Source organism: Thalassophryne amazonica, chromosome 5 (assembly GCF_902500255.1).
Source record: "Thalassophryne amazonica chromosome 5, fThaAma1.1, whole genome shotgun sequence".
Classification (NCBI taxonomy): domain Eukaryota; kingdom Metazoa; phylum Chordata; class Actinopteri; order Batrachoidiformes; family Batrachoididae; genus Thalassophryne; species Thalassophryne amazonica.
Genome location: NC_047107.1, coordinates 31,840,956 through 31,913,044, shown reverse-complemented (window position 1 = coordinate 31,913,044; position 72,089 = coordinate 31,840,956). Strand labels below are relative to the sequence as shown.

The following is a 72,089-nucleotide window of genomic DNA, read 5'->3' as shown; positions in this document are numbered from 1 at the left end:
ATTCGGTCGTGGTCAAGTAGAGGAACACCAAGAGTGTCTTTCCCATCCACACTGTCAAATACATCTATAAGAGATGAGATGAGTTGTGAGGTCTCTTCTACGCCTCTGGTCCTCCGCCAGCAATGTAACGCCAACTCCTTTCTGGTGATCTGGGCATTTAGGGCCTGGTCTGACACAGCACCAACCTTCTGCATTTCCAGCTCACGTTGCTTTGCAAGACGAAGGGCTGCAACATCATCGGCGTCCCACTCAAAGATGCAGGTAGAAAGACGAGCCATGAAGACTCCATACAGCTGATGAGCCTCTGTTGTGCAGCCAGCAGTGAAGCATCGCATAAAATGCCAAATGTCGAGCCGCACTACAAGGTCATCCCACTCTGCAAACATCTTCTTGACCTTTGATGGACCATACTGGCTCCAGCAGTCTCTGTCAACGTACAGTATCCGTGGCGCTGGTTCTTCAGCGTCCCGGTACCGACGCACCAGTCCAGCTGCCATGGGGAAGAGGCCGTGTCCCTCAGTGGCTGTCAGCACCGATACAAGAACCTGCCCATACTCATTGCCCACATTGGTACACCATGCAGCCGTTCCTGCAGCAGCTCCAGCAAGTTTCTTTGTGACCTTATAAATTAAAAGATAATGTCAAAATTGTATCCATTGTTTTATTACACTTATGGATAAAGACTATTTTTCTTTGTGATACCTTTTTCGTGAAATCAGTCTTAAGGACAGAGCCAAAGACAGAGGTGATCTTCGCCTTGACCTCATCTAAGTGAAGCAAAACATCTCTCGCGTACACTGTAAGCAGCCACTTTGGTTTCAGGAGTGCAGGAAGTGTTGGTGGCTCATCATATCTTGGATTCTGGATGACTGTGGACCTGGTAAATGGTTCACATGCAGTAAAGTACTGCAGGACACGCTGCATCCATGCTTCGCTGTGCTGTTCCTGGAGCTTCTTCCACAGCTGTGTGACACTGTTGCCCAGGGTCCTCTCCCTCATCATTCTCAGGACATGGAAGTCACAGGAGTATCTAAATTAAAAACAGTATACTGCATTAAGAATATGGTAGTATATTAATATAGTGACTGTTCTGGCATGTCCAGCTCATTCACAATTTCTCGGATAGTCACACGACTGAAAAGCCACCAAAAGCCGTCTGAAAGCCATCTGAAAGCCGTCCAGTGAGACCAACACGGAGGTGCTTTTGTCCGCGCCATGAGCAGCTCCGTGGTGCATCCCTCCGCTTCTCTTTCCATGACAAAAACTCCTGTAACAGTGGAATGTGCCAAAAAAGTGCTGATGTCCACATCTTCTGCCATTTCTGTGGAAGTCAGACGACGTCCCAGATCAACAAAGCCTTCACTTTGGAAATGATCTGGTTGTTTCAGCGGGGTTTCAGCCTGTTGATCGGCGCTCGGAGTGCGCCACGCTCTCAGATGCTGTGGGCGGTCTTTAAACCGGCTGGAGCACTCCTTAATCTGTGTAATCCCCATAAAATCGTCCCTGAAAGCCATCTGAATTTTCAGAATGGTTACCACCTGGAGGTCTCTCACAGTTTATGGAAAAATTTGATGCAGCAAAGCTCCAAATCTTTCAGACATTTTATTCGCAATAAAAATCCGACGAGAGGAGTGGACCACTGCTCACACAAAGCCTGCTCACAGGCGAATGACGCAACCGACAGGTGTGAAAAAACTCATGCATGCGCACAAAGGTTCAAGCTTGGCTGATGCAATCACACGTGATTCAAATCCATATGGTTTTTGCAAAAAATAAAAAGGTCAGACAGTTTTCTAACAGACCTCGTATGTTGTTGTCATTAAAAGATTAGCAATAATATTACAGTGGAAAAAGCAGCAAGGTAAATGAGCACAATGGCAAGGCATACTTCAGATTTATATTTTAATACATAAGGATTGTTTATCCAGGCATGTATGGGTTCATTAGAGCTTTTTATCAGCTTGAATACAACTTATAAGGCCTCATTTATAAAAATCCATTGAGAATTAAGATGACAGGAAAAAAAACATCACAGTAAATGAACAGAATGGCATATTTTTCCCCAAATTTCCACACTTTACATAAAACATTTTTTTTTTTACCCAGGCATGTATGGGTTCATTATGGGTTCATTGAACTCAGCCACATGGGATGTGCAGCCAGTACATTCTGAGTGCCGGTCCCAAGCCCGGATAAATGAGGAGGGTTGCGTCAGGAAGGGCATCCGGCGTAAAACAAGCCAACTGTTGGGAAAGTGTAGTGACACGGACCCACAACAGGGGGCGTAAATGAACGGACAATGGAAGGAGTCAAATTATAACACTTTACTGTTGTGAATGACACAACCAAACACAGCAGATTTCAGAATGTGCAAAAGTCAATCAATAAAGGTGTCGTGTGGGCAGGCTCGACGATAAGAGACGCCCGTCTGGAAACGAACCGGAACCACACGATTTCCACTACTACCGAACCCGAAGAATACTGGAGCCGCCAAATCCCGAAGTCCCCAGGTGGCCACCGTCTCAGCGTGTCGGATCTGGTACTGCTGGCAGAAAGCAAAGACAGTCAAGTGTGGGTGTGTGAACACCCAGCAACAATCCTGGTGGGAATTCCACCTCCACCTCTCACTCAATACTTGCAGCGCGTCCTCAGAGGAAAAAGAGTGCAGTATTGCACAGCCTCCACAAAAGGACCGGTACTCCTGCAAACACTCACAATAAACAGATTTTCAATATTACCACAAAGGCTGAGGATATTACCTCTAGATGAAGATGATATCTCGGCAGTGTGGTGGAGGTGTCTTCCTGCTTTTATTCCAGATGTGGGTTGGTTGATTAGTGACAGCTGTCACGGATGATGGGTGACAGCTGTCATCACGGCTTGTTCCTGAGGTGGCAGCGCCCTCTCGTGCCTGAAGCCCGCACTTCAGGCAGGGCGCCCTGTGGTGGTGGGCCAGCAGTACCTCCTCTTCTGGCGGCCCACACAACAGGACCCCCCCCCTCAACGGGCGCCTCCTGGCGCCCGACCAGGCTTGTTCGGGTGGCGATGATAGAAATCGGCCAGGAGGGCCGGGTCCAGGATGAAGCTCCTCTTCACCCAGGAGCATTCTTCGGGTCCATACCCCTCCCAGTCCACCAAATACTGAAAGCCCCGGCCCATTCGACGGACGTCCAAGAGCCGGCGAACTGTCCAAGCCGGCTCCCCGTCGATAATACGGGCAGGAGGCGGCGCCGGACCGGGTGCACAGAGGGGTGAGGTGTGATGCGGCTTGATTCGGGAGACATGGAAAACCGGATGGATCCGCAGTGAGGCGGGGAGTTGGAGCCTCACTGCGGTAGGACTGAGGACCTTCAGGATGGGGAAGGGTCCAATGAAGCGGTCTTTTAGCTTGGGGGACTCGACCTGGAGTGGAATGTCCTTAGTGGAAAGCCATACCTCCTGCCCGGGCTGGTATGCGGGGGCCGGGGACCGTCGGCGGTCTGCATGGGCTTTAGCCCTTGTCCGGGCCCTCAACAAGGCCGAACGGGCGGTGCGCCACACCCGACGGCATCTCCGCAGGTGGGCCTGGACCGAGGGCACACCGACCTCTCCCTCCACCAAAGGAAACAAAGGGGGTTGGTACCCCAGACACACCTCGAATGGGGAGAGGCCGGTGGCAGAGGACACTTGGCTGTTATGAGCGTACTCGATCCAGGCCAGATGTTCACTCCAAGCCATCGGGTGTGCGGAGGTCGTGCACCTAAGGGCTTGCTCCAACTCCTGGTTGGCCCGTTCGACCTGTCCGTTAGTCTGTGGGTGATACCCAGACGAGAGGCTTACGGTGGCCCCCAGTTCCCAGCAGAAACTTCTCCACACCTGCGAGGAGAACTGGCGACCGCGATCCGAAACAATGTCTGTTGGTATCCCATGCAGCCGGACGACATGGCGGACCAGGAGATCCGCCGTCTCCTGGGCCGACGGGAGCTTCGGGAGGGCCACGAAGTGGGCCGCCTTGGAGAATCGGTCCACTATCGTGAGGATGGTTGTGTGTCCCCGGGACGGCGGGAGGCCCGTGACAAAATCCAGACCGATGTGGGACCAGGGGCGGTGAGGCACAGGAAGTGGCTGTAGGAGTCCCTGTGCCTTCTGGTGGTCCGCCTTGCCCCTGGCACAGGTGGTGCAGGCCTGGATGTAAGCCCGGACATCAGTCTCCAGGGACGCCCACCAGAAGCGCTGCCGGACCACTGCCACGGTCCTACGCACCCCTGGGTGGCAGGAGAGCTTGGACCCGTGACAGAAGTCCAGAACAGCAGCTCTGGCCTCTGGTGGGACATACAACCTGTCTTTCGGTCCTGTTCCGGGATCCAGGCTCCGTGCCAGGGCCTCCCGGACGGTCTTCTCCATGTCCCAGGTCAGGGTAGCCACGATAGTGGACTCCGGTAGAATGGGTTCCGGTGGATCCGACAGCTCGGTCTTGACTTCCCGTTCATGCACCCGGGACAGGGCATCCGATCTTTGGTTCTTGGTCCCGGGGCGGTATGTGATCTGGAAGTCAAAACGGCCGAAAAACAGTGACCAGCGGGCTTGCCTGGGGTTCAGTCGCTTGGCGGTCCTGATATACTCCAGGTTCCGGTGGTCCATGAAAACCGTGAAAGGCACTGACGCTCCCTCCAGCAGGTGTCTCCACTCCTCAAGAGCCTCTTTCACCGCAAGGAGCTCTCGATTGCCCACGTCATAGTTCTGCTCTGCTGGGGTCAACCTGCGGGAGAAATAGGCACACGGGTGAAGAACCTTATTGGTCTCTCCGCTCTGGGATAGCACGGCTCCTATCCCTGAGTCAGAGGCGTCCACTTCAACCACAAACTGGCGACTAGGATCGGGCTGCACCAAGACCGGTGCAGTCGAGAACCGGCGTTTCAACTCCCTAAACGCGGCATCACACCGATCTGACCAAGTGAAGGGAACTTTTGGTGAGGTCAGGGCCGTCAGGGGGCTAACTACCTGACTATACCCCTTAATGAACCTCCTGTAAAAATTTGCGAAGCCGAGGAACTGTTGCAGCTTCCTACGGCTCGTAGGTTGGGGCCAGTCTCTCACCGCTGCGACCTTGGCCGGATCCGGGGCGACGGAGTTGGAGGAGATGATAAACCCCAGGAAGGACAAAGAAGTGCAGTGGAACTCACACTTCTCGCCCTTCACAAACAGCCGGTTCTCCAACAACTGCTGCAGGACCTGACGTACATGCCGTACATGGGTCTCAGGGTCCGGAGAAAAGATGAGTATATCATCCAGGTATACGAAGACAAATCGGTGCAGGAAGTCCCGCAAGACGTCATTAACCAAAGCTTGGAACGTCGCGGGGGCGTTAGTGAGGCCGAACGGCATGACCAGGTACTCAAAATGACCTAATGGGGTGTTAAATGCCGTCTTCCATTCGTCTCCCTTCCGGATCCGAACTAGGTGGTATGCGTTCCTAAGATCCAACTTTGTGAAGATTTTGGCTCCATGCAGGGGGGTGAACACCGAATCTAATAAAGGCAACGGGTATCGATTGAAAACCATGATCTCGTTCAGCTCCCGGTAATCAATGCATGGACGAAGACCGCCATCTTTTTTGCCCACAAAAAAGAAACCTGCTCCCATCGGAGAGGTGGAGTTACGGATCAACCCGGCAGCCAAGGAGTCCCGGATGTAGGTCTCCATTGATTCGCGCTCAGGTCGGGAGAGGTTGTACAGCCTGCTGGACGGGAACTCCACACCTGGCAACAAATCGATGGCACAATCGTACGGACGATGCGGGGGAAGAGTGAGTGCCCGATCCTTGCTAAAAACATCAGCAAGATCGTGGTACTCAACTGGCACCGCCGACAGATTGGGGGGAACTTTGACCTGCTCCTTAGCCTGGGAACCGGGAGGAACCGAGGATCCCAAACACATCCGATGGCAGGTCTCGCTCCACTGTACCACCACCCCGGACGGCCAATCAATCCGGGGATTGTGTTTCAACATCCAGGGGAACCCCAGAATCACACGGGAGGTAGAAGGAGTCACAAAAAACTTAATCTCCTCCCTATGATTCCCTGACACTACCAGAGTTACTGGTAGTGTCTTGTGTGTGAGTAAAGGGAGTAGGGTGCCATCTAGTGCTCGCACCTGCAATGGTGTAGGTAGCGCCACCAGAGGGAGCCCTACCTCCCTGGCCCATCTGCTGTCTAGCAGATTCCCTTCTGACCCTGTGTCTACCAGTGCTGAGGCCTGAAGGGTTAAATCCCCGCTAAGGATTGTAACTGGGAGCCGTGTGGCAATATGTGTGTGTCCCACGTGAATTTCTTGGCCCACCCTAAGCCCAGTTTCTAGGGGCGGGCGTTGGTGTTTAACCGTTTGGGGCAATTGCTCAATTGATGCTCCATTGGGCCACAAACAAAACACGCCCCGTGTGGAAACCTCCTCTGTCTATTAGGTGGTCTAAATGTGGCCCTGCTCGTGTCCATAGCTTCGTCAGCAGGGGGAGCTGTCGCCCCATGGGAAGTAGAGGCCAGGGAGCGTGGGAAGGGCGGACCTTTCTCGGACCTGGAAGGAAGAGGGACGGCGCGCGCCCGGCCACGTCCTTCGTCTCGTTCCCAACGGCATTCCTCCAACCGATTGTCTAACCGTATAACGAGATCAATAAGCCCATCTAATTCCCGCGGTTCATCCTTGGCCACTAGGTGCTCCTTTAGGACTGACGACAGTCCGTTTACAAAGGCGGCGCGGAGCGCAGCGTTATTCCAGCCGGACCTCGCAGCCGCGATGCGGAAGTCGACTGCATAAGCGGCTGCGCTCCGGCGTCCCTGTCTCATTGACAGCAGCACAGTTGAAGCAGTCTCTCACCTGTTAGGGTGATCAAACACAGTTCTGAACTCCCTCACAAATCCAGTGTACGTGTGAAGGAGCCGTGAATTTTGCTCCCAAAGCGCTGTAGCCCAAGCGCGTGCCTCTCCCCGAAGCAGAGTGATCACATAAGCTATTTTGCTTGCGTCTGACGCGTACATGACGGGACGTTGTGCGAAGACGAGCGAACACTGCATAAGAAAGTCCGCGCACGTCTCCACACAACCTCCGTACGGCTCAGGAGGGCTTATGTATGCTTCAGGGGATGGTGGGAGGGGTTGTTGAACCACCACTGGAACATTTATATCTAGCACAGGATCGGCAGGAGGAGGAGCTGCAGCAGCGCCCTGAGCGCTCGCCGCCACTTGCGCGGAGAGAGCCTCCACCCTGCGGTTCAGGAGGATGTTTTGCTCGGCTATTTGATCCATCCGAGCCGTAAAGGCGGTGAGAATATGCTGTAGCTCACCAATCACGCCTCCTGCAGACGCCTGCGCTCCCTGCTCTCCCATTGGTTGTTCAACAGCCTGGTGACGCCCCTCGGAGTCCATGACGCTGGCCGAGATATCCTGTTGGGAAAGTGTAGTGACACGGACCCACAACACGGGGCGTAAATGAACGGACAATGGAAGGAGTCAAATTATAACACTTTACTGTTGTGAATGACACAACCAAACACAGCAGATTTCAGAATGTGCAAAAGTCAATCAATAAAGGTGTCGTGTGGGCAGGCTCGACGATAAGAGACGCCCGTCTGGAAACGAACCGGAACCACACGATTTCCACTACTACTGAACCCGAAGAATACTGGAGCCGCCAAATCCCGAAGTCCCCAGGTGGCCACCGTCTCAGCGTGTCGGATCTGGTACTGCTGGCAGAAAGCAAAGACAGTCAAGTGTGGGTGTGTGAACACCCAGCAACAATCCTGGTGGGAATTTCACCTCCACCTCTCACTCAATACTTGCAGCGTGTCCTCAGAGGAAAAAGAGTGCAGTATTGCACAGCCTCCACAAAAGGACCGGTACTCCTGCAAACACTCACAATAAACAGATTTTCAATATTACCACAAAGGCTGAGGATATTACCTCTAGATGAAGATGATATCTCGGCAGTGTGGTGGAGGTGTCTTCCTGCTTTTATTCCAGATGTGGGTTGGTTGATTAGTGACAGCTGTCACGGATGATGGGTGACAGCTGTCATCACGGCTTGTTCCTGAGGCGGCAGCGCCCTCTCGTGCCTGAAGCCCACACTTCAGGCAGGGCGCCCTGTGGTGGTGGGCCAGCAGTACCTCCTCTTCTGGCGGCCCACACAACACCAACCCAACTATGGAGACTAAGAATCGAATTTCCATACCGGATCGGTCAAGGCCCGGGTTAACAACGTCCGCCACCGGTGCTGTTGCCCAACAGGGTGCCGGTGGAAATTGGGCTACTGCTGGGCGAAGATGACAAAGAAGAGGAGGAGAACGTTTCCACAAACAGTGGGAGAAGAAGAAAACGAGAAGGGTGGAAATAAAGAGTGGGGACTTTGAATGTTGGTAGTATGACTGGTAAAGGGAGAGAGCTGGCTGATATGATGGAGAGGAGAAAGGTAGACGTGTGTGCAAGAGACCAAGTGGAAGGAAAGTAAGAGCAGGATCATCGGCGGTGGGTACAAGTTGTTGTAACCTGGTGAGGACAGGAAGAGAAATGGTGTTGGGGTCATTTTAAATTAAAAGTGTGTTGGAGGTTAAGGGAGTGTCTGACAGGGTGATGAGTGTGAAGTTGGAAATTGAAGGGGTGATGATGAATATCATCAGTGCATATGCCCCACAGGTAGGTTGTGAGATGAAGGAAAAAGAAGATTTCTGGAGTGTGTTAGATGAGGTGGTGGAGAGTGTGCCCAAGCATGAAAGTGTGATGATAGGAGGGGAGTTCAATGGGCTTGTTGGTGATAATGGGTAGTAATGGGTAGATATGGTATCAAGGATAGGAATGGAGAAGGACAGATGGTAGTTGATTTTGCAAAAAGGATGGAAATGGCTATGGTGAATACCTACTTTAAGAAAAGGGAGGAGCACAGGGTTAACATATAAGAGTGGAGGAAGGTGCACACAGGTGGACTACATTCTTTATAGGAAATGCAAGCTAAAAGAAATCAGAGACTGTAAGGTGGTGGCAGGAGAGAGTGTCGTTAGACAGCATAGGATGGTTGTTTGTAGGATGACGTTAGAGGTGAAGAAGAAGAAGAGAGAGAGAGCTCAACAAAGGATCAGATGGTGGAAGCTGAAGGAGACTGTGAAATTTAGCGAGCAGGTGAGAGAAGCACTGGTTAGAGGGGAAGCAATTTTGGACAACTGGAAAAGTACTGCAGATGTGGTGAGGGAGACAGCTAGGACAGTACTGGGTATGACATCTGGACAGTGGAAGGAAGACAAGGAGACTTGGTGGTGGAATGAAGAGGTCCAGGAAAGCATAAGGAGAAAAAGGTTGGCGAAAAAGTTTTGGGATAGTCGGAGAGATGAAGAAAGTAGACAGGAGTACAAGGAGATGTGGCGTAAGGCAAAAAGAGAAGTGGCAAAAGTGAAGAAAAATGCATATTGCGAGCTGTACAAGAAGTTGAATAGTAAGAAAGGAGAAAAGGACTTGAATCAATTGGCCAGACAAAGAGACAGAGCTGGATGTGCAGCAGGTTAGGGGGTAAAAATGCACATGGTAATGTGCTGACAAGTGATGAGTGTGTGCTGAGAAGGAATATTGAATGAGCAAGACAAAAGGCTGCATGATGTGGTGAGAGTAAATCAGGAAGTACAAGAGATTAGTAAGGAAAAAGTGAGGGCTGCTATGAAGAGGATGAAAAGTGGAAGGCAGTTGGTCCAGATGACATTCCAGTGGAGGCATGGAAATGTTTAGGAGAGATGGCAGTAGAGTTTCTAACCAGATTGTTTAATAAAATCTTGGAAAGTGAGAGGATGCCTGAGGAGTGGAGACGAAGTGTGCTGGTTCCTATTTTCAAGAACAAGGGTGATGTGCAGAGCTGCAGTAACTACAGAGGCATAAAGTTGATCAGCCACAGCATGAAGTTATGGGAAAGAGTAGTAGAAGCTGGGCTTAGAAAACAGGTGAAGATCTGTGAGCAGCAATATGGTTTCATGCCGAGAAAGAGCACTACAGATGCAATGTTTGTTCGGACAATACTGTTGGAGAAGTACAGAGAATGTTGTGTGGGCCGCTGAAGAGGAGGTACTGCTGGCCAACCACCAGAGGGCGCCCTGGCCCCTCAGGCACAAGAGGGCGCATCCGCCCCACGGAAGCAACTGGGAGTGACAGCTGTCACTCATCATCAACGCCAGCTGTCACTCATCAACCACCACCATAAAAGCTGGGCAGCATCTCCACCTCGCTGCCGAGATATCGTCTACCAAATAGGTAAACTACTCAGCCGTATTGCTGACCGTTTTGCATCTGTACTTTTGCAGTTGGTGAGTGCTTGCAGCTGGAGGCTGGGTTTGTGGTTCGTGGAGGGCTGACGTTTTCGCTCCCCATGCCAAACTTAGATAAGTACTCACAGATTTCTGCACGTGCCTAGTTTTCTGGATTAAAGGTGGAGGTGTTTTTCCCACCTGGCTACACACCCACCATTAACTGTTTCTGCTTCCTGCCAGCAGTACCAGGTCTGACAGCTGGAGACGGTGGCCACCTGGGGACTCAGGACTTGGCGGCTCCGGTGTGCTTCAGACCCGTTGGCAGTGGAAATCGTGTGGGGCCCGGCTCTTCTCTGGACAGACGTCTTCTATCCTCGAGCCTGCCCACAGGTCACTTTTGTATATTGATTGCATACAAATTCTGTGATTGTCTGTATTTCGTTGTGCACATTCACAACAGTAAAGTGTTATACTTTTGGCTCATCCATTGTCCATTCATTTACGCCCCCTGTTGTGGGTCCGTGTCACTACACTTTCCCAACAGAGAAGGCCAGAAAGAGTTACATTGTGTGTTTGTGGACTTAGAAAAAGCTTATGACAGGGTGCCAAGAGAAGAGCTGTGGTATTGTATGAGGAAGTCTGGAGTGGCAGAGAAGTATGTTAGGGTAGTGCAGGACATGTACAAGAATAGTGTGACAGTGGTGAGATTCGCAGTCGGGATGACAGACTCATTCAAGGTGGAGGTGGGATTACACCAAGGATCAGCTCTGAGTCCTTTCTTGTTTGCAGTGGTGATGGACAGGTGGACAGATGAGATCAGACAGGAGTCCCCATGGACTATGATGTTTGCAGATGACATTGTGATCTGTAGTGAGTAGAGAGCAAGTTGAGTCTAGTCTGGAGAGGTGTTTTGTTTTGGAAAAGAATGTGCAGTGTTCCCTTGTGTGTATGAAATAAAAGCCAAGCGGATTTTGAGCTTCGACCATAACATGTTTTTAAACAGTGCTTTTATTTTGAACACAACTGTGTGTGTGTACATGTTGGAATTACACAGCCAAAAAGAAACTACCAGGAGTTATTTGTAATTGTTTTGGGGTAATGGTGCATGATGTTCTGAAACTATAGCCAGTTAGCGGACTAATCTCAGAGTTGTCCTCTATGTCAAAGTTCATTCATTTTCCATACCCGCTTACTCCAGTGAAGGGTCGCAGGGGGTTGGGGCCTATTCCAGCAGTCACAGGGCAAGAGGCAGGGTACACCGTGGATAGGCCACCAGTCTATGGCAGGTTGACGTAGACAAACACGTTCACACCTACGGTCAATTCAAAGTTTCCAATTTACCTCACTTGCATATCTTTAGAAGTGGGAGAAAGCTTGTGCACCCAGAGGGAATCCACAGGAAGAACATGTATACTCCACACAGTTAAGGTCAAGGTGGGAGTCAAACTGGTACATCATTGTAAAGGCTCTTTTAAACTGTATCAAAAATTCATGCAAAAGAAGCCAGGAAGTGTAAAAAAGTTAAACAGCCACTTTAACAAAAAGTGTTTTATTTTTCAGGGTTATCATAGTCTATGGCAATCCCTCGGTGGCTAGAAGGTCTCTTCATCAATTACGGATGGACTGGTGGAACTGGTAGTGTGCAGAATTATTTAGCACCCAAATGAAAAACTAAAATTTTCCCATCTCACTTGTTTAATTAAAATATAACAAATAACTCAAAATTAACACTTTTTACATTTCAAAAATACTCGGTGACCACTACGGTTTTCAGTAACTGCCACGAGCCTTCCATCCATGGAATGTCAGTTTTTTAATTTGTTGACAATGAACTTGTCATGTGGTAGCAACAGCCTCCCAAAAATGCTGTTCAGATGTACCTTTTTTTCCTCACTGTAAATCCCATGTGTAAGAAGAGCCCGCTGTAGTTCTCAACAGGGCTGAAGTCAGGTGAGGAAGGGGCCTCAGCATTATTATCATCTTTGAGGCCATTTCTGGCTCACCAAGCAATGGAGTACTTTGAGGCATGTGATGGCCTTCTTGAATGATACAGACCTTTTCCCACATCACTGCTGAAAGTATCGTCTAAAATCTGGCAGTAGCTTTGGGAATTAAGTCCTTCTTCAACCCAAAAAGGTCCAGACTCATCCGGTTTAGCAGCCCATACCAGTACCCGCCATTCTCCACCTTGCTGGTGTCTGACTGAAAAGTGGTACTGTGTGTCCATTAATGAGGCAGGTACAGTAGTGTTCAGAATAATAGTAGTGCTATGTGACTAAAAAGATTAATCCAGGTTTTGAGTATATTTCTTATTGTTACATGGGAAACAAGGTACCAGTAAATTCAGTAGATTCTCACAAATCCAACAAGACCAAGCATTCATGATATGCACACTCTTAAGGCTATGAAATTGGGCTATTAGTAAAAAACGTAGAAAAGGGGGTGTTCACAATAATAGTAGTGTGGCATTCAGTCAGTGAGTTCGGCAATTTTGTGGAAAAAACAGGTGTGAATCAGGTGTCCCCTATTTAAGGATGAAGCCAGCACCTGTTGAACATGCTTTTCTCTTTGAAAGCCTGAGGAAAATGGGTCGTTCAGGACAACAGCGTAGTTTGATTAAAAAGTTGATTGGAGAGGGAAAAACCTATACGCAGGTGCAAAAGTATAGGCTGTTCATCTACAATGACCTCCAATGCTTTAAAATGGACAAAAAAAAAACAAACAAACCAGAGACGCGCGGAAGAAAACGGAAAACAACCATCAAAATGGATAGAATAATAACCAGAATGGCAAATGCTCACCCATTGATCAGCTGCAGCATGATCAAAGACAGTAGTCTGGAGTTACCTGTAAGTGCTGTGACAGTTAGAAGACACCTGTGTGAAGCTAATTTATTTGCAAGAATCCCCTGCAAAGTCCCTTTGTTAAATAAAAGACGTGCAGAAGAGGTTACAATTTGCCAAAGAACACATCAACTGGCCTAAAGAGAAATGGAGGAATATTTTGTGGACTGATGAGAGTAAAGTTGTTCTTTTTGGGTCCAAGGGCCGCAGACAGTTTGTGAGATGACCCCCAAACTCTGAATTCAAGCCACAGTTCACAGTGAAGACAGTGAAGCATGGTGGTGCAAGCATCATGATATGGGCATGTTTCTCCTACTATGGTGTTGGGCCTATATATCGCATACCAGGTATCATGGATCAGTTTGGAAATGTCAAAAAACTTGAAGCGGTCATGTTGCCTTATGCTGAAGAGGACATGCCCTTGAAATGGGTGTTTCAAACAAGACAATGACCCCAAGCACACTAGTAACCGAACAAAATCATGGTTCCAAACCAACAAAATTAATGCCTCGCAGATGTGAAGAAATCATGAGAAACTGTGGTTATACAACTAAATACTAGTTTAGTGATTCACAGGATTGCTAAAAAAGCAGTTTGAACACAATAGTTTTGAGTTTGTAGCGTCAACAGCAGATGCTACTATTATTGTGAACACCCCCTTTTCTACTTTTTTTTTTTTTTTTTACTAATAGCCCAATTTCATAGCCTTAAGAGTGTGCATTAGGGTTATGACAAATCTCAAATTTATTAGCCTGGGGTTATAAATGATGAAATTTTACCTAAAACTCACAAAAATGTCTTTGGTTTTGCCCGACCTTGAAAAAAACCTCCCGCACCTAAGACAGTTTCATATTTTACATTAAAACACCTAGTGGCTCAAACACCTTTTATTATAACATGTCAGTTTTACATATAATACACATGAGGAATACATGAAAATGAGTACATATAGCATTTGTAGTGTTTCAGATTTGTGTATTAGTGTTAATAAATTTGCTGTTAAGATATTTGTCTGTTCTGCAAGTAGAACGAACCTCCTCCATCACCTTTACAGCTCTCTCAGCTACTATGCTGTAGCGAGGCACATCAAGCACTGATGGCTCCTTTTTCCAGTGAGTAGAGAAGCATTTCACAGCTTTGGGACACTTAAGTTTGGATATTGCTGACAGCAGGTCTTCGTAATCTGTCTCTGAATAGTGTTGGTTAGAAAACCAGGCCCGCGACCATGTAGTTGCAATGAAATCGCAAGTTACCCTCAGCTGTTCTCGCCAATTTGGAAGAAGGAATAATGCAATAAGTGTAAAAAAATTCCTTGCGAGTTCCACCTGGCACTGTGAAGTGTTGGCAGCTTGTGCCATTTGATGCAAGGCCATTTTTCCTGTTTTGTAAAACTTGTATGCTTTCACAAAGCTCAAAAAGGAATTCAAAATCATCTCTATGGCCAAGGTTCTCATACTCTGGTATCACTTCTGTGCCCATGTATGCATTTTGCAAATCATCAATCTCATCAATAAGAAAAAAGTTCAACACGTCGCAGAACAAGATCAAGAATGCGGTTTTGGCAGCCGATGTATTGAGGTTCATCGAATCCCTTGTCTTGAAATGTTTCCTGAAGCCTGGCTACACCACCATATGTGCCACCAGTATTGACTGCTGTTGTGTTAGAGATGATCATCTGAATACTGTTACATGTATTGTACTCATCAAGCAGGTCCTGTAGTGGTATATAGATGTCTGCAGCAGTTCCACTGTCACAAGCCAAAATGCCAAGTTGTAATGTTCTGTCATTTTTCAAGCACACAACTTGGTACTCTCTGTTAATTTTCTTACCATCAAACTGCAAACAAAATTTCTCTTCAGAGATGAGTTCCATGAGGCGGTTCTTAACTTGTTCTGCATCTCTGATTGTTCAACGCCAGACTCCAGACTGTGATGGTGTTGGGACACTAACTCCATCTTAAGCCAGACTTTGAAGCACCTGTGGCACTTTTCTGGTTGACAGAGTGTTTAGACACCAGTTTGGCAGCAGACTTTGAGTGGCGTGTTCAATTTTATCTATTTTACCTTTATTTTTTATTTCTTTTAATTATTGTTTATTAATATATTTTAGCAATATTTATTTGTATTTTTTTTTTATTTCTTGATACTTGTTAATTCTTTTCTTGTTACGTTATTTTTTAAAATCGTATTGTGTAAACTCATGGATTTTTAAAAGTGATGTGGCGCTAAGTGCGGGAGGTTTTTTTTTCAAGATCCAATGAAATAAACTTCAAAAAGCGATCTATGGGTAAAGGTTCATCAAATGCAACATCAGAAAAATGAAAGTTTTGAAAAAGGTTTTGTAGTCATAACCCTAGTGTGCATATCATGAATGCTTGGTCTTGTTGGATTTGTGAGAATCTACTGGTACCTTATTTCCCATGTAACAATAAGAAATATACTCAAAACCTGGATTAATCTTTTTAGTCACATAGCACTACTATTATTGTGAACACTACTGTATGAGCCCATCCTGTTACTCTCATTTTATGTCCATAAAACCTTTGAAAGATCAGCCTTTAGCTATTTCTCAGCCTAGTCTTGATGTTTCAAGTTGTGAGTCTTGTTCAGAGGCAGTCGTGTTTCAGCCTTTCTTATCTTGGCCAAGTCTCTGAGCACTGAACACTAGGGATGGGACAACTAGTTGTAATGGTAGACTATAACTAGCTAACATCCAACTAGTCAAAACCTATTTATTAAGTTCATTTAACCCTTAAAAGAACAGACCCACTGGAGGTGTCACCACTTCCTTCACTCAATGAAGAAAGTGTGTGAACCTTGGAATCTCAAACAGGTAATCTATAACTAGAAAATGAATGCAGGTATTGTCTTCATGCTAATGGTGTTTTTTGTATTTGTGATTTTGTGCATATATTTGCTAAAATGTCACATTTAAGTTTCACCATGAAGATTTGAAATTGGCTTAATTCATTCAATGTCAAATTTAGTGGCTGACTAATTATTTTCCTTAGTCGTCCCAATCCTACTGAACACTTTGTACTTCTGGACACCAAGTAGGCTACAGTTCTGGAATATGGTGGCACTAAAGGATAATTAGTTCCTGGTAGCATAACGTGTTGCTTTTAATTAATTTCCATCTTTTGTTCCCCACACATTTCTTGTGACCCTGTTGGCCATTTGCAACAAAACATTTGCTTAGTAATCGCTCCTCTATAGCTTAGCTATTTCAAGTGTTGCATCCTTATGCACACCTTGATAAAAGGTATTAATTACATTCAGCCAAGCCTTCTCTCATTTCACAAATCATATAAGCTGAGAATGTTAAATCCAATAAGGATTCAGGTTTATATAGTTTGGAGATGTAAAGTATGTACAGAAACGATAATCACGGCACACGCAGTGTATTTTATGGTTATCTTTAAGATTTGACTACCTAATAAAACAATACAACTACTGCCAAAAAATGAGTTAATTTTAAATGCAAGTCAAAATATGCCAGTCTTATTTGGTACTGAATAATTTTTCCATTGTGTACCAAAATGTCTTTTTTGCAACAAGAAACTACTCCTTCCAGTAGATTTAATGTGTTCAATTCACCAGTTCGATCACATTTGTGTATTGCTTGTTGAAAAATGGGGGTATTACGACTACACAACTGGGGTGGGTCAACAAACACTTTACATCAACTTTTCCACAAATTCTCGTGGTGGTAGGTTTGCATCCACAAGAACCCTCAATTGGAATGGCACAACAACAAGCTCTTAAATAGTGTGTCCACTACCTAAGAGGTTATGCAGTTGATAGAACACCAGCAATGCATGGGCTCAGACCACACGTAATTACAAACACCTCCACCTTAACTACCTATATTACTTCTATACTGTTACTGTGCCTGCTGTACAGGACATCTCAATAACCAAAACAACCTGTGGGGAAACTGGTTTGAAAAACCCACCAACGTGCAGATTGACTCTGTGCAACCTTTCACATTTGCAGATATAAACCTGGCTGTGCAACAATATTAATTTTTACATGCTGATGCAAAGAAATGTACCAGATTATACTGAAAACATAACAGCCCTGTGGCTTTAGTCTAGGTATTAGTAGAGAAGTTCAACTGATTGGGAGGAGTGGAGAGACCACTGGACCCAACAATTCTGCTGCATTACAAAGGATCAGCCATGTCTGAACAAATGCAGGCTGAAGCATTTGACCATACGTTCAGCCTGTACTCTTGTAACACATCAAGGCTCTTGAGGATAGTGAGTGGGTGAGCCAGGATGTTACTGCTTAGAGTCCTGCAAGATGTCGGATTATTATAAATCCCGTCTTTACCCTGCCTGGGGAAAATTCTAACGAATGCAGGGGCAAGTACGACCAACAGGCCAATTATAAGCTTGTTCAGTGTCTGTCTAGCTCACCTAGGTTTCTTTCCCAGTAACTATTAGGGATGGGTATTGATAATATTTTAATCAATATATACCATTATCGATTCCGCTTATCGATACCTCTTGTGAATTTTCTGTGTACTAAAAGTAGGCTTTACAGGTTCTCAGTCAACAACATTTTATTGAGTCTTAAAGTAAATAAATATGAAATTGGTCACTGGATCCTTGATCTCTGGACATAAAGAGAAATAAACAAAATCTAGTTTTTTGTCAAAAGCATTTCCTTTCATGCATTAATGGCATGAACGTTTTTCCATACTTCTCAGCTGAGCTCTTGCAGCTGGCTGTGCTGCACGTTAGGATGTAATTCATAAAGAATGCAGGACGTCTCATTTTGGGAGGGAAAAAAAACGTTTCAGTCAATTGTAGTTTGTTGTCTGTATTACAACATTTGGAAGGAGGCGTCATTTTATTTGAAGCGGCAATTCATTTTGAAGTTATTAATTCCGACAGGACTGTTTCGGCAGAGAGCCGCGCAGCGTTTGGAGCTGTGCGAACGGAACAGATTCTCGTTTCTTGACTGCAACAAGACAAGAGTCCCAATTAGTGACTTTAATCCACACAAAAGTGACTCATGACTGGCATATTTTAATGGCTTTGAGAGGGGTTAAGAAGCGGACTTGCCGCTTCTGAAGAGCAGCAAATCAAAGAACCAACAAGCTAGCGGATCGAAGCACTGCTTCAGTGGTTCCTGCTTCAAAGTGGAGTCGCGCTGCAGAAGCAGTTGAGCCGCTGTAGGGTCTGTAATCAACGTAGAGAAATCATCATTTTACTGACAAACACCCTCAAAAACAACTGCTCTGAAGGACCGATAAGGGAATCGTTAAGCAAAAAGGCTATTGATATTGGTAGATCCAATCAATTCTTAACGATACCTGAAAAGAACAGGTTCTCAATACGCAACCCTAGTAGCTACATCCCTTGTCCACTTGGTGTGCACAATGTACCTGCCCCCCAGCCTCAAATTTGGGCACCAAAGCTGTTGCAGTGTAGTGACAGTGAAATGAAGCGTCGTTGACATGTTGAATCTTCCCAGGCAATTGCATCACCAAAAAAAATTATTCAAAGCTTGATAACAGCTCATTAGATACAACTGGCAACTAGTGGCCAGTTGATTTGTAACACCTCTACTACAAATGGGAAGGTAAAGCAAATTTCAGTGCACATGCAGTAGTCAGCAGTATCATAATTACTAACATATGCTTTTTTATAAAGGTGCTTGTCATTTTTGCAATAAAATAAGTGTTTGAGTGATGATGAAGTGAGAAACAATTACACAATTCCTTCTGAATGGCTGCAAGATGCAGAACGCACCACTGTGCAGCAAAAAAAGTGAAATGAGCAGGGAGGGCACATGGACCTCTGCTTTCCTGAGCAAACATCAAAAACAATCACATTTACAAGGTCTGTGAGAAAAGTATCTGACCTTTTTATTTTATGCAAAAAATATATGGATTTGATTCATATGTTTTTACGTCAGCCAAGCTTGAACCTTCGTGTGGATGCGTGAGTTTTTCCACGCCTGTCGGTTGCGTCATTCGCCTGTGGGCAGGCTTTGAGTGAGCACTGGTCCACCCCTCTCGTCGTTTCATTGCGAGGAAATGGCGGAATGATTTGGGCTTTTTTTCCCATCAGAATTTTTTCTGAAACTGTTAGACAGGCAGCTGGAAACCATTCGGAAAATTTATCTGGCTTACGGTGAAAAATTTACGGGCTTCACAGAGAATAAGGAGTGTTACTACAGCTTTAAGGATGGCCCACAATGGCGCTCAGCGCGCCGAGCCGCCATCGAGAGGCAAAAACCACCACATCATTTCTAAACGGATCGCCGTGTGCAATTTCTCTGGTTATCACAAGAGCTGGACATCAGCCATTTTCCGGCAGATTTCACTTTTAACAAGAGATTTTGTCATGGAAAGCCGCGTGGAGGCTTCGTGCATCAGGACCAATTCCCTGATGAAGCGAGACAAAGGAACACCTCCGTTTCGGAGTGTTAGAGGACAAGTTGGGACATGCCTATCTCGGCTTTCAGTGCTTACCAGTCGAGTGAGTATAAGAGAAATTGTGGAGAGCTGGACAGCTCCGCGCGGCTTTCCATGACAAAATCTCTTGTTGAAAGTGAAATCTGCCGGAAAATGGCTGATGTCCAGCTCTTGTGATAACCAGAGAAATTGCACACGACGGTCCCGGCTCCACACAGAGATCCGTTTAGAAATGATGTGGTGGTTTCTGCCTCTCGATGGAGGTTCGGAGCGCGGCGCGCCATTGTGGGCCGTCCTTAAAGCTGTAGTAACACTAATTCTCTGTGAAACCCCTAAAATTTTCACCGAAAGCCAGATAAATTTTTCGAATGGTTTCCAGCTGCCTGTCTCTAACAGTTTCTGAAAAAATTCTGATGGAAAAAAGCCCAAATCATTCCGCCATTTCCCCGCAATGAAACGACGACGAGAGGGGTGGACCAGTGCTCACTCAAAGCCTGACCACAGGCGAATGACGCAACTGACAGGCGTGGAAAAACTCACGCATGCGCACGAAGGTTCAAGCTTGGCTGACGTAAAAACATATGAATCAAATCCATATATTTTTTGCATAAAATAAAAAGGTTGGATACTTTTCTCACAGACCTCGTACATGAATATACATTAAATAACTTTAAGGGGAGAAAATTAAATGAATTAAATGGCACAATCTTTGGTGAAATCATTCAGCTCTACCTGAAAAGAAACAAAGGGCATTTCAAACATATATGCATTTCTAAAGGTTATTTTATCAACTCTCAAACCACACAGAAGGTTCATCTATACATACATTAGAAATAGATTGTCAGAATTTAGTGGGACAATCCACAGTTACTCAGCAGCATTTCAACTGATCTTTCATAATTTAACTCCATCAGGCCAGGAGAGAAGAGAGAAGGTCGAGGCTCGATTCTCCCCTGCTGCAAACAGCATCAAGTAGAATTTTCCAATAAAGCCTCAAAGTCCGGGGAGCAAACCATCTTGTGTTTCACATGTCCTAATACAGTCAAGTCACCGCTTCTTCCATCCGTACCAACAGAGACCAACTCCTGGGATAACAGAATGGGGAGTAGAACAAAGACAGAAAAAGCATGTCAAAAAATAAATAATGCTGGTGAGAGATATTTAAAGTTATGTGCGTGCGTGTGTATATAGATAGATATAGATAGATAGTAGTGCTATGTGACTAAAAAGATTAATCCAGGTTTTGATAATATTTCTTATTGTTACATGGGAAACAAGGTACCAGTAGATTCAGCAGATTCTCACAAATCCAACAAGACCAAGCATTCATGATATGCACACTCTTAAGGCTATGAATTGGGCTATTATTAAAAAAAAAAAAAAGTAGAAAAGGGGGTGTTCACAATTGTTTTGTGAGACTCTACTGGTACCTTGTTTCCCATGTAACAAGAAATATACTCAAAACCTGGATTAATCTTTTTAGTCACATCGCACTACTATTATTCTGAACACTACTGTGTGTGTGTGTGTGTGTGTAAAGAAAACAGCAGCCAATCAACAGACACTGAATAATGTACACTTGTAGGCATTAGTGGTAACCTGGCGACCAAACGTCTTGGTGAAGCAAACCAACACGCACACCAATATTGTATAGCCAAAATGTCAACATCAAATGGCAAACCCATAAATAATTTAAAAACAGAGATGAAAGTAATGTGTAGCATGGATGTATCAGTTAAAAATATTTGGTTGCAAAAGGAAAACCTGTTTACTTGAAAACTATGCACCTGTGACTAATTACACTGAAGTAGTTTGTACGAGGTCCGTGAGAAAAGTATCCCACCTTTTTTATTTTATGCAAAAAACACATGGATTTGATTCATATGTTTTTACGTCAGCCAAGCTTGAACCTTCGTGCGCATGCGTGAGTTTTTTCATGCCTGTCGTTGCGTCATTTGCCTGTGGGCAGGCTTTGAGTGAGCACTGGTCCACCCCTCTCATCGTTTTTTCATTGCGAGGAAATGGCGGAATGATTTGGGCTTTGTTCCATCAGAATTTTTTCAGAAACTGTTAGAGACAGGCAGCTGGAAACCATTCGGAAAATTCACATGGCTTTCGGTGAAAATTTTATGGGCTTCACAGAGATTAAGGAGTGTTACTACAGCTTTAAGGACGGCCCATAATGGCGCACGGCACGCCGCACTCCGTCGTGACGCACAAAGCCTCCGCGTGGCTTTCCATGACAAAATCTCTTGTTAAAAGTGAAATCTGCTGGAAAATGGCTGATGTCCAGCTCTTGTGATAACCAGAGAAATTGCACACAATGGTCCCGGATCCATACAGCCATCCGTTTAGAAATGAAATGGTCGTTTCATCCTGTCAATCGCGGCTCGGAGCGTGGCATGCCGTGCGCCATTGTGGGCCGTCCTTAAAGCGGTACTAACACTCCTTAATCTCTGTGAAGCCCATAAAATTTTCACCGAAAGCCATGTGAATTTTCCGAATGGTTTCCAGCTGCCTGTCTCTAACAGTTTCTGAAAAAATTCTGATGGAACAAAGCCCAAATCATTCCGCCATTTCCTCGCAATGAAAAAACGAGAGGGGTAGACCAGTGCTCACTCAAAGCCTGCCCACAGGCGAATGATGCAATCGACAGGCGTGAAAAAACTCACGCATGCGCACGAAGGTTCAAGCTTGGCTGCTGTAAAAACATAGGAATCAAATCCATATATTTTTTGCATAAAATAAAAAGGTGGGATACTTTTCTCACAGACCTCGTATGTAGAGAAAAGCTCTGTCCAAAACGTTCGATAAATAAAACCATATTTATAATGGAGTGCTATTCTTTTTTCTGTCTTCTTGTATTAACCATTTCTGAATAATCTGAGGTCAAATTATGGATGTGGGGGTATTTCTGTTGCATAAATCATACAAGAGAAACGGGCTGTGTCTCACCTACATCATGTTTATAGTAGGATGTTTTCTGAGCGCATTCAAGAGTTATGAGACTCTGAGAATGTTTGATATGAAAATACAAACATGAAAACAAAAGATTTTGCACAACATGATCCCCTTTAATCATGATCTTATTTGTTTTACTATTTTCAGTTTCAAATCTGCTCCTTGCAACTTACATCTGACTAGAACAAAGAAACCTCCGTTCATAATATTCCATTTCCACAGTTTTACAGGTTTAACAGAGCCCAGTGCACAAGTACACACATTTGTGTTACTGGCCACTGTGATAAACATCTGCAATTCACACAATCTTTCCAATTACGTATGTTGTCCTCATTATCAGAGGTGGCTGCTGGAAAGCCACAGAGACAGTGATTGGGTGGAGTTTGGTGTCAAGCATACACATTTACAGAAGGTATATAGTTTTATACAGGTGAAGTACTCCGTCAGGGGGAGGGATGGGTACTGATCAGATTTTAATTGATATGTCATTATCGATTCCACTTACTGATCAGATTCTTTATCAATTCCCTTATCGATACCTCCTGTGTAGTAAAAGTAGGGTTTACAGGTTTTCTATGTCAACAACATTTTATTGAGTCTCAAATAAATATGAAATTGGTCACAGGATCCTTGATCTCTGGACATAAATAGAGATGAACAAAATCTGTAGTTTTTGTCAAAAGCATTTCCTGTCAGGTATTAATGAGCCATGGCCTCTGAGCTGCGGTCTTGCAGCCGGCTGCGCTGCACGTCAAGATCAATGAAACGAACAAAGGATCAATGAAGGAAGGAATAAAAACTCAGATGTGGAATGGAGGACGATTCTCGTTTCTTACTTTTAAGAAGACAAGAGTCCCAGTTAGTGACTTTAATCAGCACAAAGGTAACTCATGACAGACATCTTTAAACGGCTTTGAAGGGGGTTTTGAAGAAATCACGGACCTGCTTCTTCTGAGAGAAGCAGCTGAGTGCTTTGCTGCTTCTGAAGCTGCTTCGCGGCCATGGGTGCCGTTATTTTTTTGGGAAAACAACAGTTTGTCATTTTTGACCATACGGCTGCTCAAAACTCTGCTCAAGCAAGTTGAAGAAATGAAAATACCTTTGACCAAAATACATGTCGGGACAAAAACAATGGTATAATATAAATAAGCATTTATTATTGTCTTTCAGACATCATCATCACTAAAGCCCAGTTATCCTAACAGGCTAGGGACGTGGCTGCTTTGAATGACAGCCTATATGCCGTCTCTGCGGTAGCTCAGAGGCTGCTGGCTGCAATTACTCTGAAGGCCCATCTTTTTTTCTTTGAGCATTTTATTACAAACAACTGTGATAATATGGTTTGCTGTGCAATTGCCAGAATGAGTCATCTAAAATGTGGTTGTGCCAGGATTTGTATTAAGTGAAGTTATTATGCGATAGTGAAGGTATCAGCATTTTTAGCAGCTATCGGTAATTTCTTAACGTTAGCGCATTAATCCACAATTACTGAGGAAAGAAACGGGTCATAATTGTTAAATGGCTACACCAAAGCAAAACTATTACAACTATTGCTCAGCCCCCAAATATATGATTTAACAAACACCCGAACTGATGACAGTCTGTCAACTGAGCTCGTCAGTAACGCTAATGATAGGTCCATATTTGGCCCGCACTTGTCATGCCCAGGTTATACACGGTTTCAACAAAGCTCCACCTCTTCACCCATATATGGGCTGCAGATGCATTTGACACATGGGTGACATTTAGTATACAGCCAAACCCCAATTTCCATCATGGTGGAAAATAAAACTAAGATTTTGTATTAACTGATAAATTATATCCACCAAAGCAGTGCTTCTGATTCTGGCGCTATGATTCAATTAGCCCGGTCTGTTCATTGGCTCAAAACTACAAAAACAATGACACTGTAAATACAGAGATGGGAAGAGTGATGGAGATACAATGCAAGTCACTACTACACCTGAAGGAAAGAACAGGATGCTCCAAGTGAGACATCAAGTATGACTTGTCCCAGTATGAGCTGTACTCGACCAGACTTCCGCACGAGCATCTTTCCTATCAGTCCTTCCCGCAGATCTTTCAAATTGCAGCTGTTGTCATCAGGTTCTTCCTGCATTACATAAAAAAATTGAAAAGGAGGTCTGTGAGCAAGCTTGTAAAATGACCCCCCCCCCCACACACACACACCCACCCACCCAAACTGCCTGCCTGCATGCATGCATACATTAAATACTAGCACCAGTAAACTGAGCAAACTGCTTCTATTGGGATATAACGAATAAATGTACACAACATCATTAAAGGACATGTCACATCAAAATCACAACTTAGATTTAGGCTGTTACTAACCATCCGATGATACACCGGAATTACTTTGTGCACTTCCGTTACCTGCCTCAAAGTACAACCCCTGGCAATAATTATGGAATCACCGGCCTCGGAGGATGTTCATTCAGTTGTTTAATTTTGTAGAAAAAAGCAGATCACAGATATGACACAAAACTAAAGTCATTTCAAATGGCAACTTTCTGGCTTTAAGAAACACTATAAGAAATCAGGAAAAATAATTGTGGCAGTCAGTAACGGTTACTTTTTTAGACCAAGCAGAGGGGAAAAAAATATGGACTCACTCAATTCTGAGGAATAAATTATGGAATCACCCTGTAAATTTTCATCCCCAAAACTAACACCTGCATCAAATCAGATCTGCTCGTTAGTCTGCATCTAAAAAGGAGTGATCACACCTTGGAGAACTATTGCACCAAGTGGACTGACATGAATCATGGCTCCAACACGAGAGATGTCAATTGAAACAAAGGAGAGGATTATCAAACTCTTAAAAGAGGGTAAATCATCACGCAATGTTGCATAAGATGTTGGTTGTTCACAGTCAGCTGTGTCTAAACTCTGGACCAAATACAAACAACATGGGAAGGTTGTTAAAGGCAAACATACTGGTAGGCCAAGGAAGACATCAAAGCGTCAAGACAGAAAACTTAAAGCAATATGTCTCAAAAATCGAAAATACACAACAAAACAAATGAGGAACGAATGGGAGGAAACTGAAGTCAACGTCTGTGACCGAACTGTAAGAAACAGCCTAAAGGAAATGGGATTTACATGCAGAAAAGCTAAATGAAAGCCATCATTAACATTCAGTGATGAATCTCGAATCTGCATTGGGCAAGGTGATGATGCTGGAACTTTTGCTTGGTGGCGTTCCAATGAGATTTATAAAGATGACTGCCTGAAGAGAACATGTAAATTTCCACAGTCATTGATTATATGGGGCTGCATGTCAGGTAAAGGCACTGAGGAGATGGCTGTCATTACATCATCAATAAATGCACAAGTTTATGTTGATATTTTGGACACTTTTCTTATCCCATCACTTGAAAGGATATTTGGGGATGATGAAATCATTTTTCAAGATGATAATGCATCTTGCCATAGAGCAAAAACTGTGAAAACATTCCTTGCAAAAAGACACATAGGGTCAATGTCATGGCCTGCAAATAGTCCGGATCTTAATCCAATTGAAACTCTTTGGTGGAAATTGAAGAAAATGGTCCATGACAAGGCTCCAACCTGCAAAGCTGATCTGGCAACAGCAATCAGAGAAAGTTGGAGCCAGATTGATGAAGAGTACTGTTTGTCACTCATTAAGTCCATGCCTCAGAGACTGCAAGCTGTTTAAAGCCAGAGGTGGTGCAACAAAATACTAGTGATGTGTTGGAGCGTTCTTTTGTTTTTCATGATTCCATAATTTTTTCCTCAGAATTGAGTGATTCCATATTTTTTCCCTCTGCTCTGTCTAAAAAAGTAACCGTTACTGACTGCCACAATTTTTTTTCCTGATTTCTTATAGTGTTTCTTAAAGCCAGAAAGTTGCCATTTGAAATGACTTTAGTTTTGTGTCATGTCTGTGATCTGCTTTTTTTTCTACAAAATTAAACAACTGAATGAACATCCTCCGAGGCCGGTGATTCCATACTTTTTGCCAGGGGTTGTATACAGCATTCGCAACAAACAGCTACAGAGAGTGTCAAAAACAAAGTACTCCTTTTTCTGAGTATTTGCGACAGCGTTTACGTAGCTTTGAGAAAAATAAAAGAAAGGAGAATCATCCTCCGTTCTGTTCACATAGCTCCAAACACTGCGCGGCTCTCTGATGAGTCAAGTTAAAACAATAGAGTCCAGTCGGAATTAATAACTTCAAAGCGAAACACCATTTTGTTTATTTTTATTTATGTCCAGAGATTAAGGATACAGTGACCAATTTCATATTTATTTACTTTAAGACTCAATGAAATACATAGAAAACCTGTAAAGCCTACTTTTAGCACAAAATTCACAAGAGGTATCGATAAAGAATCGGATCGATAAGCAGAATCGATAATGTCATCGATAGATAAAATCTTATCAATACCCATCCCTAGTTATGACAGCCTGCTGCTCCAGTACAGAGAACAGACTCTGCAAACATCGAGAGCCAAAATCCGACAGACTCAAAGTAAAATAAAAATAACAAAGCCTACCAGCTCTGCTGATGAGAATAAAACAAAAGGAATAGTAAAAAAAAAAAAAAAAAAAAAAACTGAGCAGGGCACTCAGCTACATGTAGAATGATTTCCAACATTAAATACACAAGTCCACACCATCAAAGAAGTCACACATAGATCAAGTGTGATCGCATAGCCGGAGAATAATGTCCAGGTCCACACCAACAAAGACGTTCTTGCGCATGGATGGTGCATGACTGTTGCCTGGAGAATGCTGTCCCACGAAAGCTCCGCGTCAGCTCCTCACAAAGTTGTCTCATGATTCTGGCACATTAGATATAAAGTCCCTTATCTCCTGAGAATAACGTATTCTGACTTTTTCCCAATGTAATAAAAAATATATCTGCATGTTCAGGCAGCCTGTTAAAACAGCATTGTGGAAACATTCCACGTGCGTGTTCACGGTGCAGTAAAATAGCATCTTGCGATCCAAACAGGAGAGTCAGCACACGTTAGTGTCCAAAATGCAACAGACTCTCTCTCTCTGTCAAAAAAAGTACGTCGTTTCCTCTTTGTACATGTACATAAATCCAAACCATCACTTTCAGACGAAAGCTCAGAAGCACTGATATTGGATGTAGCAGCATTCGTTTCACTCCGTCTGCCATCGGGATGTTTCTACTTTTCTTAAAATCTATGTCACATGCCGAGAAATTCTGAGTAGGACATTTTCCGGAAATGCACCTGCTAACTTACTGAGCAAGAGGATAATTAGCAATAAAATACATCAGCAACCACTAATTATTACCACATGTGCGCGGATAGACTTATATTCATGAATACTTTGATGTTGTGCTGCTAACCAGGATATGAAAATAACGTGTGACATGTCTTTAAATAATCAACACGCTCCCACACCTACCTGTGACTCTGTCTTGAGAAGCACGGACTGCCCGTCTTCTGATTGCACCTCCGTTTTCACTGGTCTGTGCTCTCTAGTCGGGGGCTGCCCAGGTAGTGAGTCAGGAAGCTGCATAAACAAGAGCTCCTCCTGACTGCTCAGGATGACTCTATTCAGAAGGTCTGGAAGAACATCAGGCTCGGGAAGTGGAGGAGGCTTGAAAGAAGCCGGTATTTCTGATTCTTCTAGCTCTCGTTTCACTAAAAGAAAAAAATAATGTTAAGAAACTTGATGCTTTGGAAACTATTTTAATGCAGGACACTGTGACACGCCATGTATGGAGCATCTGCCTTTATACTGCGTACACACTACCATCTGAAGTTACCCAATTCAGATTTTTTGTAATCTACACAGCTGACATTGATGCTGATACGTAAGGTCTGCCACTCTCACTGCAGCCACGGCTCCAAGTGTCAATTAAAATCAAGTAGCATGAGCTATAACACTACACAATTACCTTCAGCTGCAGGCCTCATAAAGCTGCAGTCCTCTTCCACCTTCTCAATTTTAACAGAAGCTTTGCTAAATTCCTCCTTAAATCCCCATCCTGACACAGCCAGGGGGAGCTGGACGGGGCAGCTCCTCTGCTCACTCTTTAAGCATGGATCATCAACAAACTGCACAAAAATCAACAAGTTAAACATTTGAAAACTTCAGGTCGAAGTCTTAAAAACTACATGTCTGACAAATCACAAGACTCACATTGTCTCGCTCCAGCTTGCGCAGTATCTCTTTGGTCTCTTCCTCAGTCTCTCTTTTCTCCTTTTTAATATTGATGATGGGTGAAGGGCCAACATTTGGAGCATCTCTCTCACTTTCATAGCTCACTGCATAAAACAGAGGCGTTCACATGAAACAAGATCAGACCAGGTTTCATACACCATTTCCAAGGTCGAATTCAAGGACTTTCAAGGTCCATTTTCAAACTTTTCCAGCACCTTACAGTTCTGACACATTACATATTTACATGGGAACTGGTGAGGAAATGAATTATATGTATATATCCCACAAACATTTTCATGCATGGCTTGAGGTGGGTGGGCAAACACTGATGCGAAGCATCTTTCTGAGTGCTGAGCTCCCAGGGAGAGAAAGGAGTCTGGGGAGCTACAGGCCGAGTCACACTCTGATGGATAAAGCAAACGTTTTAGTACATATTAAAATATTTTGTCCATTGGAAAAATTGTCAAGTCTCCCGTGGAGTTGGGGTGCTAATAGACAGATGACATCACATTTCCATGGAGTTCACTGGATGCAGCGATTGCATTTGAGCAGAGTTTGGCGCTCTGAAACATGACATGTTTCAGAGCTCAAATATGTTGCATTGCCTCGCTGAGATAGACAAAGATGGACATGGAGCTGCATCTGTGTTGGTCCTTTGTGCTTGACTTTTGACCAATCAGAATGGAAGAATAAGCCGTTGGACAGCCACAGGAAAAATATAAGACAAGCAGAGAGCAGAACGGCTAACAAATGTGCAAGCAGCAGGAAAGTTTTCTGCCAGATTTCCGCTCAAAGTTTTGAACACGCAAAAAACTTTCTGACGGACTTTGTGAACATCAGCTGACAAGGAACTCATTTTATGGATGGAAAAAGGACTTTCATGAGGCGAAAATGAAAACAAACATACAGAACCAGTAGAGTAGTGACATGACGAGTCAAAAAATAAATAAATACATATCAGTCACGTGACCCCTGGTGCCATCTTGGGTTCAAAATAGCGTTCGCTGTTAATCTATCTGCATACGAGGTCTGTTAGAAAAGTATCGGATCTTTTTTTTCTTGCAAAAACCTGATGGATTTGAATCACGTGTGCTTGCATGAGCAAAGTTTCTGTGTAGGCTCTCAGTTGTCCAGGTGGTTTCCATAGTAGAGAAGCATGAATCTTCGACTGGACTGGGTTGCTTGTCCAGTCGAAGATTCAGTCCAGTCGAAGATTCAAGCTTCTCTACTTTGCATGAGCAAACCTTGAACCTTCGTGCGCATGCGTGAATTTTTTCACGCCTGTCGATTGCGTCATTTGCTGGCAAGCAGCCTTTGTGTGAGGACGTGTGTTGTGCTCTTGGCGGATTTTCTTTGCAAGGAAAATGGCGGAACCACTGGAGCAGCATTACTGCATCAAATTTAGCCAGAAACTGGGCGACAGCCAGGTGGAAACCATTCGGAAGATTCAGACGGCTTTCGGTGACGATCCTATGGGCATCACACAGATTAAGGAGTGGTACAACTGGTTTAAATACGGCTGCACAACGGTGGAGATCGAGCCACGCTCGGGTCGGCCATCAACAATCAGAAATGACCAGATCATTCCAGAGTGAACGCTGTGGTGATGCGGGACCGTTGTGTGACTATCCGAGAAATTGCGGAAGAGGTGGACATCAGCACTTTTTCGGCACACTCCAGTATGACAGAAGATCTGGCCATGACAAGAGTGGCGGTGAAATTCATGCCGAAGCTGCTGACGGTGGAGCAAAAGCGCCTCCGTGTTGAAGTCTCACAGGACATGCTGTGACATGCTCACCTCTTCCACAATTTCTCGGATAGTCACACGACTGAAAAGTCACCAAGAGCCATCTGAATCTTCCGTATGGTTTCCACCTGGCTGTCGCCCAGTTTCTGGCAAAATTTGATGCAGTAGCATTGCTCCAGTGGTTCCGCCATTTTCCTTGCAATGAAAATCCGCCAAGAGCACAACATACGTCCTCACACAAAGGCTGCTTGCCAGTAAATGACACAATCGACAGGCGTGAAAAAATTCACGCATGCGCACGAAGGTTCAAGGTTGGCTCATGCAAGCACACGTGAATCAAATCCATCAGGTTTAAAAAAAAAAAAAAAAAAAAAAAAAGGCCAGATACTTTTCTAACAGACCTCGTATAAATCCAGCTATTTTATTTATTTGTTCACTGAAAATCCCAGGTGGTTGTGCATTTGGAGGCACAAATAGACACAACAAGGGCTTCAAGATGTACAGATTCCCTTCAGATCCGAACAGAAGAAAAATTTTGGAAAATGAAGTCTGCTGTGTGGGATGGAAGCGACTTCATCATCAACGCTTTTGAGAGGTAAATTTAGTGTTCAATCCCATGTACAGAAAACTTAGTCATCTTATAAACCGGATATTCGCAGTCACCGGACAAAAAAGTCCCCAAGTTTTTGTATTGATTTCCATGTAGTAAACAAACACACACACACACACCGAAGTCATTTCCGTGATTAAAAGTCCAACCGTTTATTTTTTTTCACACCGAGCTCAGATTCAAAAAAGTGTCAAATCACAACCGGCTGTGATATGACACTTTTCTGCTTTCAATGCTTTGTCTGCCATCATATTATAATAGTATTTGCAGTGCACGCGCTGATTACAAATGGATCAGAAATTTAAATTTATGTAAATGTGATACCTTAACTATTTTTGTATTTATTTTGATAGTACCTGTACCTGGATGTGCTGCTGTATGTGGTTAAAAGATTTAAAAAAAAATGTTGAAAACATTAAAGGTTCATTCAGTAGTTCACCACAGTTGGGCCCAAAATGGCACCATGTTCTGAGTTGACGCCACTCTATCTAGGCACGCCAGTGATAATAAAAGTGATTAATCCACTCATTTTTGACCAATCAGAATGCAGATCCATCGAGCCTGCAGAAAACAGCAAGATCTGTGTAGGATACAAAGGATAGGAAGAAAAAAAAAAAAAACCAAAAAAACCACACACACACACACATATACATACATATATACACGCAAGTTTATATATTTCACGAGATTGACTTCACAAAGAGTAACTATAAATTGACAATAACATTACAATTTCAAACACTTTATCCAAAATTCAAGCACTTTCAAACCCTGAAAGCACAACTTCAATATCAAAACATTTCAAGTACCTGTATAAATCCTTTAAGGCACACTCATGAAAACCCTTTGCTTGGACTGGACTGACTATGCATTCACATAAAAAGTAGATGGAAAAACTACCTTTCCTTTTCATCATTTCCTCTCCAGGTCCCTGTTCAAAAATGGAGTGGGACTGGATGACCTCCGGCCGACCTCGACCTCTGCCCCTGTCTCTCTGACCTCGCCCCCTCCGGTTGCTGTCCCTCCTCTCTCTCCTTTGCCCACTCCCCTCCTTGGCTCTGCCATAAAAGGATGTCAGTAAACAGTCAGATAATCAATTAGAGACACAATCTTAAAGTTATTGTGTTATCAATAAACTTACTCTTCTTTGACTTTTCGACCAATGATGTTGGGTGTAAATGTTTTCTAAAAAAAAAAAAAAAAGAAGAAGAAAAAAAAAGAAACAAGTATTTAAAAAATTACAAGCAGTATTTTTCAATCCATTAATGGATTAAACCAATGTGTGGCTATTTAATATTCAGGAAACTTCCCTTGTGCAGATACTGCATTGTTAAAGGAATACATTTCATTGTTATGCCGATGACACTCAGTTGTACATGCTGATAACTGCAGACAATCTTACACACACAAGACTTCAGAGGGCTGTCTGGCTTCAGTGAACAAGAGTCCTCCGAGAGCACAATATCCCCAAAATGTGTCAATCTTGTACAATATGCATATTACCAGGCCATAACAAGGAATCATACTAAGTTTCATGAAATTCCTCCTAAAAGTGTGAGAAGAGTTTATTTCAGAATGCAGGCACCCTCTCATGAAACTGATGGAGTCATGGTTTGTTAATCAAGGGTCATAACTCTGGTAAATGGCCCAACTTGAATGATATGCATATTGCCAATTTCTAACAAGGACTTGTACCAGGTTTCATGAAATTCCTCCTAAAAATGTGAAAGGAGTTGATTTACCCTTTTTGAGAAGGACGGACAGATATCGCCACGGCGTAACGCCCTTTGGCCAGCAAGGGATAAAGACTGGATGTCTAACAACTTCTTACTCTTGAATTATGACAAAACTGAGATCACAGTCATTGGTAATGGGAGACACAGGCATCAGTTTGACCAGCAAATGTTAACTTCAGACTTGTGTTATAAGTCAGTGATAAAGTGAAAAACCTTGACATCAACATGACATTAAATTATTTTCAAGATTACACATTTCTTAATACAGTTCAGATTATATGATCCGTTGATTTTACAGTCCATTCATAACTAGAAGCACAGAGCACATTTGTTTTTTTCCTCTTTCCCTGTTTGTGACAACCAATCACAGCTCTTAGAAGACTACGCCATACCTAGCAACGGGATCAACTTCATCTCCTCACTAAGATAAACGTTTCTGTCCACTCCTTGCTGAGAGTTGCTCTCAGACACTTCCTGGATCACTCTTAGGCTAAGATTCCTAAGATTGCTTGCTAGGAATCTTTACGCTATGCTGGGAGATCTCTGAGAGGACTCAGATTCTTTGTGAATACGATCCCGGGTCTGCTCCTTCGCAGCTCTCTCGTAGATCGAGAACACGGATATTGTTCCACTGGCTTTAATTTTCAAGCTGGTCAACTTCGCCCATCAGAATTTTCCTTAAGGCCCGAGTGCACGATACTAACGAAGGACAACAAAGCAAGAAATCTGGTCTTTTGTTGGCATCGTTTAACCTTCGGCAGCTGCGTTCCCGCAGTTGCCGCTTCGTTCCTGCAGCTAGCGCTTCTTCAGGATTTTTAAACTGAACAAATGTCACCGAAGACCTCAATTCGTCCGAATTTTATTTTGCTGTCATTCCTGACTGTTTCTTATTGTTTGCTTAGTTTTAGTAATGTTAGCTTTTAGTTAGACTTCGCTCGACCAGCTGAGTGTTTTCATACAGTACAGAAGCTGGTTTGTGAGCGCTGCTGTGGAGAAGAGATGCAGCTCCTTCGCAGCGGTGGTGTGGGGCTGCTGTCATGCTGTGGTGCTGGCTGGCCAGGAAGAATGTCGACCTCCGCCGCCAGCGCATGGCAGTCCTTGATGAATGAATGAATAAATGGTTTATTTAAAGTTTAAATACCAATATTTTCATGTTGGTCCTCGGCCGCAATCTTACACCTGTTGCTCACTTCCCATGTCTCAACTTCCCCAGACAAAGTTTGTGCAGCTTGTTTTGAGATCTCATGTCCATACTGCAACTTCCAGACAAGATTATAAATTCAATGGTTGTTGCAGAATAAGTTTCATCCAAATATGAGTCCTGTTTTTAATTTATATAATGTGCTATTAATAAATTGTTATTAGTAAATTGCAAATGTGTACAGGTATTGCAAATAAATAAATAGTAGCACCCATTATTGTAGCACCAAAAGAACAAGTGAAAAACTTTAGCTAAACTTAAATTTTGTGCTGGTGCAGCCTAATAAAAAAAAAAAAAAGTTATAGCCAAGTCACATGGCATACGACGATTCCTCAATGAAGGAAAAAGTAAAAAAAAAGTCACAATTCGTTGAGAAAAGGTGGACGAAAGAGCTTTATCACAGAATAGTCTGCAAAGCAAGAGTGCAAAAGGGATGAAAGAGGAACTAAACAGAACCGAAGCTCACGATCGACGCTTTGAACGAAACACGCCTGGAGCCACAGCTGGAGCAGTGTGTGTCTGCGTCTGAGTTCCAGGACTCTGCGCTGGGACAGAGCTCATAGCACCCGAGTCCTGGAGAACACAAGTGAGTGTGACCGTGCATCGACTCCCCATGTGCGGTTAGTTCCACTAGCTGCAGCTGATCCACAACGTGAATTCTGCCTTCCAGAACATTTTTTTTATACAATCACTTGAATTATCTGCCTGTTGCCACATGTATATAAGGGCTGGATTGTCATTCCTACACTTATATCTTTATATTTAATAAAAATAAGCGCACGCTGGAGCTGCTGCTGACACTGCGTTCAAGTACCGCCGGAAATTACAACTTTTTTGTTGTTTCAAATTCAGCAGTTGCTTGTGACAAAATAATTAATTGTATCCACACAAAAGATTAATTCTTCCCTATATAAGGTGCCTGAGCGCATTGAAGCTGACCCCCCATCCAGATTAAAAAAAAAACAAAAAAACAAACATCCAAGCAAGCAGGCTGAGGTGCCCTGTAATTTCCGACGGTACATGAACGCAGCAGCAGCAGTCACAAACCGGCTTCTGCACTGTGTGAAAACATTCAGCTGGTCCAACAAAGTCAAACTAAATGCTAACGTTACAAAAACTAAGCAAATTATTAAAAACCGTCAAGAAACAGCAAAACGAAACGCGGACGAATTTCGGTTTTCGTTGCCCTTTGTTCAAATTTTTCAACAGTTTAAAAATCCTGACGAAGCACCAGCTGCAGGAACGAAGTTGAGCGAAGGTTAAACAATGCCAACGAAAGTATAGCTTTCTTGTATCGTTAGGGTTTCGTTGCCCTTCGTTAAGTGCCGTGTGACTAGGCTATTAGGCATCACAATGAAACTCATGTGTAAGTTTAGTCTAGAGTCCTAACAATTCTTTGAGACTGTGAAACAATACCTTTTTCACCCCTCCCAGGGTGAGGTCTCGAGAACGCATTGCAGGGAGACGACCAGAAGAAAAGGCAGCAACTGGACGGCGGCCGGTCAGTGGTCCAACTGTGCTACCTCCAGGAGTGGGCACGCGCTGGCCACCAGGCTCGCCAGAGCCTGAATCTGCCATTTTAACCTGGAGAAGATGAAATTAAAATGTATACATGTGCACCTAACCAACAGTACCATATTTTCCAGAGTATAAGTCGCAGTTCTTTTTTTATTAGTTTAAGAGGTCCTGCGAGGGGGGGGGTTATGTAAAAAGAAGACCTGAAAGTTCAGCTACAATTTGCCAGAAGGTACATCCGAGATGCAAGCCTAGATTTTATGTTTTGGTGAATGAAAATCCTCCTCTACCACTACATCATGAAGCTGTATAAAAACAAAATGCAAAATATGCACTATGCACAATTTCTCCAATCACAGCCAGAAAAGCGTAAAACTTCTTCTGGGTTGTCTGGATGGCTTTCCTCACTACTCTTCTTCTTGCACAGTCGTTCAGTTTTTGAGAACTGAGTGACCGTAGAGTGTCATATTGTTTGCATGTCTTCTTAACTGATGTGAATAAAATTCAAGACATATTCAGTGACTTGGTAATGTTCATGTATCCATCCACTGACTTGTCTGACGAAAACTGATAATTAAACTTATTTACAGGTATTAGAGCAAAGGGGCTGATTACATATGCAACCCATCATCTTGGGTTTTATATTTTTAATTAATTTATATTAAGTTGTAGAGATTTACTTTCAGTTTGAGTCTAAGGAAGATAATTTAAAAAAAATTTTATATTGAGAACCCTGATTTACTTTTTGTATTTGAAATGCCATAAACAAATTAAAATGTGTGAAATACCAAGGGGCTATATACTTTTGCAAGCCACTGTAGCTCCCGATGGCAAAAACAGTGTTTGTGTTGTAAATAAACAAATGATACACCAGTGTCGCAGACTGAACGGTCTGCCCCTAAAAATTGGTCAGCCCTGCCTCCACTGTGCATGCGTCATTTCGGAGCTCAGAAGCTTGTCTGAGACAGAGTGTCTTCACCCAAAGCAACCAATTGGATTAATGGCATTATTAACCATCAGGTGACAAGGTAAAATCTCTTAAATCATTCTAAAGTCAGTTTTACGCAGAAATGAGGCAGTACTTTATGCTTTGAAATGACCGAAGCGCAGTGAACGCATCAGCTAGCCGCTCGTGCAGCCGCAGTGCTCCGATCGCTTCATCCGTCTTTTATGATGAAATAATGCTGAATTTATGTGGAAATGATTGTTGTACAAAAGCTTCAGATATATGTCACTGAGCTAGTTGATGACTGGAGAGCAGTCTGAAACAGAAACAAGGTGATAATCCGTGAACCGCGGCTAATGACACATGCACAGTGAAGGCAGGGCGGACTGATTTTTAGGGGGGACCGTTTTAGATCCGTTTTAGGCCCCCTGCTTTTTTCCCTTTATGTAGCACCCCTTGGGAATATACTGCGGCGCTTTGGGATTCCCTTTCATTGCTATGTTGATGACACTCAATTGTACATGCCAATAACTGCTGGTAATCTCATTCACATAAAATCTTTGGAAGATTGCCTTGTATCATTAAGAAGTTGGATGTCTAGTAACTTCCTACTTTTAAATTCTGATAAGACTGAAGTTATGGTTCTTAGTCCAGCGAGGTATCGGCATCAATTTGATCAGCTAGCACTTAGCTTAGGTTTGTGTGTTATACATCATACGGATAAAGTGAGGAACCTTGGAGTAATTTTTGATCCTACGTTGTCCTTTGACCTCCACATTAGAGACATTACGAGGACTGCTTTCTTCCATTTGCAAAATATAGCGAAGATTCGTCCCATCCTGTCTATGGCTGATGCTGAGACTTTGATTCATGCATTTGTCTCTTCTAGATTGGACTATTGTAATGCTCTATTTTCTGTCTTACCGCAGTCCAGGATTAGGGGTCTTCAACTGGTTCAAAATGCTGCTGCCAGACTTTTGACACAAAGCAGAAAGTTTGACCACATTACGTCCGTTTTGGCGTCCCTGCACTGGCTTCCAGTTGCTGCAAGATCGGATTTTAAAGTATTATTAGTTTATAAAATTGTTCATGGACTTGCACCTCCCTATCTGGCTGACCTGGTACGCCCCTATGTACCGGCTCGGGCCCTGCGTTCTCAGGGTGCCGTTCTCAGGGTCTGCCGGTCACAGAGCTTTCTCCTACTGTGCTCCAGCTCTAGTGAACAATCTCCCGGCACACATTCGGCAGTCTGATACTGTGGAGACTTTTAAGTCACGTTTAAAGACTCATTTGTTTTCCCTTTTTATCATTAGTGTTATGATATGTTTTTATTCTTGTATTCTTTTATGGTCATCTTTTTAGTGTGTTTTAAATTTTTAATTCAGTTTTTTTGTTTTATGTTGTGTGAAGCACCTTGAGACGAGTTCATCGTGAATTGGCGCTATATAAATTAATAAATTTGATTTTGATTTGATTCATTGCTTGGTACGATCATCTCACATATGATTGTCTGTTCAGTGACTGAAAGAAGCAGTTTCCTTGCATTTTGTGCCCTTAGAGTGACATTAATTAGCTCATTCCTCTGTGCACCTTACAATACAGCAATTTAATCTATTTTGCGTCTTCTTGCATGAAGTGACAAGTGCAACTTATACTCCGGTGCGACTTATATACAGTTTTTTCTCTAAGACCAGTGCAGTGTATTTTTGGACCAGTGCAACTTGTACTCCAGTGTGACTTACCAGTATATTCCAGAAAAATGAATGGTCAGGGAAAACGCACCAAGTTCAGTAAGTCATTACTTCTGAAGTATTCATGCTCATTGCATGAAATTTGCAGTTGTTCTTAGGTACTAGATGTCTTTACTATAAAAGCTGATCCAGAGTTGCATATTTGTCAATTAATACATTGCTGAATACTCATAAATAAATGTAAAAATTATTTTGTGCTTTGGAGTTTTGGTCCTCTATATTTCTGCACTGAAGCACATCAGATCTTTCAAATTTTGGTATATTTCTCATGTTAGAGTACTATTTTGGTGATTAAGTATTTTTCTAAAATAAATAACATTTTATGACTTAAATCATAAATAAATATATATATATAATCTTTCCATGCCAAATACATATTGCTCATGTATGACAAGGTCCACCATAAGAAGACTCACCTCACTGAAAGGAGCATATCGTCATTAACATCAAATTATGAAGTTGGTTGGTATTTACAACAGAATCAATGTCGCATCACATTTTTAAAGCACCAATAACTCAAAATGAATAAATATAAGGCTGAAATTTTGCTTGGCATTTAAGGGGAATAACAGTATTAATTTGTGAAAGTATGAAACAAATCGGAGATGGTCAATCGGGAGGCCTCCAATGATTTCACGTGGCCTGACCTCAATGTTGGATCTGAAAGATGAAATCTAGGTGTTAACCGTCTTCTGGAGGCTCAGCTATGAGGTCTGCAAATCAGCAAGCAGTATTCAGTATGAGAGTCTTGTTTTGATAGACCAAGATATTTTAACGTGTACGGACACCCAACCATCCCAATATATTGTCTTTGCATGACCTATAAAAAATGGTGGGCATGAGCTTTGTACATTTGGTAGAGAATATTACAGGAAATGTTCAGTTACTTTTCACACACAATATCTGGGTAATTTCGATTTTATGTCATTGTTTACATGTCAAAATATCCGCTATGCTCAAACAGAGCTAACTAATCATTCCACTGATTACAACCAATTGGCCAATAGCTGCCTACAATAAAGAGGATGCTGTCGTCTTTGGATGAAGAAAAAGTGTGTTTTGTGTGCATCTTCCCAACCAAAACTGCAAATAGTATTTGCAGAGAAGATGTGCATGGCTTTTAGAATATGTTCCAAAATGGAAGAATTTGGAAGGTGCGCAAGGAGAAATTGCAAAGAGTTATGTCGCTCAACAACCGGCCATGTAATAGTAATAATAAACCACCAATACTCGATGATGGTGGATTACACAAGACATGGTACTCATGCTTTACCGACTCGGAAAGAATGAACTACAAAGAGCATCAAAGCTTCTATACGTAGGTAAGCTTAATATTTGATTACAAAATGATCCTGAGTATTACTCTAACTTGGTGGTCATGGTGATACAAAACAATGAGATTATGCTGTTGTCTGCGTAAATTCTGTTGATGGTTATATATAACCTCCTGATATTCAAAGAAATTAGAACTGACCCAATACTCGATGCATCGATCAAAATAAATGCTTGGGACTCCGACGAGGGCGGTCGCATCTCCTCCACTCTCCCTTATCTCTGCTTTCTGCTTTAACCTTCAAGTTCCTACTTCACCAGACTGCGAATTCCTCAAATTATATTGGATTCTGGATCTATTGGATTTACCATGGAATTGATCAGCTGGTCTCTGAATGCTATTGACACCATTTTTTCTACAAGGTCAGGACCGGGGATCCTACCTGCCCAGATGGAACGTATCCTGCGGGCTATGTTCTCGACTCCTGGGGCTCTTGGCGTGTTGCATGCTTGGCACCTTTCTCCATTGAGGACGTCGAGGATTTATTCATTTCTGGTCTTATGGTAGCAGGGCTGGTACTTTTTGGCTTATGTGCTGCCCTGATCTACCGGAAAATTGGCAAGACGGTGGCATCAAGAACCACTGCCCCTCGCTTGTCCATCATGATTAACGAGGTTGGCAAGGCAGTGCATTCTCAGACTGCGATGACCCTTGAACTCAGACGCAAACTGGATGACATCTTGGAGCAGATGGGTGCCTTGCAGTTGAAGTTGAAGGTTTCGGAGGCCGGTGAATATTCTTAATTCATAATTGGAAATATTCTTAATTCATAATTGGGATTTGGTTGTTCAAGTGGAACTGTTAAAAAGTGTTTTTCACTGCTCAACTACAACACTCCAGGCTTATCGAGCCTGAAGGACAAATTGCCCACTGTTTACCTCCAGAGGAATTTATTCAGGCCTTGGTGAGATTATTCAGCTCCTTCTTATCTCAACCCACAAAGACAATAAATTGACAGACTTACACATGGACAAAGACTGAAGCATGCTCCATTTTTCCCTTCACCTCCCTTCCTGCCCCCCCCCCCCCCCCCCCATCACACACCCCATCCCGGCCAATGCGCACGCCACCCCTTTCCCCTGCGTGGTTTTTAGCTGCGGTAGGTCCCCGTTTCCCCCCAAGCTTGCGGCGGCGCAACTCCAGTTGCAGTGGCTACCACACACTGACATCGCCTCAATTTGGAAAATGGACTGTTTCAAGTTTAGTGCACATAAACAATGTCAAATGTATATGTGTTGTCTTAATTCTGATGTGTGCCATTATTACGGTAAACAAGTAATAATTGTGGATTAATTGCTGTTTGTCTGTGGAATGTGAGTGTGGAAATCTCGCTGAAATGACAATGATAATAAAGCTATCCATCCATCCAACATCATGAAAGATATGATCACGATCACACACAGCCTTATCATTTCTAATGATCTCTGACAATTATAGTTCATAATAATATTACAGTCATTCATTTAGTTATTTATATGTACTTATTTTCCTGAAATTATCATTGGAATACCTTATTTCATGGCTATTCAAATTCATGGTAATTGTGACTTTAGGTGTTTCATCGCATGGCAAACATCCGGCCAAATTTCATTTTGTTTTTACTGCTCAGCAATTGCATAATTGGAATACCACATCACATGGCTATTTCATGGTATTTGAGATTTTATGCAACTGCATGATTGTGTAATGTTACTTGCCCATCGAACATCAACTAAATGCGGAGATACAAACATTTGTACATGCCTGGAAAACTATGTTTGCCTGGAAAACTATGTTTGAGGTTGGCAGCGATGGTGAAAACGATCTTCTGCTTTTTTTTAACTTCCTTATTTAATAATAAAATCCAGAAATACTTCTTAAAGTATTTTTAAAAATCAATTGCATGCTTTCTGTGTTATTTTGATTTGACATTTTGGACCAGCGGTTCTCACAAACACTAAAAATTCACGTTTGTGGGTGGAAAAAAGTATGTTGTTTGAGATACCATAGACCTTCATCTGCCAACATTTCCACACCCACCCGTGGTCAAGTAGTTTGTGTTTTCTCTTATGTCTGTCTGCATCTCTTGCTGCTTTAACTCAAGTGTGCAGTGATACTGACTTCTTAAATTTAATGGTTTCATTAATTTTTTTGCTTTGAGGTTTATTTTTTTGGGGGGGGTGGACTACAGTTGGGTTAGGGATGAAACTTCCAACTTTGAAATTGTTTTTGTTAAATCGTTAAAATGCAGATGCTGTAAAATGTGTAGCGTGTTCCACATTTAAAATACCATTACAATTTCTCAGAACCTGCTTTAAAATTGTTTAAAAGGTACTTTAGATTAACTGCAAATTAAAAAAAAATAGCACTTACAGCCTGGCTTGTACTGTCACTTCAGAATCTTCCACAAGTTGTTTAGAAGAAGTTCAACCAAATAAAGACTTGTACTTCAATGACACAATAATTTTTCCAATCTTCTCTTCACTTTGTATCAATGATCTCATCAGCGAAACTCCATCAACACGTGGCCACATAAACACGAAGATTAAACACACGAACAGCGGTCAGGAACAGTCGCTCCGCTTTCCTTCGTACGTATCTCGTTTCCTTCCAATGTGATAACAGTCCCACGTTGTTACAGAATGTGACAAATTATTTAATGGTGGAACAACGAAATTCTTCACAAACTCTGCTAACCAGCGCCATGACACTTCCGCACTGACGTATTTCTGAAATCACGTGGTTCAAAACACCCGATGGGGGTGGGGTTGGTTGCCCAATGTTTAAAGGTGTAAATTTATGAGAAAAACATTAAAACACAGAATCTAATTTGAATTATTCAGCTGAAACAACCACATCAGACAGACAATCTATAATTCCTCAGAGTATAAATTGTATTTTTAAATTGGAATTATACAATTAAAAGGTCACGTGCGATATGGTATAAAACAAATATGATTCCACAGTTGTATAAAATTCTCGTTTTACATTTTACTTGGTCCACATTTTATTTTATTTTACCTTATTTTTTACTTTACCTTACTTTTATATTAGTTGTACATATACCCTGAATAATTTACCGTTAAATTTCACTATATTTTATATTGGCTAAAAATTACTCGCACCACGGAAAGCACTTTTTTGGAGTTGCACTCAAATCTCGTTGTAATGCAAATTACGATGACAATAAAGGCGATTCTGAAAACAAAAAAAGGCCGCTCATGTTGTAGAGTCACGTTTCCGCAAGGAGGCGGCGTTTGTCTTGTCTTGGCTGCTCCCGTTAGGGGGCGCCACAGCAGATCAATCATTTCCATCTCTCTGTCCTCTGATCTTCCTGTCACACCAACCACCTGCATGTCCTCCCTCAGGTTGGTCTTCTCCTCCTGCCTGGTGGCTCCATCCTCAGCATCCTTCTCCCTACATACCCTGGGTCCCTCCTCAGCACAAAACCACCTCAATCTAGTCTCTCTTATAATCCATTTATTGTATGAAGTAAAAAAACGTACAAAGTACAATAAAAGCACACATCATTAGCCATCAAAAAATATCTCTGTCAAAATTTTTTTTTTTTTTTTTTTTTAAGTATTAACACTTGGAGCATTTACCACACACATGGTGGGGTAGGCTATTCCAGTTTATAATTCTATTTGAAAAATATTTTCTTAGGCCATATTTGAACCTCCAAATGTCTCTCCAAACCGTCCCACCTGACCTGTCCCTCTGAATGTTGATTCCTAATCCTGTCCATCCTCACCACTCCCAAAGAGAATCAGAACATCTTCAGCTCTGCCTCCTGTCTTTTTGTTAGTGCCAGTCTCTGTACAACATAGCTGGTCTTACTGCTCTCTTGTAGACTTTCCCCTTCACTCTTGCAGATATTTGGTCACAGTTCACTCCTGCCACCTTTCTCCACCCTGTCTGCCTCTTCTTCACCTATCACTCTCCTTTACTTTGATAGTTGGCCCCAAGTATTTAAACATCTACTTTCACTACTTCAACTCCTTGTAACCACACTATTCTATTGGGCTCCCTCATTCACACACATGTACTCAGTCTTGCTCTTACGGACGTTGATTCCCCTTCTCTCTGAAGAAGAGCTTCTCTCAGAGCAAATCTCCACATCTCCAGCTAAGCTCAACCTGGTCTCTACCCTCACTACAGATCAGTGTCATATGCAAACATCATAGTCCATGGAGACTCCTGTTTGATCTCATTCGTCAACCTGTTCATCACCACTGCAAGAAGAAAGGACTCATCTGTACTCTTCAGGAATACCCTCACTGTCCTATATTTTATTAATCTGGTTAGAAACTCCACTGCCATCTCTCCAAGACATTTCCATGCCTCCACTGGAAAGTCAACTGGACCACCTGCCTTTCCACACTTCGTCCTTGCTAATCTCTTGCACTTCCTAATTTACTCTCTCCACATCCTCCAGCCTTTTCTCATTTTCTTCATCAGTTTCTCAAAATACGTACATATTCCCTCCACCTTCTCAACACTCTCCTCACTTGTCAGTACATTGCCATGTGTATCTTTTATCACTAACTCGCTGCACATCCTTTCTAACTCTGTCCCTTTGTCTGGCCAATTGGTACAAGTCCTTTTCTCCTTCCTTACTATTCAACTTCTTGTACAGCTTGCTGCATGCCGTCTTTAGCTTTTGCCAGTTCTCTTTTCGCCTTACGCCACATCTTGTACTCCTGTCTACTTTCTTTATCTGACTATTCCAATTCTTTTTCTCCAACCTTTCTCATGCTTTCCTGGACATCTTCATTCCACCACCAAGTCTCCTTGTCTTTATCCCGCTGTCCAGATGTCATACCCAGTAACTTTGTCTGTCTCATTCACATCTGCAGTACTTTTTCCAGTTGTCCAAAATTGCTTCCCCTCTATCCACTGCCTCTTTCACCTGCTCACTGAATTTTACACATCTTCCTCCTTCAGCTTCCATCTGATCCTTTGAGCTCTCTTCTTCTCATCTAGTCATCTTACAAACCACCGTCCAACGCTGTCTAGCTAAAATTTCTCCTGCCACCACCTTAGTGTCCAATTTCTCTTAGCTTGCATCTCCTACAAAGAGTGCACCTGTGTGCTCCTCCCTTTTTTAAAAGTAGGTATTCAGCACAGCCTTTTCCATTTCCTTTTTGCAAAATCATTTACCATCCGTCTTTGATACCATATTTACCCATTACTTCCTCATCATCTCTGTTCCCTTCACCAACATGCCCATCCAATCAGGACTCCTCCATGCTCATTCCAGAAATCTTTCTCCATCTTCCAACCCACCTGTGGGGCATTATATGTAGCGGTGGTAATCTGTTGTGTTCTTTGACTCCTCCCATTCATTCCTCTCAGGACATAATCTCACGATCCCTGGCAGGGGAGGCCAACTCTCTAACCAAAAGGCTAAAACCTAGTGCTCTGGCCTTGTGGTCAGAGAATCCTTTTAGATGTTGGGGAGTGAGGCTTACCAACTACTTATGCACAGCAACTCCTGCTTACCTCTGTCACATATGCACTGATGACATTCATCAGTGTATATTACCTGGAGGAACAGACTTATTTCAGCCTGACTTTCTCACTCTGAAAGCATCTGTTCCTCCTTGTATCAAGGACAAACAATTCCTGATGATAGTGTTTTAGATATTTTATTCCTCTCATGATGGACAATCGCTCCTGCGAATCTGAAGACATTCACTCTTTCCTTACTAAAGGAACAGAATATTTCAGCCATAATCTATTCCCCCAAGTCTGTATATTTTTCATTCAAATACTTGGGTAGAAAGTAACTTTAGTAAGACCAAATTTCTTCAGATTCACAGGAGTGTTTGTCCAGCATGATACAGGGGGGAACAGATTATTTCAGAGTGAGAAAGTAAGGCTGAAATATTCTATTCCTCCAATTACTTTGGTAAGGAAAGAGCAAATGACTTCAGATTCCCAGGAACAGTTGTGTATGATGAGCAGAAGAAATTTAGTCACTTAAATTTAATATATCTGCTAGAGCAGATGATTGTACAATACAAAGCACAATGATTAAAAGATCATTAAACTGAAACCTGGTCTTGTTAGGAGAGACGGCATCCATCCCACTTTAGAGGGAGCAGCTCTCATTTCTAGAAATCTGGCCAATTTTTTGGGATCCTCCAAACTGTGACTGTCTAGCGTTGGGACCAGGAGGCAGAGCTGTGGTCTTATACACCTCTCTGCAGCTTCTCTCCCCCTGCCATCCCCCTATTACCCCATCCCCGTAGAGACGGTGCCTGCTCCCAGACCACCAATAACTAGCAAAAATCTATTTAAGCATAAAAATTCAAAAAGAAAAAATAATATAGCACCTTCAACTGCACCACAGACTAAAACAGTTAAATGTGGTCTATTAAACATTAGGTCTCTTTCTTCTAAGTCCCTGTTGGTAAATGATATAATAATTGATCAACGTATTGATTTATTCTGCCTAACAGAAACTTGGTTACAGCAGGATGAATATGTTAGTTTAAATGAGTCAACACCCCCGAGTCACACTAACTGTCAGAATGCTCGTAGCACGGGCCGGGGCGGAGGATTAGCAGCAATCTTCCATTCCAGCTTATTAATTAATCAAAAACCTAGACAGAGCTTTAATTCATTTGAAAGCTTGTCTCTTAGTCTTGTCCATCCAAATTGGAAGTCCCAAAAACCAGTTTTATTTGTTATTATCTATCGTCCACCTGGTCGTTACTGTGAGTTTCTCTGTGAATTTTCAGACCTTTTGTCTGACTTAGTGCTTAGCTCAGATAAGATAATTATAGTGGGCGATTTTAACATCCACACAGATGCTGAGAATGACAGCCTCAACACTGCATTTAATCTATTATTAGACTCTATCGGCTTTGCTCAAAAAGTAAATGAGTCCACCCACCACTTTAATCATATTTTAGATCTTGTTCTGACTTATGGTATGGAAATAGAAGACTTAACAGTATTCCCTGAAAACTCCCTTTTGTCTGATCATTTTTTAATAACATTTACATTTACCCTGATGGACTACCCTGCAGTGGGGAATAAGTTTCATTACACTAGAAGTCTTTCAGAAAGCGCTGTAACTAGGTTTAAGGATATGATTCCTTCTTTATGTTCTCTAATGTCATATACCAACACAGAGCAGAGTAGCTACCTAAACTCTGTAAGGGAGTTAGAGTATCTTGTCAATAGTTTTACATCCTCATTGAAGACAACTTTGGATGCTGTAGCTCCTCTGAAAAAGAGAGCTTTAAATCAGAAGTGTCTGACTCCGTGGTATAACTCACAAACTCGTAGCTTAAAGCAGATAACCCGTAAGTTGGAGAGGAAATGGCGTCTCACTAATTTAGAAGATCTTCACTTAGCCTGGAAAAAGAGTTTGTTGCTCTATAAGAAAGCCCTTCGTGAAGCTAGGACATCTTTCTACTCATCACTAATTGAAGAAAATAAGAACAACCCCAGGTTTCTTTTCAGCACTGTAGCCAGGCTGACAAAGAGTCAGAGCTCTATTGAGCTGAGTATTCCATTAACTTTAACTAGTAATGACTTCATGACTTTCTTTGCTAACAAAATTTTGACTATTAGAGAAAAAATTACTCATAACCATCCCAAAGATGTATCGTTATCTTTGGCTGCTTTCAGTGATGCCGGTATTTGGTTAGACTCTTTCTCTCCGATTGTTCTGTCTGAGTTATTTTCATTAGTTACTTCATCCAAACCATCAACATGCTTATTAGACCCCATTCCTGCCAGGCTGCTCAAGGAAGTCCTACCATTATTTAATGCTTCAATCTTAAATATGATCAATCTATCTTTGTTAGTTGGTTATGTACCACAGGCCTTTAAGGTGGCAGTATTTAAACCATTACTTAAAAAGCCATCACTTGACCCAGCTATCTTAGCTAATTATAGGCCAATCTCCAACCTTCCTTTTCTCTCAAAGATTCTTGAGAGGGTAGTTGTAAAACAGCTAACTGATCACCTGCAGAGGAATGGTCTATTTGAAGAGTTTCAGTCAGGTTTTAGAATTCATCATAGTACAGAAACAGCATTAGTGAAGGTTACAAATGATCTTCTTATGGCTTCGGACAGTGGACTTATCTCTGTGCTTGTTCTGTTGGACCTCAGTGCTGCTTTTGATACTGTTGACCATAAAATTTTATTACAGAGATTAGAGCATGTCATAGGTATTAAAGGCATTGCGCTGCGGTGGTTTGAATCATATTTGTCTAATAGATTACAGTTTGTTCATGTAAATGGGGAATCTTCTTCACAGACTAAAGTTAATTATGGAGTTCCACAAGGTTCTGTGCTAGGACCAATTTTATTCACTTTATACATGCTTCCCTTGGGCAGTATTATTAGACGGTATTGCTTAAATTTTCATTGTTACGCAGATGATACCCAGCTTTATCTATCCATGAAGCCAGAGGATACGCACCAATTAGCTAAACTGCAGGATTGTCTTACAGACATAAAGACATGGATGACCTCTAATTTCCTGCTTTTAAACTCAGATAAAACTGAAGTTATTGTACTTGGCCCCACAAATCTTAGAAGCATGGTGTCTAACCAGATCGTTACTCTGGATGGCATTTCCCTGATCTCTAGTAATACTGTGAGAAATCTTGGAGTTATTTTGATCAGGATATGTCATTCAAAGCGCATATTAAACAAATATGTAGGACTGCCTTTTTGCATTTACGCAATATCTCTAAAATCAGAAAGGTCTTGTCTCAGAGTGATGCTGAAAAACTAATTCATGCATTTGTTTCCTCTAGGCTGGACTATTGTAATTCATTATTATCAGGTTGTCCTAAAAGTTCCCTAAAAAGCCTTCAGTTGGTTCAGAATGCTGCAGCTAGAGTACTGACGGGGACTAGCAGGAGAGAGCATATCTCACCCGTGTTGGCCTCCCTTCATTGGCTTCCTGTTAATGCTAGAATAGAATTTAAAATTCTTCTTCTTACTTATAAGGTTTTGAATAATCAGGTCCCATCTTATCTTAGGGACCTCATAGTACCATATTACCCCATTAGAGCGCTTCGCTCTCAGACTGCGGGCTTACTTGTAGTTCCTAGGGTTTGTAAGAGTAGAATGGGAGGCAGAGCCTTCAGCTTTCAGGCTCCTCTCCTGTGGAACCAGCTCCCAATTCAGATCAGGGAGACAGATACCCTCTCTACTTTTAAGATTAGGCTTAAAACTTTCCTTTTCGCTAAGGCTTATAGTTAGGGCTGGATCGGGTGACCCTGGACCATCCCTTGGTTATGTTGCTTTAGACGTAGACTGTGTTTCATAATTATTGTATGGCCTTGCCTTGCAATGTGGAGCGCCTTGGGGCAACTGTTTGTTGTGATTTGGCGCTATACAAGAAAAAAGTTGATTGATTGAAGTTGATCTTTCCAGGAACCTCGATTTTTCACGTCCAGCACAGAGCTTCCAGCCTTTTTATATCAGTAATAAAAAAATAGATAAAAACCATGTGTTTGCATACATTCTAAAAACTGTAACTGTGCTCTACTCAATGTTTTTGGTGAAACATTTTTACACTTACAAATATTGAGTCAATGAAAAACTGTGAAATCACTTAAATATAGCTGATCTTGGAAAATATATCAGTTTAATTAGTACCTTCCAAATATTCTGAATGTAATTTACCAAACAAATTAGGGATATTTAAAAAATGTAATTTGTTAACCAAATGCTGATTTATTTCAATGACAAACTTACTAACAGTTAACAGCCATTTCATTTGGTGTATCCAGCTCAATCAAAATTACTTATTAGACTGGACAGTGTGTGTGTGACTTTATCTGTCGGGTTAAACTATCGTTCAAGTGAACATGACTCAAGTCGGGGGGGAGAAGGACCCAAAACATGAAACGTCTCAAAAACAAGAACACATTTTTTATACTGGAAACAGTAGGTTCAACGATGAAATAAGAACACTGACACAATAAATGACTGCGTGCATCAGAAATCATATGCAGACTGTGGAATCTGCCTTGACGGCTGCTCTGAGCGCTCCCGACACCGGGGGAATAGATTACTTCAGGAAAACTTAATTTTGTACAACACCGGTGTCGCCGACCGAACGGTCCCCCTAAAAATCGGTCCCCACTGATGATGCGGTTCACAGATTAACACCTCATTTCTGCTTCAAACTGCACACCAGTCCTCATCTATCTCAGCGACAGATATCTGAAGCTTTTGTACAACAATCATTTCCAAAAAAAATTCAGCATTATTTCATCATAAAAGGCAGTGGAAGCGATCAGAGTGCCGCAGCTAAACGAGCTACTAGCTGATGCGTTCACTGCATGTCTATCATTTCAAAGTGTCACAGAATTTTGTAGAGTTTCTGCTTAAAACTGACTTTAGAATGATTTCAGAGGTTTTACCTTGTCATCTGACGGTTAATAATCCCATTAAAGAGAAAAACCAAATGATCCGCACAGCCACAGTGCTCCAATACAAAAAAATTTTATTTAGCAAAAAATAAACATAACATTTCAGGAAAGAGCCCGCCCGAAAAGTTATGAAACGTTATTAAACATTGCCAGCTGAAGGGACTTACACATTTCCATTTAGTGCATTTTCAGTGTTGTGGAAAGTAACTTTGACAAGTTACTTTTTTAGTTACTTTTTTAGTTGCTTTATACAGGTGCTTTATGCAGTTACTTCATTAGCAGCTTTATGCAATTACTTTATTAGAATCTGCAGAAAACTTGCAACTAATAAGTAATGTAACTAATAAGGTAACGAGTAATCTAACTTGGTTACTCGTAAGATTGAGCAATCAGAACTAATCAGCAAAGTAACTAATAGTTACTTTTCTGAGTACTAAATCTTAAAAATAACCAAATTACATTATGAGTAACTTTATTAATTACATTCAGCAGCTGCCGACAAGGTGTCCGCAGCTGCTAATGAAGTAAACGTAAGAAGTAACTGTAAAATATAACTGTATAGATTAACTAATGAAGTAACTTTCCAAAGTTACTTTCCCCAACACTGCATTTTCAACTTGCTGCATTGAGCTGCACCAACACCCTATTTGGAAGGGATGGTTTGTAATGAAAACATACCTACTGGTGACGATCCAGGTACCATTTGCCAACCATTCCCATTCTCTTTGTACACGTTGTCAGGAAGGGCATCTAGTGTAAATCAACAGTGGCAAACAGGAGCAACAGCAAAACAATAAAGACCAAAAGAAACTCCTTACTGTAGTATGTAATGTAGATTTGAGTCAACATTGACAATACAAAAATTTCAATGACATCTATAAAACATTCATTCATTTTCTATAGCTGGTTATTCCAATTAAAGGTCACGGGAGAGCAGGGGCCTATCCCAGTAGTGGTCACTGGATGAGAGGCAGGGTACATCTTGGACAGGCGATATTCATCTTCTACCGCTTATTCCAATTAAGGGTCGCGGGGAGCTGGAGCCTATCCCAGCAGTCACAGGGCGCGAGGTGGGGTACACCCAGGACAGGACACCAGTCTGTCGCAGGTCCACAAACAGACAAACAAACACAGACACACCCACATCTAAGGACAATTTTTAAGATTCCAATCCACCTAAACTGCATGTCTTTGGATGTGGGAGGAAACCGGAGCACCCGGAGAAAACCCACGCAGACACAGGGAAAACATGCAAACCCCACACTGAAAGGCCAAGGGAACTGAACCCATGACCTTCTCGCTGTGAGGCAACAGTGCTAACCACTAAGCCTCGAACATTTTCAAAACATACAGTAGTGTTCAGAATAATAGTAGTGCTTGTGACTATAAAGATTAATCCAGGTTTTGAGTGTATTACCAGTAGATTCAGTAGATTCTCACAAATCCAACAAGACCAAGCATTCATGATGTGCACACTCTTAAGGCTATGAAACTGGGCTATTAGCAGAGGTGTCAAGTAACGAAGTACAAATACTTCGTTACTGTACTTAAGTATACTTTTTAGGTATCTATACTTTACTCCATTACATATTTTTCTGCCTACTTCTGACTTCTACTCATTACATTTTCACACAAGTATCTGTACTTTCTATTCCTTACATTTTTAAAACAAACAGCCTCGTTACTCTTGGCTTCAGTTTAATGTATATATATATATATATATATATATATATATATATATATATATATATATATATATATCACGTCATGTGCGCCTGTAATCAACTTTTCTGCAGTTTGCTTTGAACCGTGAACCACTCGAAGCAGTGGTTCGCAGATTGAAGCAATGCTTCGACCTATTGCTTTGTTTATTCTTTCTTTCGCTTACTTTTCCCCTGCTAAAACCCCAAAGAGCATACTTCTGTGAGTATTATTTACCTTTTCTGTGTTAAACCTACCTGTTATGGTCTTCTGAAACAGTTGATAGATGTATTTTATAACTTAAAAACGGGAGCGATGCTAACGCGTTAGCATGTCTATGGTATTTTCAATGTTAAAAGTTAGCATTAAGCAATTGCAGCTGTCATCACGTTCGGGTGCATTTGTTTTCAAATTGTAATATTTGTTAAATTTATTTTTGTTTATATATTAATAATCTAATGATTATTATATACAATTTTAGAGAAAGAGGCAAAAAGAACCTGAATAGAAACACAACAGAAAATATAAAAGCAACTAACAATGAACATACATAAATACATACATACGAGGTCTGTCAATAAAGTAACGGTCCTTTTTATTTTTTTCAAAAACTATATGGATTTCATTCATATGTTTTTACGTCAGACATGCTTGAACCCTCGTGCGCATGCGTGAGTTTTTCCACGCCTGTCGGTGACGTCATTCGCCTGTGAGCACTCCTTGTGGGAGGAGTCGTCCAGCCCCTCGTCGGAATTCCTTTGTCTGAGAAGTTGCTGAGAGACTGGCGCTTTGTTTGATCAAAATTTTTTCTAAACCTGTGAGACACATCGAAGTGGACATGGTTCGAAAAATTAAGCTGGTTTTCAGTGAAAATTTTAACGGCTGATGAGAGATTTTGAGGTGATTCTGTCGCTTTAAGGACTTCCCACAGTGCGAGACATCGCACAGCGCTCTCAGGCAGCGTCATCAGCCTGTTTCAAGCTGAAAACCTCCACATTTCAGGCTCTATTGATCCAGGACGTCGTGAGAGAACAGAGAAGTTTCAGAAGAAGTCGGTTTCAGCATTTTATCCGGATATTCCACTGTTAAAAAACACCTCCGTTGGAAGCCTTAAGGACAAGTTGGAACATGTCCAGCTGTTAAACAATTTCTCATATACTCACTCCACTGAAAGCCATCAAAAGCCGCCTGGATTTTACAAATGGTTATCAACACGGAGGTGTTTTTCCTGTGCCGCCGCTCCGCGCCGGCTGCGTGCGGACCCGTCCGCACGTCTTTCATTAAAAAAATCTCCTTTAACAGTGGAATATCCGGATAAAATGCTGAAACCGACTTCTTCTGAAACTTCTCTGTTCTCTCATGACGTCCTGGATCAATAGAGCCTGAAATGTGGAGGTTTTCAGCTTGAAACAGGCTGATGATGCCGCCTGAGAGCGCAGCGCGACGTCTCGCACCGTGGGAAGTCCTTAAAGCGACAGTGTCACCTCAAAATCTCTCATCAGCCGTTAAAATTTTCACTGAAAACCATCTTAATTTTTCGAACCATGTCCACTTCGATGTGTCTCACAGGTTTAGAAAAAATTTTGATCAAACAAAACAACAGTCTCTCAGCAACTTCTCAGACAAAGGAATTCTGACGAGGGGCTGGACGACTCCTCCCACAAGGAGTGCTCACAGGCGAATGACGTCACCGACAGGCGTGGAAAAACTCACGCATGCACACGAGGGTTCATGCATGTCTGACGTAAAAACATATGAATGAAATCCATATAGTTTTTGAAAAAAAATAACAAGGACCTATACTTTATGGACACCCCTCGTACATACATACATAAATGTTTCCTGTGAACACCTAGTGACTCTTACACCTCCACTTCATCCCTGTCTTATTTAATGACAGTTTGTTTCGGTCAAACCATATTTTCAGTTTGTTAATTTCTTCAGTGATTTCCTCCAGAACTATCTGCCAAACTAGAAAACTGCTGCATCCTTGTAAGAGCAGAATACTACTGGAATGAATTTGAACAAGGAAAGTTGTTTTTTTTTTGTTTTGTTTTTTTTTCTCATCTAAATGGATGCTGCACTCACTGCAGTTTATTGTCTGGAATAGTCCCAGATTGCATTTCAGAGCTTCTAGAATTGAAACATTTTCATGCAGGTAGTGTTGGGGGGTAATTTTGGGTTTTGGGTCTTGGGCCACATGTAGAACGAATCAGTTTTTAAATTAAGCTTTCAATTCATATAGTGGGATCTACCTTTTTTTTTTTTTAAAGGTTACTTTATACTTTAAGTAGGTTTTGGAGCACATACTTTTTCACTTTTACTTGGGTAAAGAGGTCAAGTTGATACTTCAACTTTTACCAGAGTGTTTTTAAACTGCAGTATCTATACTTCTACTTAAGTAATAAATGTGTGTACTTTTGACACCACTGGCTATTAGTAAAAAAAGTAGAAAAGGGGGTGTTCACAATAATAGTAGCATCTGCTGTTGACGCTACAAACTCAAATTACGTTCAAACTAGGGATGTCCCGATCCGATCACGTGATCGGAAATTGGGCCCGATCACATGGTTTCAGACTTGATCAAAATCGGACGTTGCATCCTGATCAGGAATCCGATATAGATTTTATCCTCATTTTGATCAGCGCTATTTCAGGCTCATTATTGCAGCTTAATGGGCCTTTCACGCGTCGGAAGCATCACAGGCGTGAGACGCGTTGCTTTAGCTCGGCTTTTGACGCGACGATTCTGACGAAAGCGCGCATTGCTGCTTGTCAGCAGGCTGACGCGGTCAAAGTTCAACCCAATCTTTTTTTTAATTGAACAAAAGAAAAAAACATAAGTTCAACCGGACATTCTCGCACACGCGTGCAGCTGAAACCGATTCCAGAGGAGAAAAGGGAACAAGAGTTGCGCAGTGAATTTAGGAAGAAGAGATGGAATTGTAACCCAGACAGAGGTGGGGGGAGTTACGCGCGCAAAGTTTCTTTTGCAGAACTGCTGTTTGCGTGTTTACGCCCTCAGACTGACGCCTTGCTGGAATGACAAGAGCATGATGGACACTTTCCCACCGAAACTCTTGCTCAGTCATCCTTCCATGCGCAGCAGGATCCAGGTGCTGACCAAGTCTTCTGGACGACGATCTGTCATCTGATTAACAAAAAGAAAGAAAGAAAAAAAATATTGTCCTGTGATCGTTTGTCTGCAAAACGGAGCGAGAGATGGTGTGTGCACGAGCGACGTTCGCACTCATCACATTAAGGAACGCGTCTTAAAGAGCTTCCGTCTTCATTCACGTTCACTGATAGGAACGACGCAACCACTGATCTGTACAAATGGTAAATGGACTGTATTTATATTGCGCTTTTCCATCTGCATCAGACACTCAGAGCACTTTACAATTATGCCTCACATTCAACCCAATGTCAGGGTGCTGCCATACAAGGTGCTCACTACACACTGGGAGCAATAGGGGATTAAAGACCTTGCCCAAGGGCCCTTAGTAATTTTCCAGTCAGGCTGGAATTTGAACCACAGATCAGTGCAGAAACCACGTGTCTGAAGAAAAATCCTTGGAAATGTTTTTGTTGTTGTTACCTCAAAATTTCTGATTACTGTTTAAAAAAGTTTAGAACACTTGTAATTAAAATAGCTAAATCAATAAATGGTTCTTTAGAAACCTTTCATCTATAAATTAAAACCACCTGTTATTTCAGATTAGATCATTTCTTGTTTAACATAAGGAACCTTGGACATTTATTTTTAGACAAATACAGTAACATGGAAATTTGTACATTTTTTTAAGTCTCGTAGATTGTCACGTGATTGTTCAAGCTACCTCAAGGAGAAGTGAACTGTTTAAGTGATAAATAATAAAATAAGGTGATTTATTACTCTTTTGAACAAACCGACTGGCCACTTGAATTTTCACTTGGCAGCCAGGTAGGGGTCAATTGAAGAATTACACAGGGGTAAAAATTAAAAATGCTCAAATCATTTTGAAAACTACACCACTTTATTTGTCTGATCATATAGATTCCAAAAAGGTGTTGTTTGGACTATCTATGACTGAATGATCAGGAGTTATGGGGTAAAAACAGCAAAAATGGTGACAAAGATCAGTTTCAGTTTGTACAGGGGTCAAAAGTTAAAGTTCCTCCAATTTTGGTAAAAAGTCATGTAAATTATTGGTTGAGCTAATAGGATTAATAAATGGAATAGTTTTGATTGTGTTGAATGTTTGGTCTCCAAAATAAAGGTCAAACAATGTCAATGTCCACTGGATTCTCTGACATGTGACATATGTTACCCCATAACATAACTAAGCATGATACATGGTCCAAACTATTCCTTTTTAAAACCCTGTTAACCCAACTAATAATTTGCATCATGTTTTACCAAAATTGGAGCAGCTTTAACTTTTGACCCCTGTACAAACTGACACTGACCTTTGTCACCATTTTTGCTGTTTTTACCCCATAACTCCATAACAATCAGTCATAGATAGTCCAAACTATATCTTTTTGGAATCTTTACGATCAGACAACTAATGTGGTGTAGCTTTCAATATGATTTGAGCATTTCCAATTTTGACGCCTGTGTAATTCCTCAATTGACCCCTACCTGGCTGTCTATTGAAAATTCAAGTGGCCAGTCGGTTTGTTCAAAAGAGTAATGTCTAAGGAGTATTTGTGCCAACTTTGGTGCTTGTATCACCATTTGCACGACTTTGCTCTAAATGTGCTTTTAGCTGCTGCACTATTTGTGAAGCTGTCAATTTCATCGTGATATAAGGATGTGTCCGCATCCTTAAGCCCTAGAGCCTAATCACACACCCATACATTATGATTTATTTCTCAGCTTGTACAAGGTCAAAAATGCAAAAGTTTGGATCAGCTAAAAGACAGGTCCTAGGGGATGTTGTGGATGCAAAAAAATTGAAAGTAAATAATACTTGGTAGGAGTACAGTAGTGTTTAGAATAATAGTAGTGCTATGTGATTAAAAAGATTAATCCAGGTTTTGAGTATATTTCTTATTGTTACATGGGAAACAAGGTACCAGTAGATTCAGTAGATTCTCACAAATCCAACAAGACCCAAGCATTCATGATATGCACACTCTTAAGGCTATGAAATTGGGCTATTAGTAAAAAAAAAGTAGAAAAGGGGGTGTTCACAATAGTAGTAGTGTGGCATTCAGTCAGTGAGTTCGTCAATTTTGTGGAACAAACAGGTGTGAATCAGGTGTCCCCTATGTAAGGATTAAGCCAGCACCTGTTGAACATGCTTTTCTCTTTGAAAGCCTGAGGAAAATGAGACGTTCAAGACACTGTTCAGAAGAACAGCGTAGTTTGATTAAAAAGTTGATTGGAGAGGGGAAAACTTATATGCAGGTGCAAAAAATTACAGGCTGTTCATCTACAATGACCTCCAAAGTTTTAAAATGGACAAAAAACCCCCCCCCCCAAAAAAACAGACGCATGGAAGAAAACAGAAAACAACCATCAAAATGGATAGAAGAATAACCAGAATGGCAAAGGCTCACCCATTGATCAGCTCCAGGATGATCAAAGACAGTCTGGAGTTACCTGTAAGTGCTGTGACAGTTAGAAGACGCCTGTGTGAAGCTAATTTATTTGCAAGAATCCCCCGCAAAGTCCCTCTGTTAAATAAAGGACGTGCAGAAGAGGTTACAATTTGCCAAAGAACACATCAACTGGCCTAAAGAGAAATGGAGGAATATTTTGTGGACTGATGAGAGTAAAATTGTTCTTTTTGGGTCCAAGAGCCACAGACAGTTTGTGAGACGACCTCCAAACTCTGAATTCAAGCCACAGTTCACAGTCAAGACAGTGAAACATGGTGGTGCAAGCATCATGATATGGGCATGTTTCTCCTACTATGGTGTTGGGCCAATATATCGCATACCAGGTATCATGGATCAGTTTGGATGTGTCAAAATACTTGAAGAGGTCATGTTGCCTTATGCTGAAGAGGACATGCCCTTGAAATGGGTGTTTCAACAAGACAATGATCCCAGGCACATTAGTAAACAAGTAAAATCTTGGTTCCAAACCAACAAAATTAATGCCTCACAGATGTGAAGAAATCATGAAAAACTGTGGTTATACAACTAAATACTAGTTTAGTGATTCACAGGATTGCTAAAAAAAAGCAGTTTGAACATAATAGTTTTGAGTTTGTAGCGTCAACAGCAGATGCTACTATTATTGTGAACACCCCCTTTTCTATTTTTTTTACTAATAGCCCAATTTCATAGCCTTAAGAGTGTGCATATCATGAATGCTTGGTCTTGTTGGATTTGTGAGAATCTACTGAATCTACTGGTACCTTGTTTCCCATGTAACAATAACAAATGTACTCAAAACCTGGATTAATCTTTTTAGTCACATAGCACTACTATTATTCTGAACACTACTGTAAATGAGGTTTTTTTCCCCAAAAAATGAATTCTGATTTATGTCTTTATTTGCTTGGCGTTTCAGCTGTGGTTAGTTGATATGTGATTGAAGTGGATACTTTGCTTGACATTTTGATGTATAATAAGTGTATGTTGATGTCAGCATTGGTTAGTTATGTGTGTTCAAATGTTCCAAAACAGGGCAAGTCCCCAAATTTGGGGACTCTAGTGTTTAAGAGGTTAAATAAAAGACTCACAATAGCAGTGTCATCTGCATATTACAAAATGCTGTTATTTTGGTGTGTGCTTTTACAGTCATTTTTGTAGATGGTGAAAAGCACTGGTGATAACACACTGCCTTGTGGAACCCCGGTATTGATGTGTCTACTGTCTGATAGCATCCCACTGACCTTGACGCGTTGTTCTATTGTTTAAAAAAAGCATAAAACCATTTTATTAAAAAAGCACAAACTCTCATTGCAGACAGTTTCTCTAAAAGCAGATGTGTTTGTACTGTATTAAAAGCTGAACTAAAATCAACAAATAGAATGCGTGCATAGGCCTTGGTATCTTCCAGATGTTGAGACACAAGATGAACAATGCTTAGAACAGCGTCTTCAGTGCTCCTGTTTTTCTTGTAAGCAAACTGATTAGTGTCCAGCATTGAGTCCACTTCTCTCTCCAGTAGTGACACAACAAACCTCTCAAAACATTTCATTACAATTGAGGTCAAAACCACTGTGCGCAGATCATTGTTTGCTGTAGCGCCAGGCTTTTTGGGAATTGGCGATGTATGTGATAACTTCCACAAAGAAGGCACTTTCTGCAGATCAAGAGACTGCTGAAATAGAGGACAACAAGCCGCAGAAAGTTCCTCAGCACAGCTTTTTAGTAAGAAAGCTGGCAGGCCATCAGGTCCATTTGCCTTATTGATGTGCAGGCGTTTGAAAAGGCGCTGCACATCAGTGGGGTCTACTTTCACTCTGGGTTTCACATCAGTATCAGGCAGTGACTGTAGAACAGGGGTGGGCAATTAATTTTTACAAGGGGCCACATAGGGAACCTGAATTATGTCCGAGGGCCACGCCATCGATAACTCAGCTGTCTCCCATTACAATTTTTTACAAAAAATTACCTATTTAATAGCTTTTATAGGTAATTTTTATTATTGTAATAATATGTAAATATTTAAATATACCTAAATAAACCTCTCTAATGATTTGCAACACACAAGCTTGACATTTTTAATATATGTAATAATAATCACAGACCTCATGAGGGCCAGACAGAGACATGCAAAGGGCCGCATGTGGCCCCCGGGCCGCAGTTTGCCCAGGTCTGCTGTAGAAGATTATGGCGTTTGAATGATCTTGTGACTCGAACCTCAAATAAAAATCATTTAATTCGTTTGCTCTTTGCAGTTCATTTATTACTGCAATATGTGTCTTCGTTGCATTCATATTTGTAACCAATTTCATTGTATCCCACAGCTTTTTGGTGTTAGCAGTGTAGAAACTGTTCCATGGCTTGCCTGTGTTTTTTCCTGGCCAATTTAAGATATTTTTTTAGCTCCTTCTGTGCCACTTGCAACCCTGCTCTGTCTTTCCTCCCAAAGGCCGGCTTTTTATTATTAATACATTGTTTGATTTCTTTGGTAATATATGATTTGTTGTTTTTGATAAACAACAATCTCTTTTTTGCAAACAACATTGTCTACACAAAAATTTATATAATCACTAATTGTAACTGTGGCCTCGTCAAAATTTATTGTGTGGAATACAGACCAGTCTGTACATAAAAAACTGCCTTTTAGTGTTTCCAGTGATTCCTCTGTTCAGACATTTGCTGTTTTACGCTCTGGTTTACTTGCCTTGAATACTGATTTATATATGGGAATTAGATGAACTGTTGTGATCAGAGTTGGAGAGAGGGGGCTTTGGTTTTTCTGTGTATACATTTTTTACATCGCCAACACATTTATCCAGGATTTTCTTTTGTCGAGTCTCACACTGCACATACTGCTGGAATCCTGCAAGCACCGTGTCTGGTCTGCAGTGACTGAAATCTCCCAAGATTAACAGAGGGGCTCCCAGTGAGCGCTGAAGCTGCTGGTGCGTGCACTCAGCAATGCATGCCGCTGCTCGTCCTGCATTGCCGCTTGGTGGAATATATACAGCGCAGATGAGTACACAGCCAAACCCCCGGGGCAGGTAGTGAGGTCGCAGAGACACACATAAAATTTCGACATCTGGAGTGCACACTTTGTCCCTTACTGTGTGTTGTGTGCACCATTTGTTAGAGATGTACAGAGAAACTCCGCCTCTGCTTTTCTTGCCCTAGTCGGCCGCTGAGTGGTCAGCGTGTATCAATGAGTATCCATCTAGTCCAAGTAAAGAGTCAGGGACTCCCTCATGAAGCCAAGTTTCTGTAAATACCATAACATTGGCCTCACGGTATTCAAAACACGTCTTTGTGATGACTCGAAGCTCATCCATCTTAGGTGCCAATGACCTTACGTTGCTCAGGATTATCGAGGGCAGCGGTGGTCTGCTGGCACGTACTCCTCCACGTCTTCCTCGTTTACGCTGTAGCCGGATCCCGGTAATAGCTGGTGGCTTCCGGACACATAGCCTCGGGCAAACACTCCGGTTCAGCATATTGCTGTCTTAAAAACAGCAGTGTGTCTCTGTAATATACTATCCCCGCAGGTCTTCTTTGTTCTTGTAGTATATTCCACACGGTGGTTAATTCAAGCAGTTTGCAAAAGAGTATTATCTAAAGTAAGAAAAGTTGCCATGGTGCCATTGTTCGAGGCTACCAGCTGCAGATCAAAAACGCTGCTTCCTACTAGTGTGGCTCGTACTCGCAGCACGGCCAAAGTCAGAGTTTAATCATCAAACTTTTTGCACAGTAAACTCCACTTACACAATTCACATAAAACACAAATTGTGCAGTTTCTACAATGACTTGGAATGGTGTGTGATTTCTGTTTTTAGAACCTTAGACACCCTGTAGACTATTTCATTTTGATGTTAACTTCCTGTCTTAATTCTACATTTTCATTCTAGATTGTAATAGCCTAGTGGCCTCTGTGTGTGTATATGGCAGGGGTGGCCAAGTTCGGTCCTCGAGAGCCACCTTCCTGACACTCTTAGTTGTCTCCCTGCTCCAACACACCTGAATCCAATGAAAGGCTCATTAAACGTCTGCTAACGAGTCTTTCATTGGATTCAGGTGTGTTGGAGCAGGGAGACAACTAAGAGTGTCAGGAAGGTGGCTCTCAAGGACCGAACTTGGCCACCCCTGGTATAGGGCTTTGCTCACACAAAAACCAGGGAGATCTGACATTTGCTATTTGCCATGCTTTTGTGTTTGAGGTCAAGGATGAATGCTGTGGAAACAGAAAGTTGATAAGACAAATATTTTAGGAGATATTAACTATTTTAGCTAGCCAATAAACAATGGATGTTGTGCTGCAATCCACCATGGGAGTTTGGTGTTCTGAGGTTTTGCTATTGTGCTTTATTTTAGTTTGACAGTGGTGTTGGCTTTTTTGTAGATCAATTGGTTTCGTCAAGCCTTATGTTGCCACTACCATCAGCGCGTCAAGTCTCCTGTTGGTACCCTAAGTCAAAAATGTAGTGCTTTTCATGTCTTCCACATTTATCAAATTAGAAACACCTGTGGCAGATTGCGGAAGAAGGAACAGGTGTGTGTATGTGTGTGTGTATAACATTTTGATTACATTTTATACTTACAATGAACTTAATCGTATCAACATTCAGTTGTGGTGCTATTGATCATTGGCCCAAAATATATAAACATACCAAACAGCAAATGTCAGCTCTCCCTGGTTTTTGCATGAACAAAGCCATACATACATACATACACCACTTGGCTATTATAATATAGAGATGTGGGTGTACTCTCTCAGGCTACTTGGAGGTAACATGAAAAGAATCTATAGTTTATTCATCACATAATTTTGTACATACGAGTATTAACCTTCGTGAAAGCCTTTGCATACTGGGTGGTTGAATGAAGGCAAAAGTGACAAATATGAACAATCACCTTTATTAGTACTACAGTAATCTTATGACACACAGTTACAGATTAAGGAGTTAGAGTAACAACATTAAAGACAGTTCATGAATGAAAGTAAAACAATGTCTTTGTTGATGAAAAGATAGATGAAAGAAGAAAAAAAAGGTATTCTCAGAAAAGTAGAAAAGCCATATTGCACCATTTCCCAGCAGGGCTTCAAAATCAATAGATAATAGTAATAATAAAGAACAATAGTTCAGCAACAATGCCAAGATGTGATAATGTCATATGCGCTTTCATCAAACTCCATCCCTAATTTACTCATGGTGTGCTGATACACATCTCGTGTGGCAGCACACTGGGTATCACTGCATGACATTGAACATCTGTGTCCATCCAGCTGTAGTCCAGGGGTAGTACTGATTCCAAGCAACACCTACAGGGAGAAATCAGTACAGTCACATGTGAATAAATGTGAAACATGAAAATGCATGCAGGCATTTGTAAATACACCAGACATGTGTCAGACATACAGCTTCCAGGTGTTATTGTGAAAACAACCATGTAGATGTACATTCAGAAAACAAATGTTGGACAGGTAATACTAATAATTGGACTATCTAAACCGTTGTGACTTGAACAACCACATAGATATACATTCAGAAAACAAATGTTGGACAGGTAATACTAATAACTGGACTATCTAAACTGTTGTGACTTGAACAACCATGTATGCTAATGAATGCAAATCAGGATGAGGTCAAAAGGCCAACCTCTTCACACTGTAACCAACAAGCCAATGGCGCAAGGAGTAAATTGCACTACCGTGTCATGCAGCGCCACTTCTGTGGACGAATCCAAGGAGAGTGTAATGTGCCACTTCTGAAAGGTAATTTCCATGTCTATACAGGGATAGACGGGAAGCATTCTGTCCCACTGTGAGACAACAATCTCTCTTGTCCAATAAAAAAATGGAACCTGTCCCACATCGTAAATCAAAATTTCTCTCAGGTCGTCAAACAAAGCTCTGCTGAACACCTAATACCCATTTCTTGCATGTCATTTATTTTAGGGAAGCATGATACTGGATTTTGCCAATAATTAATATACAGATATTTTAAAACTCATTTTGTTCAACAATAATAGACATATGAACAACAGATTTAATGCAGAGACGCTGGTACAAATACCTCTGACTCACTGTCGCCCGGATGGCGGCGGTGATGCCACAGGTTGCTTCGCTGGTTGGCACAACCCGACACCCGCCCACCATCGCCATGGCAGCCACAAACCACTTGGCCAGGGTTGCTTCCAGTTGCGTCGTGTGTTGTCATGACACCACCGCATGGAAGCAACTCAGTGCCGAGACGATGCAGCTCAATGCCACACAGTGCGAGGGACGCAAAGGACTAAGCAAATCGGACGCAAAAAATTTAAACATTTAATTTTTGTTGCGTCCTGTGCTCGATGCAGAAATTAAGTGATTTCAGCGCTAGTCAGAGCAACAGGATGGTACTCGACGTGACTGGAAGCCACACACTCACAAGACAACGTTACCCGGCGCCAATTTATGAATCCTGCCGTGTTCCATTGTTCCTGAAGTATAAATTACGCAGGACTGTTTTTATACCGTGTACACAATGCAGCAAAAACTACATGCTCAAAAAACAGCACAGAAAAAAATGCTGATTGCAGCTGCTGCTCCTCGCTCTTCTCTCACAAAGGTGTTTAAATAAAATCCATAAGTACTGCTCACAGACTGATTGCCAGAGACAGGACATGTCCACATCCAGTAAAACGTCCGGACATCCCCAGTTCACTCACGGACGGGTGAGTCTCATGAAGCCAACCTAAGCTATGTCTGGGAAGATTTTAATGATATAATCATGAAAACATAAAATAATTCACTTATATTTTAAAGTACACTATGTCTGTTATGTGGTGGACAGTTCATTGTTTGGTACCAAAATAATATTTTCTATATTTTTAAAAAGATTTTTAAGTCAAAAATTCATCACCGGAGAAAAATTTGATGGTTTCCCATCAGTTTCATATAATTAATATTTCATACAATTTCTGGAAATAAATATAAAAATGTGTAAAATTATATAGTTTAACGGAATATAATCAGACATAATGGCTTCCAACAATGTACAAAAAAATATTTAAGGAGTGTATGAACATGCAGTTTTCATTACTGTTGCACTGTATTCATGATCCTGTCCTAATCACAGTGTTGTTTTAAATGAAGATTTTCTGGCTCATAATGCACCACAAGGAAGAGAAGACAGAAGATGGCTACAAGGAAAGATTGTTTGTCATATTTTGATGTTGTTAATGGTGTAGTTCATCCTTACGGATCCCTATTTCCACACCATAGGTGTACATTACCGTAATGTGTAAGACAAAGTTTTTGAAAAGTCATTAATATGACACTTTACTGTAAGTAAAGTATTAAAGGGGATAGAGAATCAAAATCATCTTTTTCATGTTTTTGGTGTTAGTTCAGAGTCTCCCCGCTGTGGGGAATACACACGAAGTGCCAGCAAGTTTCAGAACCTCTGTTTCAAGTAATTCTCCTTTTTTGAATTGCCGCCAGAAAACAGGCCAATCCGTTTTTGAGAGAAAAGTTATGTCACTTTTTCACTAATAGCCCCCCCCACACACACATACCCACACCCACCCCCTTTCACACACGCCCCTTCGAAATTAATTATTCATAAGGTTGTGCCCACCCATACGTACCACTGGAAGAGGAGCAATGGCGAGCTACAGGTGTGCCTTCCCAGGCTGTCATAGCGGACTACGATCTTTAGATATTCTTCCCACGGAAAGCAGTGTACGCGATCACTGGCTTTTATTCATTTTTAACCGCATCCCCAGGACATACAACCGCCGACTATTTCTTTGCTCTGCGCATTTCATGGAGGACTGTTTCACAAACCTTGCACAATTTCGAGCTGGCTTCAGTCGGCATTTAATACTCAGTAGAGGGTCAGTTCCGACTTTGCGACAAAATCAACCCCAGCAATCAGTACAGCCTGTAAGTATCACATTTTCTTTTGTTTTAAATTTGTTTTTAAATTTATTTCGGATCGTTTTTTTTTTTTTTATTATCATTATTATTTTGTGACTGGACTTTATGTCACAGTCAGCCTCTGGCTGACTTCATGTTGGTGGGCGAGGAACAAGATTTATCACTCAACAGCAATGTTGAAACGTGATCTGTTAAATAAGTTAGTGAAGATTACTGTCGTCTCGTTTTCGCCACAACGCGCTCAACTTTTGTTCAGAATCAGCTTCTTATCACTGGTAACGACGCAGATTTGCTCTCACTCAAACCCGCAGCTTCACAGTGCTTTAAACCGTCGTCCACAGACTTCAATAGCGACACAAGTGCAGCAAAACGAGATGAGTCATTGGATAAATGCTGGGCTTTGTCCCGCCCATCGGAGGCTCTGCGTGTCTGGGGGTCTATGGGGCAGTGGGCTGGCCTCGGCCGGCCCGGACGCCCAGCTTCTGCATGATTATTGGATGATCTGTCTGAGGCTGAATCCATTTTTGATTGACAGCGAAATGAGCGAATCAGCGATCATTTTCATTCTGTTCTGAGTTGAACCGGAGACTTTCCTAATCCTCTTAGCGGCATTTTCAGTGAGAGCAAGGGCAGCCAGCCAATCAAACAACAGCAACCGATCAGCGCCAAAACCTACGTGCATTTCATAATGAGGTTGTCAAATAAGTTCCGAAACGACGCCATTAAAAGCAAACGAGGCGTTCTAAACCCAGCATAGTAACATAGCTGTTTCAGAGAGCCTTTTAGGAAGGTTCTGAGCCATTACAGACCCAACCAATTTTTTTTGGGGCTACATATCACATCACAGAACAAGAATTAATGCCCCATTCAACCTCTTTCTATCACCTTTAAGGAGCCCAACTGTTAGTAAAAATGTCTTACCCAAGTCATCATGGCTTCTGCCATTTTATGCTATTTTAGCGAAGTGTCATTCATTACCGTAATGAACATCTTTCATTACCACGTAATATGCAGTAATGAAGGCTAATATTACGGTGATGTGTATGAACAGTTTCTTTTTTGAAAAAAGAACATTAATTTTACAAATAGTCATAAATATATAATTAATGCTAATTTATTTTCTTTAATATGAAGAGCACAGGGAAGGGAACTTAAGAAAGCTGCATTGAGAGCCAGAGTGCAGAAACAGAAGATTTACAATGACCCAGAACTTCTACAGGAGTATAGGAGAAAGGAAAGGGAAAGGTAGGCCTAAATAAGTGGTGAGATGAGCAGATTATTTTGTATGTGACAATTCGTAACCCTCAACAATGTGCACACAAACATTATATATATATATATACACTCAACAAAAATATAAACGCAACACTTTTGGTTTTGCTCCCATTTTGTATGAGATGAACTCAAAGATCTAAAACTTTTTCCACATACACAATATCACCATTTCCCTCAAATATTGTTCACACACCAGTCTAAATCTGTGATAGTGAGCACTTCTCCTTTACTGAGATAATCCATCCCACCTCACAGGTGTGCCATATCAAGATGCTGATTAGACACCATGATTAGTGCACAGGTGTGCCTTAGACTGCCCACAATAAAAGGCCACTCTGAAAGGTGCAGTTTTGTTTTACTGGGGGGGGATACCAGTCAGTATCTGGTGTGACCACCATTTGCCTCATGCAGTGCAACACATCTCCTTCGCATCATCCGTGAAGAGAACACCTCTCCAACGTGCCAAATGCCAGCGAATGTGAGCATTTGCCCACTCAAGTCGGTTACGACGACGAACTGGAGTCAGGTCGAGACCCTGATGAGGACGACGAGCATGCAGATGAGCTTCCCTGAGACGGTTTCTGACAGTTTGTGCAGAAATTCTTTGGTTATGCAAACCGATTGTTTCAGCAGCTGCCCGAGTGGCTGGTCTCAGACGATCTTGGAGGTGAACATGCTGGATGTGGAGGTCCTGGGCTGGTGTGGTTACACGTGGTCTGCGGTTGTGAGGCTGGTTGGATGTACTGCCAAATTCTCTGAAACGCCTTTGGAGACGGCTTATGGTAGAGAAATGAACATTCAATACACGAGCAACAGCTCTGGTTGACATTCCTGCTGTCAGCATGCCAATTGCACGCTCCCTCAAATCTTGCGACATCTGTGGCATTGTGCTTTGTGATAAAACTGCACCTTTCAGAGTGGCCTTTTATTGTGGGCAGTCTAAGGCACACCTGTGCACTAATCATGGTGTTTAATCAGCATCTTGGTATGGCACACCTGTGAGGTGGGATGGATTATCTCAGCAAAGGAGAAGTGCTCACTACCACAGATTTAGACTGGTTTGTGAACAATATTTGAGGGAAATGGTGATATTGTGTATGTGGAAAAAGTTTTAGATCTTTGAGTTCATCTCATACAAAATGGGAGCAAAACCAAAAGTGTTGCATTTATATTTTTGTTGAGTGTGTATATATATATATATATATATATATATATATATATATATACACACACACACAAACACACAGCAGATATAGTTCATGGAATGAGTACACAGACAACTTCACATTTATGATGTTTTAGAAATGGTGAAATTTAAAAACAAAATGGACGCCCTATGAATCTGAAATTTTGTGGGCGGAGCCTTTTAGGTAGTGCAATTCATATAACAAAAGTTGGTACAGTGAACAACTTCAGGGTAAATATGTAAATAAACACACACACACACAAAATCATTGCTGTAATGGGCCTGTTCCAGTAAAATAGATGTTGAAGGTTGAAAGAGAGCCTGTTTCACGAGTTGTCACTTTCATTGTAGTATTCGATACTGATAATTTATCTTAACAGATACCGAAAGCGAAAAGAAAGACAATTGCTAAAGGCAGCAGCAGAGCTGACATCCAGACAGCTACAGAAAGACAAAAATGAAGAGAGAATTCAAACAGATGTAATGTAAAGAACCCTCCAAAGAATTATGAATGAAACCCCACCCTCAGATGAATCAGTTGATGTAAGTGCCATCAACATTCATACATCCCCTGTCCCTCTCCTTTTGCATCTTTCTTTTTTGACATTTTCTATTTGTATTATTTATTTGAGTGCAAATTACAATATAAGATAAGGTAATCTATCCTCATGTTTCTGCAATCAAGCTAAAAACTTATTTCTCCACAGCTTGTTGCATGAGCCCAGGAGGGTCAAATTTAGAGATGTTTTCTTGCTTCTGTAGTCTCTCTTGTGACTACTTCTCCCACAAGGAGTTTGTCTTCACTCACAACGATACACGGGAGTCGAAAGAGACCATCAAGGATGGAACATGGGTCCTTGTAGACTATGATGGAGAGCTCTATCCTGGCACTATAACACAGGCATGTTCAAGACCTCTCAGAGCAGAAAACATAGTAGGGAGGTCAAAATATTAAATATTCAGGAAATATTCTTTTGTAAGTTCAGACGCAGGTTCATACAGGGATGTGATGCCAAAGGTCAGGGTCATGACCACTTCATAATTCTTAACGAAAGTATGCTGGACAGCATCTTACACTTAGTGCTGTTGATTTTGCTTTTTTTCCTCAGATTGTCAGCGGTCAGTATAAAGTTGATACCATGAGCTGTGTAGGTGACAGATTTCTACTAGCAAAAAGGTTTGGTGATATATGGAATACATCATAGAAATAATTTCTGAACCACTGCCTGCAACAGCCTGTGCCAGGTACTTCAGTGTGGTACCAGAGATCTGGACCAAGTACAGAAAAAAAAAAAAAAAATTGAATTTTGATTTGACAGTGCTTGGTACTAATCAAATACTCATTGATTTTTGGCTGTCCTCTACTCAATCAGATGTTTGTACTTCACGTAATAAGTTTGTTATATTACCCCTTACAGTCTTCTTGCACACCCTAATAATTACCATAGTTTGTCGTACATCAGATCTTTTGTAACCAAAGCACTTCCACACTGAAGCCTCTCCTGTCTTGAAAGTCACCCATCTTTTGTGTAGCCGGGAGCTATGTTACTTACATCTATACTTGTTAAGAAAAGTCTGAAGTTGTCTTGAAAGAACTGTATTGTTCATGAATTCATAAATTGGAGTTTTCATTTTTGTTATGACTATTTAAGTGTTCACTACCGAAACCTGATTGTTCATTACTGCAATGTGTGACATTTCATGATTTATTGAAATTATATTAATAAATTATCTTTAATATTGAATTGATTAATAATATATGTCACAGTGTTCATGCTGTACTAGAACTGGTTTTTCAGTGCAGTCCTTTAAAACAAAATCAATATGAAAATTAATGTGAAAAACTGATGAAATGTTACGGTGATGAAATAATTGTTTACATAAAAATGTTTGTATGTGTTAATAATAAAAAATGCGGGTGACACTTACTACCTTTAAGAATATTTATATGTTTGCCATCAATAAAAAGTAAAAAAAATATATAATTTTGGTGCGTCATATTTCTAATGAAATATGTGTTACGGTAATGAAATTTTTCCTCTCGATGTCTAAAAATACCTCAAAAATGTGCACATGGATTATACGAGGTCTGTCAATAAAGTATAGGTCCTTTTTATTTTTTTCAAAAACTATATGGATTTCATTCATATGTTTTTACGTCAGACATGCTTGAACCCTCGTGCGCATGCGTGAGTTTTTCCACGCCTGTCGGTGACGTCATTCGCCTGTGAGCACTCCTTGTGGGAGGAGTCGTCCAGCCCCTCGTCGGAATTCCTTTGTCTGAGAAGTTGCTGAGAGACTGGCGCGTTGTTTGATCAAAATTTTTTCTAAACCTGTGAGACACATCGAAGTGGACACGGTTCGAAAAATTAAGCTGGTTTTCAGTGAAAATTTTAACGGCTGATGAGAGATTTTGAGGTGATTCTGTCACTTTAAGGACTTCCCACGTCGCTCAGCGCTCTCAGCCGCCGTCGTCAGCCTGTTCAAGCTGAAAACCTCCACATTTCAGGCTCTATTGATCCAGGACGTCGTGAGAGAACAGAGAAGTTTCAGAAGAAGTCGGTTTCAGCATTTTATCCGGATATTCCACTGTTAAAGGAGATTTTTTTAATGAAAGACGTGCGGACGGGTCCGCGCGTCGGGACGCAGCCGACGCGGTGCGGCGGCACAGGAAAAAAAGCTCTGAAAATGCCTGTCCAATGGCAGTGTGCACCTTACGCATGTGACACATGGTTCTCCAATCAGAGCTCAAAATATTCACAACAGAGGTTATTTATCAACAAGGGAATGATCTGCTTCGACTCTGTATGCTTGTAGTCACTCGGCTGACACTTTTTACGGCTATAAATGTGATCAAATCATGAAAATAATGAGCCTATATCAAAGTATATTGTGCGCAATTATGCACATGCACTGCACAAACAATAGATATACTACAGAATGGCACAAACACAATACGGTGATGGTAATGATGCCACAAACCAGAAACAGCTCTGGACTTGGTTGCTATGATAAAATAAGGAAGCATCTCCATGCGCCCCAGTGCCTTTACACACAGAGCTGCGCGCAACCATCTGATAATCTTTTTCTGGAAAGAAGCAAGAATGGCAAAGAAAACTTTCACTATCCAGGAAGCTTTGCAGCAGATTTTTGACGACAGCGATATCGAGTCAGGCTCATCGGGTGAGGAGAGTTTTTACACCAACGAGGAGCTGGACTATCTCGTGCGTTTGGATCCAGTTGAGGAGTGAGTATCCAAATTATTATAGGTAATAAGAAGTGCAGTAAAACTATTATCTGTAGTAAATTGTGATAAACAGCAGTGCATTATGTTGTTTTGAGTGTATGTTTATATATATATACATGAGGTCTGTTAGAAAAGTATCGGACCTTTTTATTTTTTTCAAAAACTATATGGATTTGAATCACGTGTGATTGCGTCAGACAAGCTTGAGCACTCGTGGGCATGCAAGAGTTTTTTTCATGCCTGTCGGTTACGTCATTCGCCTGTGGGCTGGCTTTGAGTGAGGAGTGGTCCACCCCTCCCGTCTGAATCTCTTTGTCTGAGAACTTCCTGAGAGACTGACGCTTTGCTAGATCAAAATTTTTTCAAAAACTGTGAGGCACATCGAAGTGGACACCATTCGAGAAATTCAGCTGGTTTTCTGTGAAAATTTTAATGGCTGATGAGAGATTATGGACTGTTGCTGTCGCTTTAAGGACTGCCGTGCGCCGCCACAGGAAAAACACCTCCGTTGGAAGCCTTAAGGACAAGTTGGAACATGTCCAGCTGTTAAACAATTTCTCAGATACTCAGCTGAAAGCCATCAAAAGCCGCCTGGTTTTTACAAATGGTTATCAACACGGAGGTGTTTTTCCTGTGCTGCCGCACAGCGCCGGCTGCGTCCCGATGTGCGTCCCGACGTGCGGACATTAATAAAATCTCCTTTAACAGTGGAATGTCCGGATAAACTGCTGATCCCGACCTCTTCTGAAAGTTCTCTGTTCTCTCACGACGTCCTGGGTCAACAGAGACTTAAATTTGGAAGCTTTCAGCTCGAAACAGGCAGACAGCGGTGGCTCAGGGCGCGTCGCATCGCCTCACAGTTTTTGAAAAAATTTTGATCAAGCAAAGCGTCAGTCTCTCAGGAAGTTCTCAGACAAAGAGATTCAGACGGGAGGGGTGGACCACTCCTCACTCAAAGCCAGCCCACAGATGAATGACGTAACCGACAGGCGTGAAAAAACTCACGCATGCGCACGAGGGTTCAAGGTTGTCTGATGGAATCGCACGTGATTCAAATCCATATAGTTTTTGGAAAAATAAAAAGGTACGTTAGTTTTATAACAGACCTCATATATATATATATATATATATAAAACCCCTGGCAAAAATTATGGAATCACCGGCCTCGGAGGATGTTCATTCAGTTATTTAATTTTGTAGAAAAAAAGCAGATCACAGACATATATATATATATATATATATATATATATATATATATATATATATATATA

At 41.9% G+C, this 72,089-nt stretch overlaps 1 protein-coding gene across 2 annotated transcripts; it reads right to left on the bottom strand.

The window, feature by feature from the left end:
* Positions 1 to 20,262: 20,262 nt before the first annotated feature.
* Positions 20,263 to 42,201, bottom strand: polr3d (polymerase (RNA) III (DNA directed) polypeptide D). Of its 2 annotated transcripts, none has more exons than XM_034169906.1 (9): positions 41,864 to 42,201; positions 35,383 to 35,550; positions 32,171 to 32,214; positions 31,930 to 32,087; positions 28,652 to 28,776; positions 28,407 to 28,566; positions 27,911 to 28,149; positions 24,447 to 24,596; positions 20,263 to 20,607 (listed from the first exon to the last, which is right to left on the bottom strand). In XM_034169906.1, exons 2-9 carry the CDS (start codon positions 35,542 to 35,544, stop codon positions 20,491 to 20,493), a joined length of 1,155 nt encoding a protein of 384 aa, XP_034025797.1. In that variant the 5' UTR covers positions 35,545 to 35,550; positions 41,864 to 42,201; the 3' UTR covers positions 20,263 to 20,490. The 2 variants fall into 2 exon arrangements, with proteins under 2 accessions (XP_034025797.1, XP_034025798.1); XM_034169907.1 differs by having other exon boundaries at positions 35,383 to 35,556; positions 42,094 to 42,167.
* Between the last annotated feature and the right edge of the window lie 29,888 nt (positions 42,202 to 72,089).

What these genes read in the sequence shown, in the direction of transcription:
- polr3d (XM_034169906.1), bottom strand. Translation starts at nt 35,544, where the DNA reads ATGGCAGATTCAGGCTCTGGCGAGCCTGGTGGCCAGCGCGTGCCCACT. An exon ending in GCAAGCTGGAGCGAGACAAT is followed by an intron (nt 28,567 to 28,651) that starts GTGAGTCTTGTG and finishes ATTTTTGTGCAG; the next exon opens with TTTGTTGATGATCCATGCTT. An exon ending in CATCCTGTTCTTTCCTTCAG is followed by an intron (nt 20,608 to 24,446) that starts GTGTAGTAGTGA and finishes CTGTTATCCCAG; the next exon opens with GAGTTGGTCTCTGTTGGTAC.